Source organism: Haematobia irritans, chromosome 2 (assembly GCF_050003625.1).
Source record: "Haematobia irritans isolate KBUSLIRL chromosome 2, ASM5000362v1, whole genome shotgun sequence".
NCBI lineage: Eukaryota > Metazoa > Arthropoda > Insecta > Diptera > Muscidae > Haematobia > Haematobia irritans.
Genome location: NC_134398.1, coordinates 83,897,091 through 83,969,179, shown reverse-complemented (window position 1 = coordinate 83,969,179; position 72,089 = coordinate 83,897,091). Strand labels below are relative to the sequence as shown.

At 34.7% G+C, this 72,089-nt stretch overlaps 3 protein-coding genes and 5 long non-coding RNA genes across 9 annotated transcripts; 2 read left to right on the top strand and 6 right to left on the bottom strand.

Annotated features, from left to right (window-relative positions):
• The first annotated feature begins 37,587 nt into the window (after positions 1–37,587).
• On the top strand, positions 37,588–38,843 carry LOC142225661 (uncharacterized). The gene is made up of 2 exons (XR_012719357.1): positions 37,588–38,592; positions 38,650–38,843. It is a non-coding gene; the product is annotated as an uncharacterized LOC142225661 (long non-coding RNA).
• A 6,202-nt stretch (positions 38,844–45,045) lies between these two features.
• On the bottom strand, positions 45,046–46,112 carry LOC142223116 (uncharacterized). Its single transcript, XR_012718578.1, has 4 exons — positions 46,078–46,112; positions 45,792–45,958; positions 45,629–45,727; positions 45,046–45,563 (listed from the first exon to the last, which is right to left on the bottom strand). It is a non-coding gene; the product is annotated as an uncharacterized LOC142223116 (long non-coding RNA).
• A 944-nt stretch (positions 46,113–47,056) lies between these two features.
• LOC142225659 (uncharacterized) lies at positions 47,057–48,713 on the bottom strand. The gene is made up of 4 exons (XR_012719355.1): positions 48,444–48,713; positions 48,015–48,378; positions 47,619–47,950; positions 47,057–47,554 (listed from the first exon to the last, which is right to left on the bottom strand). It is a non-coding gene; the product is annotated as an uncharacterized LOC142225659 (long non-coding RNA).
• Positions 48,714–50,974: 2,261 nt separating this feature from the next.
• On the bottom strand, positions 50,975–52,000 carry LOC142225660 (uncharacterized). Its single transcript, XR_012719356.1, has 3 exons — positions 51,721–52,000; positions 51,558–51,656; positions 50,975–51,492 (listed from the first exon to the last, which is right to left on the bottom strand). It is a non-coding gene; the product is annotated as an uncharacterized LOC142225660 (long non-coding RNA).
• A 1,385-nt stretch (positions 52,001–53,385) lies between these two features.
• Positions 53,386–54,568, bottom strand: LOC142225658 (ubiquitin thioesterase otubain-like). 2 transcript variants are annotated; one of them, XM_075295473.1, is made up of 3 exons: positions 54,405–54,568; positions 53,872–54,171; positions 53,386–53,805 (listed from the first exon to the last, which is right to left on the bottom strand). In XM_075295473.1, the coding sequence occupies exons 1-3, from the start codon at positions 54,474–54,476 to the stop codon at positions 53,404–53,406; spliced, it is 774 nt and encodes a 257-aa protein (XP_075151588.1). In that variant the 5' UTR covers positions 54,477–54,568; the 3' UTR covers positions 53,386–53,403. The 2 variants fall into 2 exon arrangements, with proteins under 2 accessions (XP_075151588.1, XP_075151587.1); XM_075295472.1 differs by having other exon boundaries at positions 53,386–53,814; positions 54,405–54,566.
• A 1,739-nt stretch (positions 54,569–56,307) lies between these two features.
• On the bottom strand, positions 56,308–56,983 carry LOC142223115 (uncharacterized). Its single transcript, XR_012718577.1, has 3 exons — positions 56,805–56,983; positions 56,635–56,740; positions 56,308–56,569 (listed from the first exon to the last, which is right to left on the bottom strand). It is a non-coding gene; the product is annotated as an uncharacterized LOC142223115 (long non-coding RNA).
• Positions 56,984–59,066: 2,083 nt separating this feature from the next.
• On the top strand, positions 59,067–60,068 carry REPTOR-BP (REPTOR-binding partner). The gene is made up of 4 exons (XM_075295471.1): positions 59,067–59,226; positions 59,507–59,588; positions 59,649–59,770; positions 59,839–60,068. The coding sequence occupies exons 1-4, from the start codon at positions 59,176–59,178 to the stop codon at positions 59,935–59,937; spliced, it is 354 nt and encodes a 117-aa protein (XP_075151586.1). The 5' UTR covers positions 59,067–59,175; the 3' UTR covers positions 59,938–60,068.
• Positions 60,069–67,308: 7,240 nt separating this feature from the next.
• On the bottom strand, positions 67,309–68,840 carry LOC142224714 (uncharacterized). Its single transcript, XM_075294502.1, has 2 exons — positions 68,483–68,840; positions 67,309–67,367 (listed from the first exon to the last, which is right to left on the bottom strand). Exons 1-2 carry the CDS (start codon positions 68,838–68,840, stop codon positions 67,309–67,311), a joined length of 417 nt encoding a protein of 138 aa, XP_075150617.1.
• Between the last annotated feature and the right edge of the window lie 3,249 nt (positions 68,841–72,089).

The following is a 72,089-nucleotide window of genomic DNA, read 5'->3' as shown; positions in this document are numbered from 1 at the left end:
ACACAAACCACTGAAAGAACAAAAATAAAAACAACCCCACGCTCAGATATACACAACACCCCATCACTCGCTACCATTTCTCATTATTGCATTGCATGCTCTCACTCTCAAAAAAATTTCAAGTAACATCATCTTTACATTAAACATATTCCACTTTGACGAGAAAGATCTCTGTACTATGCATTTGTTCATCGCATCTGTCCACAATTTACTCTAAAAACAATACTCTTAAATTCATATCAGTATAAGAACGATGAAACGTTTAACTTAAAATTAGCAAAAACTTCATGAAATGATATCTACCCATTTTTGACGAAAATGTCTATAAATTTAATTACATGTGAACTAAAAATATTTCATTGAGAAATGTTGTACCAACAATTATTAACTATAGGAATTGCCAGTAAGAAATTGCTATCCGTTTTCAAGTTCAATTTTCGTAAAAAAATATTTTCTCATACAAAAACTCTTTATAGTAAATTACTCTTATTATTTAGAAAGTATTTTACATTTCATAAGTAGTTTTATACTATGACTAAAGAATTTTTAACTACCAGTTAAGAAAAATTTTAAGGAAATTTCCATCGTATTTTGTAGGCTATGAACTAAACGATTGCTAAAGGGTGATTTGTTAAGAGCTTGATAACTTTAAAAAAAAAAAAAAACGCATAAAATTTGCAAAATCTCATCGGTTCTTTATTTGAAACGTTAGATTGGTCCATGACATTTACTTTTTGAAGATAATTTCATTTAAATGTTGACCGCGGCTGCGTCTTAGGTGGTCCATTCGGAAAGTCCAATTTTGGGCAACTTTTTCGAGCATTTCGGCCGGAATAGCCCGAATTTCTTCGGAAATGTTGTCTTCCAAAGCTGGAATAGTTGCTAACTTATTTCTGTAGACTTTAGACTTGACGTAGCCCCACAAAAAATAGTCTAAAGGCGTCAAATCGCATGATCTTGGTGGCCAACTTATCGGTCCATTTCTTGAGATGAATTGTTCTCCGAAGTTTTCCCTCAAAATGGCCATAGAATCGCGAGCTGTGTGGCATGTAGCGCCATCTTGTTGAAACCACATGTCAACCAAGTTCAGTTCTTCCATTTTTGGCAACAAAAAGTTTGTTAGCATCGAACGATAGCGATCGCCATTCACCGTAACGTTGCGTCCAACAGCATCTTTGAAAAAATACGGTCCAATGATTCCACCAGCGTACAAACCACACCAAACAGTGCATTTTTCGGGATGCATGGGCAGTTCTTGAACGGCTTCTGGTTGCTCTTCACTCCAAATGCGGCAATTTTGCTTATTTACGTAGCCATTCAACCAGAAATGAGCCTCATCGCTGAACAAAATTTGTCGATAAAAAAGCGGATTTTCTGCCAACTTTTCTAGGGCCCATTCACTGAAAATTCGACGTTGTGGCAGATCGTTCAGCTTCAGTTCGTGCACGAGCTGTATTTTATACGGTTTTACACCAAGATCTTTGCGTAAAATCTTCCATGTGGTCGAATAACACAAACCCAATTGCTGCGAACGGCGACGAATCGACATTTCACGGTCTTCAGCAACACTCTCAGAAACAGACGCAATATTCTCTTCTGTACGCACTGTACGCATTCGTGTGGTTGGTTTAATGTCCAATAAAGTAAACTGAGTGCGAAACTTGGTCACAATCGCATTAATTGTTTGCTCACTTGGTCGATTATGTAGACCATAAATCGGACGTAAAGCGCGAAACACATTTCGAACCGAACACTGATTTTGGTAATAAAATTCAATGATTTGCAAGCGTTGCTCGTTAGTAAGTCTATTCATGATGAAATGTCAAAGCATACTGAGCATCTTTCTCTTTGACACCATGTCTGAAATCCCACGTGATCTGTCAAATACTAATGCATGAAAATCCTAACCTCAAAAGAATCACCCTTTACTTAAAATTTGTAAAATTTCCTTCCGAGTAGTTAATTTTCGTTAAAGATACGAAAAATGAACTAAAATTCTGGAAAATTCTTGTAATAAATTATTGTAAAAATCTTCTTAAATTTACGAGACCCTTTTTTTGTGTAAGTTACAAGCTAAAATGAAGAATTAAAAAAAATATATTTCATTACATGGTGTTCATTTTTAACAATTTTCATTATTGCTTCCATTTTTTTCCAGCAAGATATGTGAAAAAATTACCAACGATGAATAAAAAAAAGGATAAGTCAAAATGTCCAAACAGCGAGTTCAAATGAACTACTCTCTGTTCCACGTGGTCATAATTTTTATTCACAAAAAACATTGCATTAAGAACTTTCATCATAAGTTTTTATAATAAAGTACTTTTGTTTAAAGAAAGTTTAATTTTAATGTATGAAAATTTTCATAATAGTAACACGGTTTGTTGTTCCTTCAATTATTTAATTTCTCTTTACTGTGGAATGATTGATTTAAAAATAGTTTAGTCGTCGACATTTTAAAGAGACTGTTAACCAATTTTTATTATCGGGTTTTCCAAAAAATAAGCAAGTAAACCAAAATAATGCTGACTTTTTAACTTGGTAGGGGTATATAAATCTTATGGTGTTGTAAAAATGAACTAAAATTTAAGAGAATTATAAACTAGACAAGTTGAAAAAAATCGTAAGGACTAAATCATGGTCAATATTACTACGGGTTAGTTCATTTTGCAATGGAAAAGGGTTCACTGTTTTTTCAGTGTTTATTGTAAGTCATAAGGCATAGTTTTTTTGTAATATAATAATAATTTTTTGAAATAAAGTACTGGTGGTTATAGAAAATTGACTTGTATTATACGAAAAATGTCATAGTTGTATACATGCTTGTTGTACCTCTGTTTCCATAATTTCCCTACTTTTTGAAAATTATACTGACAAACAGTTTATTTGAAACCAATTTCTTAATATAAGTTTCCCAATTTTTTTTTCAGTTTTCCGGATAGCAGGAATATTTTGAATGAGTGTGAGTACATTCTTCCCATAGCGTAGTAATAATGAACTAAAATACGATGCAATACATGAACTAATTTACAAGAAAATCATTAACTTATCTAGACGAAAAAAATCTTTGGCGCCAAATCATGGTCATTCTTACTATGGGTTAGTTCATTTTTCGTAAAGAATAGTTCACTTTTTTTCGGTGTGTATGAATATGATATGCTTAAATTTTAAATAAAAACAAACACATTTTTGAATCAGATACGACAAATTAAAACAATATTTCACAGAGTTGAAATAAACGATTGGGCAAATTAACAAGTGTCGTACGCAAGAGTCAGTCAATTATAATAAACTGTAATGATGTCAATTCCCTTAATCTTCCTGTCCAATAAGCTCGAATTGTAATAATTTATAGTTTAAATGATTTGGACATTGAACCAGCCTGCATTGATATCAGGCTAACATAAAAATAGTAAACTACGAGGAGCCCGTCGTAAATAAGGAACAAACATTACTAATATTGTCGTTAGAATTGTTGTTGTGTCCTTAGAAACCAGTTTCATATAGTTATCACCAGGGCTGTGGAGCCGGAATCGGAGTCGGAGTCTGAAGATTTTGCTGGAGTCGGAGTCGGAGTCGTAAAAATTTTGCTCGACTCCGACTCCGGCTAAACCAAATTTTTTAAAACACTTCACATTTTTGTAACTAAGCAAGTTTTTACGCAAATTAGTTTCCATTGCGTTATTCATTCGATCAATGTACAGCATGATTGTAAATGAAAATCAACTTCCAATTACGGCTATCTTTTGATGTTTCCTAGAATGTTAGACTAGCAGATGGGCTGGATCGATCCATTTTAATACCCGAAATTATTATTTTTTTAATTTTATTTTAAGGCCATATACATATGTGGATTATTGACAGAAAATTTTTTCAAAGTTGCTTTTTATAGAAAATTTTGTCAAAATGTTATTTCTATAAAAAGTTTTGTCAAAAAATTTTTTTTTCTATAAAAAATTTATTCAAAATTTTTTTACTATAGAAATATTTTTTTCTATAGAAAATTTAGTCAAAATATTATTTCTATAGAAAATTGATTCAAAATTTTGTTTCTATAGAATATTTTTTTTAAATTTTATTTCTATTGATATTTTATTTCTATAAAAATTTAAGTCAAAATTTTATTTCTATAGAAAATTTTGCCAAAATTGTATAGCAATAGATTGTTTATTAGAAAGTTTGGTCAAAATTTTATTTCTATAGAAAATTTTTCCACAATTTTATAGTAATAAATTTTTTTATTAGAAAATTTTGTCAAAATTTAATTTCTATAGAAAATTTAGTCAAAATTTTGTTTCTGTAGAATATTTTACAGAATTTTATTTACTACACAAAAAATTTTTCTAAAATTGTATTTTTATTGATAATTTTTTCAAAATTTTATTTCTATAAGAAAAAATTGTCAAATTTTATTTCTATAGCAAATTTTCTCAAAATTTTTTTTCTTACTGATGCTCACTGCTATAAAAAGTGTATTCGAAATTTTATTACTATAGAAATATATTTTTCTATATAAAATTTAGTCAAAATTTTATTTCTATAGAAAATTTTGCAAAATTTTATTTGCTACACATTTTTTTATACCCTGCGCCACACTGTGGAATGCTCAGGGTGGGTCCCTGAGTCGATATAACCATGTCCGTCTGTCCGTCCGTCCGTCCGTCTGTCTGTGAACACATTTTTGTGATCAAAGTCTAGGTCGCAATTTAAGTCCAATCGCCCTCAAATTTGGCACATGTTCCTAATTTGGCACATGTTCCTAATTTGGGTCAGAATAGAACCCTATTGATTTTGGAAGAAATCGGTTCAGATTTAGATATAGCTCACATATATATCTTTCGCCCGATATGGACTTATATGGCCCCAGAAGCCAGAGTTTTGGCCCAATTTAGTTGAAATTTTGCACTAGGAGTACAATTAGTAATATAGTCATGTGTGCCAAATTTGATTGAAATCGGTTAAGATTTAGATATAGCTCCCATATATATGTTTTTCTGATTTCGACAAAAATGGTCAAAATACCAACATTTTCCGCCAAATCGCCACTGCTTAGTCGAAAAGTTGTAAAAATGACTCTAATTTTCCTAAGCTTCTAATACATATTTATATATCGAGCGATAAATCATAAATAAATTTTTGCGAAATTTCCTTAAAATTGCTTCAGATTTAAATGTTTCCCATATTTTTTACTAAAATTGTGTTCCACCCTAGTGCATTAGCCAACTTAAATTTTGAGTCTATAGATTTTGTAAAAGTCTATCAAATTCTGTCCAAATCGAGTGATATTTAAATGAAGGTATTTGGGACAAACCTTTATAAAGGGTGATTCTTTTGAGGTTAGGATTTTCATGCATTAGTATTTGACAGATCACGTGGGATTTCAGACATGGTGTCAAAGAGAAAGATGCTCAGTATGCTTTGACATTTCATCATGAATAGACTTACGATCTGCCACAACGTCGAATTTTCAGTGAATGGGCCCTAGAAAACTTGGCAGAAAATCCGCTTTTTTATCGACAAATTTTGTTCAGCGATGAGGCTCATTTCTGGTTGAATGGCTACGTAAATAAGCAAAATTGCCGCATTTGGAGTGAAGAGCAACCAGAAGCCGTTCAAGAACTGCCCATGCATCCCGAAAAATGCACTGTTTGGTGTGGTTTGTACGCTGGTGGAATCATTGGACCGTATTTTTTCAAAGATGCTGTTGGACGCAACGTTACGGTGAATGGCGATCGCTATCGTTCGATGCTAACAAACTTTTTGTTGCCAAAAATGGAAGAACTGAACTTGGTTGACATGTGGTTTCAACAAGATGGCGCTACATGCCACACAGCTCGCGATTTTATGGCCATTTTGAGGCAAAACTTCGGAGAACAATTCATCTCAAGAAATGGACCGGTAAGTTGGCCACCAAGATCATGCGATTTGACGCCTTTAGACTATTTTTTGTGGGGCTACGTCAAGTCTAAAGTCTACAGAAATAAGCCAGCAACTATTCCAGCTTTGGAAGACAACATTTCCGAAGAAATTCGGGCTATTCCGGCCGAAATGTTCGAAAAAGTTGCCCAAAATTGGACTTTCCGAATGGACCACCTAAGACGCAGCCGCGGTCAACATTTAAATAAAATTATCTTCAAAAAGTAAATGTCATGGACCAATCTAACGTTTCAAATAAAGAACCGATGAGATTTTGCAAATTTTATGCGTTTTTTTTTAAAAAAAAGTTATCAAGCTCTTAACAAATCACCCTTTATATAGCACCCAACACATTTGACGGATGTGATATGGTATCGAAAATTTAGATCTACAAAGTGGTGCAGGGTAAAATATAGTCGGCCCGACTTTAGACTTTCCTTACTTGTTTTTAAATTGTATTTCTATTGGTAACTTTTTCAAACTTTTATTTCTATAAAAATTTTTGCCAAATTTTATTTCTATAAAAATTTTATTCAAAATTTTATTTCTATATACATGGTCAAAATTTGATTTCTATAAAAAATTTTGCCAAAATTTTATTTCTATAGAAAATTTAGTCAAAATTTTGTTTCTGTAGAAAATTTTGCAAAATTTTATTTACGAGACAAAAATTTTTCCAAAATTGTATGCTCACTGATGCTAAGTCGAAAACTTGTAGAAATGACTCAAATTTTCAAATTTTTCAATGAATGAATCATAAATGCATTTTTGCGAAAGTGTCTAAACAATTATAAATATTTCCCAAATATTGCCCGAGAAGTCTGATTTGAGATTTTATCAAAATGTAGATCTAAATACAAAGTTGTGCAGAGTATATTATAATCGGCTCGCCCGACTTTAGACTTTCCTTCCATTTTTATTTTTTGTTAAAATTGTGTTACGTCCCATAACGTTAGATTTAAATTTAAAGTACATAGATTTTGTAGAAGTATATACAATTTTGTCTAAATCGATTCAGATTCAAATTCATGCATATGGGAATATAAACCTTTATATAGCTCGCAACAAATTTAAAGAATTTGAGATAGTATCAATAATGTTGGTCCACAAATACATATACTGTTGGTATCTTCTCATATTATGATGGGTATTTATAGCATTATTTTATTTATTAAACATTGCCCTAAATTTGAAATATGGAGTTTAATTGGCATCTAATGTGAAATTAAGTCCTTTTTTTTTGCACACATAAATAAATACAATACTTTATATCGATCCACTTACGGTACCCCACAATAGAACTACAAATTAGTGGTATTAAAATGAGATTTAGTTATATTACCCGGAGTCGACTCCGGAGTCGGAGTCGGAGTCGAGCTGATGAAAAATGCTGAAGTCGGAGTCGAGCAAAATTGGCTCGACTCCGAGCAAAATTGGCTCGAGCCCTGGTTATCACAGTAATTGTTGTTGACTAGAAACAAGACATTGTGTGATCGTTCGCCAATCAGGTGAATTCAGCAATGTCTTTAAAAATAGATTTCGATTTGTTGGTACATTAGTGTAATAGCAAATCGAGATCTAAATATAAGATTAAGGGATTGTAAAGTTATACGAAAAGATGATGCACAGTGCGGGTGAAAAATGGTTAAATTTGGGAAGAATAATTCTCGTATATAAATTTCATAAGAAATTAACATAAAAGAACCAAATTTAGTCATCTCACCCGGCCAGATCTCGCTAAAGACTATGGAAATGTGTAGTGGCCAACACTGAAACATATATGTATAATCAGGCTTGCGAGATGGGTATCTGGCATTTTCTTTTCAGTAACTTAATGATGTCAATTCCCTTAATTTTCCTGTCCAATAAGCTCGAATAAATATTGTAATAATTTATAGTTTAAATGATTTGGACATTGAACCAGCCTGCATTGATATCAGGCTAACATAAAAATGCGTCAAGAGTTGTTGCCGAAGAAAAAGTGTATGCTTCACAAAATTATTTGTTTTTATTTATTTATAGAAGCATAAAATACAAAATAATACTCATTTTTGGATTTTAAAGACGATGAAAATTCATAAATTACATGTGCAATAGATTTTAGTGCGAATATTATTATATTTTCTAAAGGCGTTAAATGATTTTTACAATTACCTTAAAATTCACTTTTTCTGATAGTTTGAAGGGGCTCTTATTGGCGTCGTTCTACATTTATCTAAAAAGGCACCTAATAATTGCACTCATGCGATACTTTTTTGTAGTAACTTGGCGTGATACAACTTCTCAATAATGACGGCGCTTTTCCGACGAGTTTTGGATGTCGTATACGATTGTTTTCGGCGTGGTGGGGATTCTGAGAAGCGCCGTCAAATTGAAAAATGTTGGCATGGGTCCAAGTTCCTCATTTGGAGCTTGACTTTGAACTCTTACAATAGTAAACAAAAGATAATTCGCCAAAAATGTAAGAGCGATATCATGATATTTATAAGTATTTTACAATTCAGTAGTTTTTCTTTAGATGGCATAACGTGAGTTTCTTCCTATTTACTTAACATTTTACAACAAAATTAGAAATAAAAGAATTGTGCCACATATTTGATTATATAATTACATTTTCCTCTGCAAATTATATGATTTCAGACTTTAATTCTTGTTTCACGGGAATCCAAGAACAACCAAAAATGTTTGGGGGGGAAATCAAAGTGGAAGATGAAATCTATTTGAAGGGAAATCCTGAACATACCCGATTATTTTACTCCGATTAACTTAAATTTTTTCACAGAACAACCAAAAATGTTTGGGGGGAAATCAAAGTGGAAGATGAAATCTATTTGAAGGGAAATCCTGAACATACCCGATTATTTTACTCCGATTAACTTAAATTTTTTCACAGAGTGTACAGGAGGTAACATTTTAGCAATGAGTGTTAAATTTGGTAAAAATCGACTCAAATTTAGGTAACGTCCCCACCTTGTCAACATTTTTCTGAATTTTACGGCGCTTTTGAGAATCCCCGCTACGACGAAAACAGTCGTATACGATATCCAAAACTCGTCGGAAAAGCGCCGTAATTATTGAGAAGTTGAACCACGCCAAGTTACTGCAAAAAATCATCACATGAGTGCAATTATTTTTTATTCAACCGTCGAACAGAACGGACGTGTTTTAATAGCGGATTATTTCATCGTAATAAGTACCTATTATGAATTTCGAGTGTGGTAGTAAATTAAGCCACCATGCCGCGAAATTCAAATTCATCCATTGGGTTGCCAACTTCAGGGCCCAGTGGACGGGTATCGACTTAAGTTATAAATTTGGGCAATGACCAAGAGTTAGGCCCAATTAGTCGACCTGTAGACAGATCGACAGATGGCGACTCTTTGACAAGTCGAACCTTTTCTAAGGTAACGACATCAAAAGGAGATAATCCCACAGGTAAGAGATTCAAGGAACGCAGAAATTCTTTGTTTATCCCAAAGAAATTAGGATCAATAGACCCAAGCACGATTCTTTAAAATGGGCTCAAAGAATTCTTGAAGCTGGAAAAAGGGAACGATCATCGGATGAGCTGTGCCATCCTCCAAAAGGGATCAAAGATCGTTTGCCTCAGTTGTTAAAGACATCCTTGAGATGGCTATCATTAATAAAGGAGCACTGGACGGTATGGTTCCAAAGCAAAAAAGGGGGAAAATTGAGAACGCAATGTCTGGTTTCTACTCAGAGGTGCGAAAAAAGTTTCCCGGACCAAGTCCTCGACAGCAAGATGCTGGATGTAGACATAAGACATCGATCACTTTTAGACCCGTTAACTAAAATATCTACGAACACTATTGGACAATTATGCGCTATAAATTTACCAAAAGTATTTTCGGCAGAGAATCAATATACGGAATTATTAAAGAAGTATCCCCTACTCATATCGGAACCTGATTATTCCGCTCCGGTAAAACATACCACTGTTCACAGACTAATAACAAATGGACCACTACCGTATTCGAAACCCAGGCGATTGGATCCGTTGAAATTCAAAATAGCTCGAAAGGAATTTGACTTTCTGGTCAAGTCTGGTATATGCAGACCGTCAAAGTCTAGTGTTTGTTAGTTACATTTGGTGCCAAATAAGGATCCAGACGACTGGCGCCCTTGCGGAGATTTTAGAAGACTTAACTGTGTAACTGAGCCTGATAGGTACCCCTTGCCACACATACAGGACTTCAATATGAATATGAGGGACAAATGTATATTTTCGAAACTGGACTTGGTGCGCGCCTACCACCAAATTCCAATGGCGGAAGAAGATATACACAAAACCGCAATTACTACCCCATTTGGTATGTTCGAATTTACTCGAATGCCGTTCGGTCTCAGGAATGCTTCGCAAACCTTTCAAAGGTTCATTAATGAAGTTCTCGGTAAGCTTTATTTTGTTTTCCTATATGTTGATGACGTGTTAATTGCTAGTGAAACAGAGGAGGAACACAAGATCCATTTGGACACGGTGTTTAGACGACTGGTTGATTACGGATTGAACATTAAACCTGGAAAGTGTACGTTTGGAGTATCAAACGTAGATTTTTGGGTCACAATGTGTCCAAGGAGGGAATTAAACCAGCTGAGAGCAAAGTTTTAGCAATTCGCGATTTTGAGCGCCCGAGTACCGTAAAACTCCTAAACAAATGTATGGGTATGGTTAATTATTAACGCCATGATAGCAAAAGATGAAGTAAAGAAACAGAAGGTTTTGGAGTGGACCGAGGATGCCAAACGAGCATTTGCACGGGTCAAAGATAGTTTTGCTTCTAAAGTACTGTTACATCTCTTTGATGGAAGAACTAAATTGATATTAACCGTTGATGCATCAAACGTAGCAATAGGCGGAGTTCTGCAGCAAGTCAAAATGAATAGAGTAGAAACTTTAGCATTCTTTTCAAAGAAGCTATCTCCTTCCGAATGTAAGTACAGTACATTTGATCGCGAACTGTTAGCTATATGCCTAAATGTCCACCATTTCGATATATGTTAGAAGGCAGGCCATTCACAGTATGATATCCATATGAAGATGTACAAAAGCGATCAGCCAAAGGATTCCGAAACGGACAAGCCTCCGGTAGACATTGACGAACATCGTATGCGGGAAGTTCATACAGGCTCAAACCTCACCACAGCTGAAACGCGGATTTTTGCGAGAGTCAACGAGATCTGTGAAGAGGAAGCCCTTGATGACTCAATTGAAGCGGCTGATGTGACGGTGGTTGAAAATTTGGATGGTTCTACGGTTCCCCCAGATAAATCTTCACCATTGTAAGACCGCTTGTGCTGCCTTAAAAGTTCTCCTGATGAAAGGAGACATAGATATAGTTCTTATTCAAGAACCATACATATATAAGAATAAGATCTGTGAATTAAGCACTCCGGGTTTCAAACTTTTGCATAATACCGGTAAATATATAAATCGAGCAGGTATAATTGCCAAAAACGAACTAAACTTATTTCTGCTTTCTTCATTGAGTAATGCAGACACTGTCGTAGCCAGTCTAGAGATAGCCAAATGCAAATATTTGGTATATTCGGTCTACATGGGACATGATAGGGAGATGCCTCCATGTGCCCATAAGACCTTGGTTGAGGAGTCATTTAAAACAAATACAAAACTCATTATGGGATGTGATGCAAATGCACATCATAGTATTTAGGGAAGTAGTGATACTAATGGAAAGGGAGAGTCGCTAATAGTATTTATTTTGTGTACTAACCTGGTAGTTTGAAATTGAACAGAAATAGGCAAGAGGTTTTACACGTCACATTGGCCTCTCCGGAACTGAATGATAAGATATCTGAGTGGCAAGTTTTGAGGGAACATAGCTTCTCAGATCATCGTTACATCAGTTTCAAATTGGCTGTTCGTACTTCAAAGACCATATTTCCCCCAAATGTGAGGAAAGCTGATTGGAATAGGTATAGGGATACGTTCAATATGATGATACCAGAAATATCGGAGATAAATATAAGCACTGTGCAGGACATCGAACGAACAGTGGAGCAGATTTCAAAGGCTTTCAACTTCTCACTAAAAGCTACATGCCCGAGAGGAAAGCCAAGGGGAAAAATCGACCGCCATGGTGGTCTACGGAGTTAAGTAATATGAGGAAATCCTGCAGGAAGCTCTTTAACAAAGCAAAGTCCACAAGAGCTCCGGAGGATTGGGACACTTACAAGATGAATCTTAGAGAATATAAACGAGAACTGAGAAGGGCTCAACATAACTCTTGGAACGATTACCGTAGCAGTATTGAGAATACGCCCGAGGCTTCCAGACTAAGGAAGGTACTAGCATCCACTAACTCCGCTCCAGGTTTCATTAAAACATCCGAGGACTATTGGACAACGTCCAGTGAGGAGACGTTGGGGGTACTTTTGGACACACATTTTCCCGGAAATCAGACGGTTGAACCATGTTCTGGCGGTGCAACAGAGGCTCAGAGGTCATTTCCTATCTCGGAAATTGTATCGGAATTTAGAATAAAATGGGATTAAAATAGTGTAGGTACACAAGAACATTACAAAAATTATAATTTGAATTCATCACATTAGCTTTTGTTATAAAAATATTTTTTATTTTTTCATATGATTTGTCAATCAATAAAAGATATTCAAGTAAAAACTTGAGTTTCAACAAAAAATAATTTTGGCCTCCACAACTGGCGATCCTGCCAGGAGATTAAGAGTTTGGACAACAAAAGGCAATCACTGTTAGTGGAATTTTTTTTCAAAAGCCTCAAACCAATATAAGAATAAGAATTCTAAAGAATTATTTTGAACTCGCAGAAACAGGGTAAAGCTGAATTTTCTCAATAGCCTCAAAACAATATCCTGCGAAGCTGAAATTGTAAGTGTTCTAGAGAATTATTCTGAACTCGCAGAGCCCGGGTAAAACCTCAAACATATCAAGATTTATCCGGACAAAAAAGTCCACCGATTTGTTAAACCTAGTGCCACGACAATCTGTTCACAGTCAAGAAGAACGCATGCAATAGTTCGAACAATCATCGGCACGAAGATCCCAAATTATATATTGCTGATCCATATTCCGTAAGTCAGACAACAAATTCGAGACCAGAACCTGATCAACCATTAAGTCCGGTATTTTAGCTTTAGTTTAAAATATTTCATATATAATTATCACACTGACGCACACTCAAACCTGTACATCACCCGTCTTATTAACTGTAAACTTTTCCTCCAATATGAATCACCCACCTTCAAACGCAAATCATGCCATCAACGACGAAGGAGCGCCATCCCCGCTTACGACTTCCGATTCAGTGGCCCCACATACACTACCACTAAAGATATCTGCCACATCAGTTAAGTTGCCTCAATTTTGGACAAATTGTCCCGATGCATGGTTCGTATACGCGGATGAAAGGCATCACATCTTCAAATACTAAGTATGAATATATAAAGGGTGATTCTTTTGAGGTTAGGATTTTCATGCATTAGTATTTGACAGATCACGTGGGATTTCAGACATGGTGTCAAAGAGAAAGATGCTCAGTATGCTTTGACATTTCATCATGAATAGACTTACTAACGAGCAACGCTTGCAAATCATTGAATTTTATTACCAAAATCAGTGTTCGGTTCGAAATGTGTTTATCGACAAATTTTGTTCAGCGATGAGGCTCATTTCTGGTTGAATGGCTACGTAAATAAGCAAAATTGCCGCATTTGGAGTGAAGAGCAACCAGAAGCCGTTCAAGAACTGCCCATGCATCCCGAAAAATGCACTGTTTGGTGTGGTTTGTACGCTGGTGGAATCATTGGACCGTATTTTTTCAAAGATGCTGTTGGACGCAACGTTACGGTGAATGGCGATCGCTATCGTTCGATGCTAACAAACTTTTTGTTGCCAAAAATGGAAGAACTGAACTTGGTTGACATGTGGTTCCAACAAGATGGCGCTACATGCCACACAGCTCGCGATTCTATGGCCATTTTGAGGGAAAACTTCGGAGAACAATTCATCTCAAGAAATGGACCGGTAAGTTGGCCACCAAGATCATGCGATTTGACGCCTTTAGACTATTTTTTGTGGGGCTACGTCAAGTCTAAAGTCTACAGAAATAAGCCAGCAACTATTCCAGCTTTGGAAGACAACATTTCCGAAGAAATTCGGGCTATTCCGGCCGAAATGCTCGAAAAAGTTGCCCAAAATTGGACTTTCCGAATGGACCACCTAAGACGCAGCCGCGGTCAACATTTAAATGAAATTATCTTCAAAAAGTAAATGTCATGGACCAATCTAACGTTTCAAATAAAGAACCGATGAGATTTTGCAAATTTTATGCGTTTTTTAAAAAAAAAAAGTTATCAAGCTCTTAACAAATCACCCTTTAGTTATGTCTTTGCCACAGGATGTGATAATGTCCGTTCTCGACTTCATTCAATCATCACCTCCGGGTGAGAAATATGATAATTTAAATCGTACCTTAATTGAACGTCACACAATTAGCGAAAATAGGAAATTAGATAAGTTATTATCAGATTCAGAGTTAGGTGACAGCAAACCATCAGAATTCTATCGTTCCTTAGCACTACTCACTGGCTCTAACTTCAGTACAGACGTGTTGAGACAGCTCTGGATGAGGAAACTCCGAGAAAGCTAAGCGTTGCACTGACTGGTTCAAGTTTGACAGACATGTCTCAGTTAAAACAATTGACCGACAATATATGGGATGTATTACGGGATGATGAGGTCTCCAGTATTGGAAGACCCATTACATCACCATCATCAGGTGACTTGGTTAAAGTCATTGAGAATTTGTCACAAATGACTAGCGGATTGTGCGAGGAATTCAAAAAACTTATTTTTAGAAATGTGTTCCATTAGAAAAGAGTTAGACGACAACCGACGTCAGCATCATAACCGCGGTAGATGCGAAAACCATACTAGCTTCATTAGAAACAGGTCACGATCTCGGGCCAGATCCAATAGAAGAGGATGGCTTTGTAGATTTCACTACAGATACGGCGAGAACGCAAAAAAATGTGAAGAGCCCTGTTCTTTTGTAGGCCGTAGTCAAAGTCCAAAAAACTAACTAATCCCGCTGTCTCGGCGACTGACAACGGTTTACTCATATCGGCCACACGTCGCCTATTTATCCACGACAAAAGTAACAAATTTAAGTTTTTAATCGATAGCGGAGCCGATATTACAATTTTGCCAGCTTCCAGGTTTAAAAGCGACAAAAGGAAATCTGATGTAACCTTGACGGCGGCCAATGTTACGTCAATTTCAACGTATGGAAAGAAACTCTTAAATGTTGATTTAGGATTACGGCGAGAATTTCCTTTTGTTTTCACTATAGCTAAAATTGAAAAGCCTATAATTGGAGCCGATTTTTTGCACAAATATGGCCTTCTTGTAGACATAAGACATCGATAACTTTTAGACCCGTTAACTAAAATAACTACGAACACTATTGGACAATTATGCGCTATAAATTTACCAAAAGTATTTTCGGCAGAGAATCAATATACGGAATTATTAAAGAAGTATCCCCTACTCATATCGGAACCTGATTATTCCGCTCCGGTAAAACATACCACTGTTCACAGACTAATAACAAATGGACCACTACCGTATTCGAAACCCAGGCGATTGGATCCGTTGAAATTCAAAATAGCTCGAAAGGAATTTGACTTTCTGGTCAAGTCTGGTATATGCAGACCGTCAAAGTCTAGTGTTTGTTAGTTACATTTGGTGCCAAATAAGGATCCAGACGACTGGCGCCCTTGCGGAGATTTTAGAAGACTTAACTGTGTAACTGAGCCTGATAGGTACCCCTTGCCACACATACAGGACTTCAATATGAATATGAGGGACAAATGTATATTTTCGAAACTGGACTTGGTGCGCGCCTACCACCAAATTCCAATGGCGGAAGAAGATATACACAAAACCGCAATTACTACCCCATTTGGTATGTTCGAATTTACTCGAATGCCGTTCGGTCTCAGGAATGCTTCGCAAACCTTTCAAAGGTTCATTAACGAAGTTCTCGGTGAGCTTGATTTTGTTTTCCTATATGTTGATGACGTGTTAATTGCTAGTGAAACAGAGGAGGAACACAAGATCCATTTGGACACGGTGTTTAGACGACTGGTTGATTACGGATTGAACATTAAACCTGGAAAGTGTACGTTTGGAGTATCAAACGTAGATTTTTTGGGTCACCATGTGTCCAAGGAGGGAATTAAACCAGCTGAGAGCAAAGTTTCAGCAATTCGCGATTTTGAGCGCCCGAGTACCGTAAAACTCCTGAACAAATGTATGGGTATGGTTAATTATTAACGCCATGATAGCAAAAGATGAAGTAAAGAAACAGAAGGTTTTGGAGTGGACCGAGGATGCCAAACGAGCATTTGAACGGGTCAAAGATAGTTTTGCTTCTAAAGTACTGTTACATCACTTTGATGGAAGTGCTAAATTGACATTAACCGTTGATGCATCAAACGTAGCAATAGGCGGAGTTCTGCAGAAAGTCAAAATGAATAGAGTAGCATTCTTTTCAAAGAAGCTATCTCCTTCCGAATGTAAGTACAGTACATTTGATCGCGAACTGTTAGCTATATACCTAAATGTCCACCATTTCCTATATATGTTAGAAGGCAGGCCATTCACAGTATACACGGACCATAAACCTCTGGTAACAGCTATGGACTCAAAGACGGAGCGAAGTCCGAGACAAACTAGGCATCTTGAATTCATATCACAATTTACTAGCGACATACGTTATATAAAGGGAGGATCAAATCTAGTAGCTGATACTCTTTCGAGGTGTTTTGAGGTGGAGGCATTTGGGTGTACAGACCTTAACCTAAAACGGTTGCACATAGAACAAGGAAGGGACGATGAACTCAGGTCGATTTTGCATGATGAGGAAAAGCGTCTGAATTTGAAGAAAATTACTATAGACTTTTTCAATATTGACCTATGGCGTGAAACGTCAATGAATTCGCCCAGACCTTACGTACCTCTGAATATGAGAAAAGAAGTTTTCGACAGACTGCATACTGTGTCTCATCCGGGTATCAGGGCTACAAGAAAGCTTATTTCATGTCGGTATTTTCGGCCCAACATGAGTAAGGAAATCAATAATTGGTCAAAATTTTGCATAAGTTGTCAGAAATCAAAGATTCATCGTCATACGCGCGCACCGGTAACCAAAATAGAGATTCCGAATGGGAGATTCGAGCACGTGCACATTGATATTGTAGGACCTTTGCCACAATCTAGAAACCATCAATACATTCTTACTGTTATCGATAGGCATACACGATGGCCGGAAGCATATCCTTTGAGGGACATAACGGCCGTTTTTTCATAATTACATCAGCCATTTTGGGGTTTCGCTCCAGGTAACCAGTGATCGCGGAAAACAATTTACGTCAAGGGTGTTCGCTGAACTGGCTGACTTATTAGGATATCATAGAATAACAACTACGGCTTACCATCTACAGGCAAATGGCATAGTGGAAAGATTTCATAGACAATTAAAAGCGGCCATTGTGGCAAGTGGGAAACAAGATAAGTGGTACGATGCGCTGCCTGTTGTATTACTTGGTTTGAGATCTATTTTCAAGGAAGATCTGCAGGCATCCCCGGCAGAAATGGTATACGGACAGAGTTTACCACAATAGTTTTGGGTCATTCAAATCCCCCGGACCTGATGGAATTACTCCGGCGAAGTTACAAGCAGTGACTGACAGAATTATCCCTTGGTTGACGGTGGTATATAAGGGATGAATAAACTTTGCATATATTCCTGAAAAGTGGAGGGAAACAAAAGTCGTTTTCATACTCACTCGCGTTTCATTGTCACTTAGGGTTGCCAGACGGGCCTGATTACCAAGTTTTTTAATGGGTGTCAAGTGAAAAAGTGATTTGTCAAGTTTTTTGTAAGTTAATTTTTTCTATAGCTACATATGTAATAATACTAAAAAAGGAAGTTTATATTTCTAAAACACACATCGAACGAGCATATTTTTACTGTCAATAAAACTATAATTGTATTTATAAGGACTAATATGATACATACTTTTTTGTGCCATTATAGTTTAAAAATTTAGTTATCTTTAGGTATGTAGCTCATTTGTGCTTTCTATAGCAATAAGTAATATCTTTCGTGGAAAAGCGTATAGTGTTCTATATAATTTATATATCAAAGATAGACCTTTGATCTAATAAAAGCTGAACTATTAGTAAGAATAAATTTTAATGAGTATTAGGTTAGGTTAGGTTAAAGTGGCAGCCCGATTAAATTTCAGGCTCACTGAGAATATTCAGTCAATTGTGATACCACATTTAACTAAAAGTACCTATTACATATGGGCACTTCTTGTCTTACCCACTGAACCTTCTCTATTATTTACTTTTGTGGAACCAACCAGATTGCTCCAAAAACATTAACAAACTGCTTAAGTTAACGTTTTCCAGGTCAGCCAGTAATCTAAAGCTATATGCTCCTAAAATTCGCTTACGCCTTACACAAAAAAGCAGGACGCTCACACAAGAGGTGTTTAATTGATTCCTTTTCCTCCACGTCATGACAGCTTATACAATAGTCATTATACTTCGCACCTATAGTTTTTGCAAATTCGCCTATCAGGCAGCGACCCGTTATAGCAGATATTAGGAGTGCTATCTGACGCCTTGAGAACACTAGCATATCTAGTGTGCGGTTTAAGTTTAAATGGGGCCATATTTGCTTGGTGTCGTTACAACCCTTGCAATTTTCCCATCGAATATTGGCCATCATAACAGCCTTCTCACGCGGTAAGAGCTTGCAGGTGGCCAGAGGCATACCAACAGATTCTAGTTCCCCTGGAATATGTAAGGTAGTTCCTAGCCTTGCTAACACATCTGCTTCACAGTTCCCCGGTATGTTCCTATGACCAGGCACCCATATTAGGTGAATATTGTACTGCTCAGCCATCTCGTTGAGAGATTTGCGGCAGTCTATGGCCGTTTTTGAGTTAAGGAACACAGAGTCCAAGGATTTTATTGCAGGTTGACTGTCTGAGTATATATTAATGCCAATATTTGTTGGAACATTACTTCTCAGCCAATTCACCACCTCTCTTATTGCCAATATTTCAGCCTGAAAAACACTACAGTGATTAGGTAATCTTTTCGCTATTCGAACTTCCAGATCTTTAGAATATACTCCGAACCCCACTTGTCCATTCAATTTGGAGCCATCAGTATAGAAATCTATACATCTTTTATTCCCCGGGGTCTGTGTACACCACGCCTCACTGTTGGGAATTAGAGTTTCAAACTTTTTGTCGAAAAGTGGTTTTGCCAGGGTGTAATCCACTACGTTAGGCACATCTGGCATTTCTTTGAGGACCGAACTATGACCGTACATTTTTTCCGACCACAGCGATAGCTCGCGCAACCGCACAGCCGTTGTTGCAGCTGACTGTTTGGCCAAAATGTCTAAAGGCAATAGATGTAGCATGACATTAAGGGAGTCTGTTCCTGTCTTACTAAATGCGCCTGAGATACATAAGCTCGCCATACGCTGAACTTTATCTAAACAAGTCGGTTTCAGAAGTGCCGGCCACCAGACTACAACACCATATAGCATTATAGGTCTAACCACTGCCGTGTATAGCCAATGCACAATTTTTGGTCTTAGTCCCCACTTTTTCCCTATTGCCTTTTTGCACGAGTACAAAGCTACCGTGGCTTTTCTCGCCCTCTCTTCAATATTAAGCCTAAAATTCAGCTTCCTGTCCAAAATAACGCCCAGGTATTTTGCACACTCACCAAAGGGAATTTCAGTACCCCCTAAGGAAATGGGCCTAACCGTGGGAGTTTTGCGATCTTTGCAGTACATGACTATTTCTATCTTTGCTGGATTTACACCAAGACCATTATCTTTCGCCCATTTCTCAGTCATCCGGAGAGCTCTCTGTATAATATCTCTGATTGTGGATGGGAATTTTCCCCTGACTGCTAGCGCCACATCATCTGCGTATGCCACCACTTTTATCCTTTCTTTTTCTAGAGAAACCAGAAGGTTGTTTATAGCAACATTCCAAAGAAGAGGTGATAGAACTCCTCCTTGGGGAGTGCCTCTGTTCACATACCTTTGTATGTTTGCTTGCCCTAGTGTGGCTGAAATACGTCTCTTTATTAGAAGTTCGTCTAACAGCCTAAGTATACCTGGATCAACATTCAGAGTTGTCAGTCCATTTAATATCGAGCTCGGATGGACATTATTGAAAGCCCCTTCGATGTCTAGAAACGCCACGATTGTGTATTCTTTGCAGGTAGTGAGCTTTCAATAAAGCTGACCAGTTCATGCAATGCGGTCTCAGTAGACCTGCCCTTCGAGTATGCATGCTGTCGTTTCGAGAGCAAACTTGAATCCACGCTAGTTCTAAGATACCTGTCTATCATCCTCTCCAGGGTCTTAAGTAGGAATGAGGATAAGCTGATTGGTCGGAAATCCTTCGCACTCGAGTGAGAGGCTTTTCCTGCTTTAGGTATGAAGACGACTTTTGTTTCCCTCCACTTTTCTGGAATATATGCTAAGTTTACACATTGTTTATATATCACCGTCAACCAGGGGATACTTCTTTCAGCCACTGCCTGTAACTCCGCCGGAGTAATTCCATCAGGTCCGGGGGATTTGAATGGTCCAAAGCTATTTAAAGCCCATTTTATTCTAGATTCCGACACAATTTCCTCGATAGGAAGTGATCGCCGAGCCTCTGTTACACCGCCGGAACATGGTTCAACCGTCTGATTTCCAGGGAAGTGTGTGTCCAAAAGTACCTCCAACGTCTCCTCACTGGACGTTGTCCAATTTCCCTCCGATGTTTTAATGAAACCTGGAACGGTGTTAGTGGATGCTAGTACCTTCCGTAGTCTGGAAGCCTCTGACGTATTCTCAATACTGCTACAGTAATCATCCCAAGAGTTTTGTTGAGACCTTCTCAGTTCTCGTTTATATTCTCTCAGATTCATCTTGTAAGTGTCCCAATCCTCCGGAGCTCTTGTGGACTTTGCTTTGTTAAAGAGCTTCCTGCAGGATTTCCTCATATTACTTAACTCCGTAGTCCACCATGGCGGCCGATTTTTTCCCCTTGGCTTTACTCTAGGGCAAGCAGCTTTCAGTGAAATGTTGAAGGCCTTCGTAATCCGCTCCACTGCGTGTTCGATATCTTGCACAGTGCTCATATTTGTCTCCGGCATTTCCGGTATCATCAAATTGAACGATTCCCTATACCTATTCCAATCAGCTTTCCTAACATTTGGCGGAAATATGGTCATTGAAGTACGAACAGCCAATCTGAAAGGTTGGTGCATCTCCCTTATTGCAAACTACCAGGTTAGTACGCAAAATAAACTCTATTAGCGACTCTCCCCTTGCATTAGTATCACTACTTCCCCAAATACTATGATGTGCATTTGCATCGCATCCCATAATGAGTTTTGTCTTTTTTTTTAGTGACTCCTCAACTAAGGTCTTAACGGCACAGGGTGGCATATCCCTATCATGTCCCATGTAGACCGAAGATACCCAATATTTGCATGTGGATATCTCTAGACTGGCTACAACAGTGTCTGCATTGCTCAATGAAGGAAGCAGAAACAAGTTTAGTTCGTTTTTAGCAATTATACATGCTCGATTTATATCGTTACCGGTATTATGCAAAAGTTTGAAACCCGGAGTGCTTAATTCACAGATCTTGTTCTTATATATGTATGGTTCTTGAATAAGAACTATATCTATGTCTCCTTTCATCAGGAGAACTTTTAAGGCAGCACAAGCGGCCTTACAATGGTGAAGACTTATCTGGAGGAACCGCAGAACCATCCAAATTTTCAACCACCGTCACATCAGCCGCTTCAATTGAGTCATCAAGGGCTTCATCTTCGCAGATCTCGGTGACTCTCGCAACAATCCACGGTTCAGCTATGGTGAGGCTTGAGCCTGTAGAAACTTCCCGCATATGATTTTCGCCATAGTCTGCAGGTTTTATGTCTCCTTCGGCTTCGCTAGGAGATTTTTTCACTGCTGACTCTACCGTGGGCTTGTCCGTTTCGGTATCCTTTGGCTGATCGCTTTTGTATACCTTCATATGGATATCATGAAAGCCATAACTTACGCGTCCTTGGGTCTGGGCTAGATGTGGCAGCGACTCTATGTTTAATATAAACACCGCATGTCGTCTTGGTCCATCCACCTCATCCAAACGACCAACCTTCCAATCGGCGGTTGGAAGATCTGGGTTACATTCTTTTAGTCTCTCTAGTATTGACTCAGGATCAGGAGGGTTTGCCGGTATCCATGCATGTGCTCTAGGTTTAGCCGGTATGTCTTTTTTATCGACTAACTCCAAAGCGGCTCCTTCCCAAACTTCACCAATTAGCATCAATGCAGCTTTAAAGCAATCCATAGACCTCTGGTCTGCAAAAGCTATTAACTTATATCGTCCTTGATACCATCCAGCATCTTGCTGTCGAGGACTTGGTCCGGGAAACTTTTTTCGCACCTCTGAGTAGACACCAGACATCGCGTTCTCAATTTCCCCCCATTTTTGCCTTGGAATCATACCGTCCAATGCTCCTTTATTAATAATAGCCATCACAAGGCTGTCTTTTGCAACCGAGGCAAACGATCTTTGATCCCGTTTAGAGGATGGTAGCTCATCCGGTGATCGTTCCCTTTTTCCAGCTTCAAGAATTCCTTGAGCCCATTTTAAGGAATCGCTTTGCTTAGCCGACTACGTGCTTGGGTCGACTGATCCTAATTTCTTTAGGATAAACAAAGCATTTCTTCGTTCCTTGAATCTCTTTCGAGAGGGATTGCCTCCTTTTGATGTCGTCACCTTAGAAAAGGTTCGACTTGCAAAAGTGTCACCGCCAGTCGACCCGTCTACAGGTCGACTAATTGGGCCTGACTCTTGGTCGCTGCCCAAATTTATAACTTCAGTCGTTACCCGTCCACTGGGCCCTGAAGTTAGCAACCCAGTGGATGACTTCGAATTTCGCTGCATGGTGGTTTATTATTTCCACCACACGTGAAATTCGTAATAAGTACTTATTACGATGAAATACTCCGCTATTAGAAAACACGTCCGTTCAGTTCGACGGTTGAATAAAAAAAATGAGTATTGTAAAAATGAGTATTGGAAAAACTTTCAAATGTTTTTAACAACACCAGATGGTAGATAATTAATTAATTATGTATCTAAGAATACGAATTATATGTGGCAAAATAAGTTTTCTTTAAAATATATGAAGACTGATTTTTATTGTTATATAGTTTTTGTTTTTTTCCACATTGTTTCTATTATTTCTACTTTTTATGATATATTTGCTATATTTATTCTAATAATTTTTATGAAAAAAAATAAATAATAAAAAATTAATTTAAACCCAATACACAGAAAAAAAATTTCACGAAAATTTTTCCAATTAAAATCTTAATTGAGTTTTAAAAGATATTCAATTAAAAATTTAATTGATTCAACAAATATTTTCATTGAAACAAAAATCAATCGCATAAATTAATAGTATCAACTAATTTTTTAATTGATACTATCATTTCTGTGATTGGTGATGACATTTCAATTAAAAATTAATTGGATCAATTAATTTCGTGATTGAAGACAAAATATGTATTTTTTTGTAGTAGGAGTGTTTTTATTTGTGAAGTTTTTTGTTCAAAATCAAGCGTTTTTTTGTCAATGTCAAGCTTTTTGACAAATTGGATCTGACAAGCGTATTCTCATTCAATTTCCGACCAGCTTATCGTCATCCCTACATCAATCCCACGGCGGCGGGTTCTGTGTACCGGATTGACCATATGGACCCCATACATTGGCCAGCGGCTGCCACATCAGTGTACGTGTTGTTTCGTCCGTCTTTTTGTGTTGGAGAAGGTGCATCCCGGGGAGTGGGTGCATTACCGGAACTGCTCCGGCTTAACATCGCTGCGGGAGAATAGTCATACTGACTACGTGGCAGGTTGCTGTGCCAGCGATAGCAGCAGTGGGTCGTCTGACTATGCGACTATTCTCCGCCGCAGCATCTTACACCCAATATTGTTGTTCCATGAACTTTGGCATTCACTCCTAGGTAATGACCAGAGAGACATAGCTTTGGCAGAGCAGATAGATGACTCCACATTTTGTACGGTGAACGAAGAGGCCCCCACGAGAATTATGGGTGACTGCAGCAGTTTGCCAGATTTATCTTTAGCGTCGCCTGGTCTGATAAATGACGTTTCCTGGCAACCCGGCAACCATTGGGATCGGACCACCTCCCCATAATTTTCACCATTAACCGACCCTCCGATTTCATAACCTCTGAACGCCGGACGTATATCAATAAAAAGAAAGCCAACTGGGAAGGCTTCAGAGAATACACCGATCGCCGCTTCAGTGAGCTCCGGTCCCCCTCTCATGTTCATGTTGCCCAGAGGGCGTTCTGGGACATCATCAACGCAGCTGCCGCTCGCTTCATACCTCTTCGAATTTCCCAAGTGAGGCCCAACTTCCCAGCCGAAGCGGCGGGACTCGCAGACGAGCGTGATGAACGCCGTCGTGCTAACCCTGCTGATCCTAGAATCAGTGAACTAAATCTAGAGATTAGTAACATAGTCGACGAGCACAAGCGGAATACTTGGTTAGAGCACCTAAAGCAATGTAACTTAGACACAGGTACTGGTAAATTGTGATCAACAGTGAGAGCCCTCTCGAACCCCGCTACAAGGGATGATGGGATTTCAGTCACCGAAGGAATTTCAATGCTAATGCTGAAGCATATGGGAATACTGGGAGTTGAGTACCTGACCATACTCCTCAATTTGTCCTTGGAATCACTCATTATACCCTATGTCTGGAAGATGGGAAGAGTGATTCCGCTACTGCAGCAAAGCAAAGCATTAGCATAGATTCGAGTAAAGGTGAATCGTACAGACCGGTATCCCTTCTCTCGCCAGTAGCCAAGACACTTAAGGCACTACTCCTCCCCAAGCCTTGTGGACACGGTTTAACTTCTACCTGTCATATTCCAGGGGAACTAGAATCTGTTGGTATGCCTCTGGCTTGGTCTTGTATCGAACGAACGATACAAGACCAAGCCAGGTTCACCAAAAGGAACGATTGTCACTAGTTCCATCTATTTTGCTCTCATCGTTCCTTTTGTCATTTATTTTATTTTCAATTTACTCTCCATCGTTCCGCGGATCGCAGTTTGATTTCTATACTTTTATTTGACAGTAACCATTTGCTAATTTGTTCATTTTGACGCGTGTGTATATTAAATCATTGATTGGCATGCTGCTATTTAATGGGATCATTGTTTCCATCTTAGGGCTCTTTGCAAAACACAAAAAAAATCTTTTAGGATACAGTCATTCCAAATTTGAGTTTAGTTACTTTCTTAAATTCTCCATTTTATTCTTTATTATTTTTTATATCTATATTAATATTTGTAGTAAATTCACTCAATTTTCCATATTTTTCGTATATTTCATTTGGACACGAACTTCGTTGTACAAAGTAAACAAACAATGTCATGTCTATCTTTAATAGATGACAGTGATGACAAATATAAAAAGCCGGAACGAAAAGGAACGATTTGAAGGAACTAGATCCTTTGTACAAAAAGAACGATGAGTCCGAATCACTGCGGTGAACGATTTTGCCCAAGACTACTCTGGCTACCTACAAGCTTACTGCGAGAGATGGCTGTTATGATGGCAAATGTTCGATGAGAGAATTGCAAGGGTTTTAACGACACCAAGCAAATAAAGGGTGATTTGTTAAGAGCTTGATAACTTTTTTTAAAAAAAAAACGCATAAAATTTGCAAAATCTCATCGGTTCTTTATTTGAAACGTTAGATTGGTCCATGACATTTACTTTTTGAAGAGAATTTCATTTAAATGTTGACCGCGGCTGCGTCTTAGGTGGTCCATTCGGAAAGTCCAATTTTGGGCAACTTTTTCGAGCATTTCGGCCGGAATAGCCCGAATTTCTTCGGAAATGTTGTCTTCCAAAGCTGGAATAGTTGCTGGCTTATTTCTGTAGACTTTAGACTTGACGTAGCCCCACAAAAAATAGTCTAAAGGCGTCAAATCGCATGATCTTGGTGGCCAACTTACCGGTCCATTTCTTGAGATGAATTGTTCTCCGAAGTTTTCCCTCAAAATGGCCATAGAATCGCGAGCTGTGTGGCATGTAGCGCCATCTTGTTGAAACCACATGTCAACCAAGTTCAGTTCTTCCATTTTTGGCAACAAAAAGTTTGTTAGCATCGAACGATAGCGATCGCCATTCACCGTAACGTTGCGTCCAACAGCATCTTTGAAAAAATACGGTCCAATGATTCCACCAGCGTACAAACCACACCAAACAGTGCATTTTTCGGGATGCATGGGCAGTTCTTGAACGGCTTCTGGTTGCTCTTCACTCCAAATGCGGCAATTTTGCTTATTTACGTAGCCATTCAACCAAAAATGAGCCTCATCGCTGAACAAAATTTGTCGATAAAAAAGCGGATTTTCTGCCAACTTTTCTAGGGCCCATTCACTGAAAATTCGACGTTGTGGCAGATCGTAAGTCTATTCATGATGAAATGTCAAAGCATACTGAACATCTTTCTCTTTGACACCATGTCTGAAATCCCACGTGATCTGTCAAATACTAATGCATGAAAATCCTAACCTCAAAAGAATCACCCTTTATGACGTCATTTAAACTTAAACCGCACACTAGATATGCCAGTGTTCTCAAGACGTCAGATTTCACTCCTGATATCTGCTATAACGAGTCGCTGATAGGCGATATATAATTTGGGTAGAACAAAAACGAACATTTTTTCGTACACTTTCGAGGTATGAGCTGACATGATGCGGAGGAAAAGAAATCAATTAAACATCTCTTGTGTGAGTGTCCTGCTTTTTGTGTAAGGCGTAAGCGGATTTTAGGGGCACATAGCTTTAGATTACTGGCGGGCCTGGAAGAATTTAACTTAAGCAATCTGCCAATGTTTTTGGAACAATCTGGTTGGTTGAACAGAAGGAATATCAAAAAAATTGAGAAGAAGATGCAGTCTTGTCATAGCAAAACTGAAGCACCAGAGGACTCTGCCAACAAAATATCATAAAGTTTGCGTCGACGTGTCTCTCAAATGTACTGCCGTTTGCGTCGGAAAATATCATAACATTTGTGTTTTTCATAAATTTCTGAATAAAAACCCACAAAAGCAATACCAAAACGATTGTAGAAAATTAAAATAAAACGTATGTGTATTTTAAAGCGAATATTCATTATGGTTTTATGTGAATATTGGCGTTTTGAATTTATTCCTGGGCAGAGCTGCTTTGGAAAAAATTGACAAATAAAACAATTTTTTCTCATAGCCCTCTACACCTTGACATTTGTTTTCTCTTTATAAGAGCACAATGCTTAATCTTGTTATACTCAATTATCTTTGGGAATATGTAATGGGTACATTTAGTTAATGTGGTATCACAATGGACTGAATAGATAAAGCAGTGATGCTACATTATAACAAGAATTGTTTTGTGTGATCATTGTTTCATATATCAAATTGCCTCTGAAGAAGCAATTCAGTGAAATATTAGGAACGATGAATTAAAACTAAATAAAGGATAACTAAGACCCCAAGCTTAATAAAAACTATTGACATTTATTACTTAGAATATTTAAAAAATCTGGAAATTTATTTATTTATTTATTTCATATTTATACTTATAAGTAAATTACAAGCATAAAGGATAAAGCTATGACAACGGAGGTCTTAAGCTTTAGCGACTGTGTATATAAGTTTATTATAGTATTTTATACAAGTTTGTGGTTCTAGACATCTATTGACGAAAATTCATTAAAAAAATACAGGTGTGAACTATAATATATTATTATAAAAATTACCAAAAAATTAAAAGAGAAAAAATATGTAATTGTTATATATATTATATGTTATAGAATACGAATTGTTGAAATTGTTGAATAAATACAATTCTAAATGGATTGGTAAAGATTACTATCTTTCAGGAATTTGATTAAGTCAATTTTTATATCTGAGCTATCGAGATCTTTTAAAAGTTCCAATAGACTATTTCCTTGCAAGATTTTTTTTCGAGCTCTTTCATTTTGGGGCAATGTAATGCCAAATGTGTCATATCTGTAGACGGATTCTTGCACAATTCACAAGAATTTCTCTTACTTTTGTCCAAGACATTGTCATGCGTGAGTTTACAATGTCCGAGCCTCAAACGAATAATGACTGCCTGCTCTCTTCTCGATAGAGAAGTGTCATTTCTGAGGTAGCATGACAGGGGGTATTTTTTTGGGTTACAGGCTTTATACCAATCAGAGGTTTCGTTCCAAATGGCATCCCGCCTGGCTCCAATTATCGACAAAATGTGCCTCCTAATGTCCGTAGTTGACAAGTTGATAGATGAGAGAATGGGCCGCTTGCAGGCCGACTTGGCGGCCTTATCAGCCAATTCATTGCCCAAAATACCAGAGTGTCCTGGTATCCAAATAAGTTTACACTTAGAGTTCTGTTGGATCAATATATCCCTTATGGCACTAGGGTATAAGTCATCGTTATTTACATTTGAAATTGATTCAAGGGCAGACAATGAATCAGAAACTATTGCATATTTTTTATTAGTTCTTTTCGCGTGTTGTACAGCCCTGTATATAGCTATAATTTCCGATGTGAAACTACATGTATAACTGGGCAAAATTGAAACGGTGAAGACCTCGTTGTTGTCTATAAATGCCGGTACTATGTTCATTCTTGCGAAAATTTTTTATGGAAACCATTATTTCGCACATAGAAAGCGGCGTTTTTTTAGGTAGCTTTGAGCGCTATTTTACAGGGAGGGATATTGGATTAAGTTGGTGGTGTTGCTTGTTTTTACAAAATAACATTTTATTTTTCCTTGGGCAATTGATCTGCTATTCCTTTGATCCTTTGTATAGTTTCGGAACAAAAATATGGTCCGTGTTTGATTTATAAACCCGCACAAATAGTTTTTAATAAATAAATTATTTCTTAATTCACGGCCTTAAAGGCCGGTACTCTGTTCGGTTTTCGCGTTGAAACTCCATACAAAACCAAAAAATGCGAAAAATTTGCCAAATTTTTTCCATTTGTGATACTTTGTTTTTTCGTGTTGAAAAACTGACGTTTATAGCACGGCGCCATTTGCAATGTGAATTAAGAAATAATTTATTTATTAAAAACTATTTGTGCGGATTTATAAATCAAACACGGACCATATTTTTGTTCCGAAACTATACAAAGGATCAAAGGAATAGCAGATCAATTGCCCAAGGAAAAATAAAATGTTATTTTGTAAAAACAAGCAACAACCACCAACTTAATCCAATATCGCTCCCTGTAAAATAGCGCTCCAAGCTACCTAAAAAAACGCCGCTCTCTATGTGCGAAATAATGGTTTCCACATTGGCGTAGCTAGGGGGGTGCTGGGGGGGGCTATGCCCCCCCAGAATAGTTCTTGCCCCCCCCAGAATAATCAAAGCTACAGTTGTTTTATATTTTAATTCAAGCTTTGCGATGTGTTTAATCCAATTAAGATTGTGGCAGAGAGAGTATGTTAAGCATATTTTTTAGTATTGATATTTACATTACAACTAAAAACACGTAATAAAAACACTAAAAGGAAACTTGAGACGCACATTTTCAAAAATAGTCAATTTATAACTACGTTGATTAAAATCAAAAATCGTCACATGCCCAATTTACCATCTAAAATCGTCAAAATCACGAAAAATCCACAGAGTTGGCACCGCTGCTCTCGACAGTTGCTTCGTTGTATTCTGTTCTCAGAGAATTTTTAAAAACTAATCGAAGATAGACGTTTTATAATATTCAATTTATTTTTTGCCTTTTATTTAATTTTTTATTCTTAGTATTTTTTATACACGATGAATATGTTAAGTTTATGTTTTGCTTTATGATTTCTAGTCCTGTTTTAAAACACACATTTTAAATAAAATATTTTTCAAACACATACTTAAAGCAATGCTTTTATTTTTTGTTATATTACACTGTTAGAAAAATATGTTTTTCATATGTTCCGATATAAACAAAATGTGTTTCGGGCACGATTTTAAACCACAATATATTTAAGTGCGAACATGTAATTTTCCTAAACTAACACTAAATGTTTGGGACATCTATGTTAATATGTTAGAATATATTATGTTTGGGGCATGAATGTTTCATAAAAATCATATGTGTGAATACAAACATATATACATTTACAAATTTCAACTAAACATACATATGTTGTGATATTTTATTCAAAGCGACAGAGAGAGTATAGAGAGAAATAGAGATGGAAACCGGGAGAGTTGACGAAAGATATCAACATAACACAGCGAAAGAATCAATAAGGCCAAAAATTTGATATGCTTAAGTCTAAATAATATTTAATTTGAATAAAGAGAATAGACATTCGGAACCAGGAGAATAGACATTTGAAAAACAAACAGCATATGTTTTCGCCTTGAGAGCAGCATTTTATGTATGTGTGGACATGTGTTTTGTTTATTATTTTGGCATGATGGGCACAATTTTTTTCTTGGTTTGTTACAAGAAATCAGGGGTCTTCATAAAAATAACGAAAGGGCACTATAGTCTATTTAGAGTTGGGACAGTAAAATGAAATAAGGAGGAAATAGTGAAAAATTACACAGTAAAATGTAAAAAAAACAAAGTTTAGTTTCTCTTTATTAAAAAGTAGTCCACGAGGAGTTGACGGACACCATCAAATATAAAAGCGGGCATTAAGTTCGAGTTTTACAGCTAAAACAATTTAAAAAGTTTATTTTCTTTAAAATGAATTATTAAAGAAAAATAAAAGGAATTTTAGAGCGATGGTGTTAAATGCTAGTAAAAAACTGTTCACTCCTAAATAAATTTATGTTTATATTATAAAATTATGTATGTATGTTTATACTCGACTCCACGTTCTTCTTTTGTTAGTTTTTGAATTCCTTCCAAATTTTAAAGTTTTGTACAAAAACAGTTTTTTATTACAAGATTGTTATTTTTGCAATAAAAAATAATATTTTATCCAAAAATCATTCAATTTCGTTTATATCAAGCACTGTTACTGACTATAAATCTTTAATAACGCACATTTCGATGTTTCATTTAAAAAAATTAATATAGTATAAATATAAATGTGTAAATTAAAAAAAAAAAAAATGTTCGGTTGGAGCAGGGATTGAACCCACGACCCTTTGCATGCAAGGCAGACATGCTAACCACTGCTCCACGTGGCAAAAATATGTATGTTTCTGTTAAATAATGTTATGTTTGCATGGGCTCGTGGGCGCTGCAAACTATGCTATATAAATGTAACTTAAAACGATAATTATCTACTGGTGACTATAACAGCTACGTAGCCCAGTGGATAGTGTGTTGGCTTACAAACTGTATGGTCCTCGGTTCGATTCTCCGTGCAGGCGAAAGGTAAAATTTAAAAAATTTATAAAAGTGAATAATTTATTCAACATTATTTGTATTACAGAGAAAGGTGCCAATAACTAAACAATTTGGTGGAAGTGAAAATTACGAGTATGTTAGGGAATGAGCACAATCGTGTTTGGGAAAAATTCTTCCAAGCATATAATATTTTTGGCTCAAAATGCTTCCAAACATATAATATGTTCACATAAAACAAACATATTAATGTTTCGGCAGTATGCAATAATATATGTGCTTCCTGCAAAATATGTTTGGAACATATGTTAAAGAAGCGATTTTTTTTGAGGGTGTAAATAATGGTAAGTTGCTATTTGATTATTTATAGCGGTGTCGTGGAACCGGCTCCCACACACAATAAAATATTTTTTGTCTTCAACCATGAAATTAATTGATCTAATTAATTATACCCTTCACCACTACTATGGTACAGGGTATAATAAGTTTGTGCATTTGTATATAACGACAAGAAATAGTGGTCATAGACCCATCTTTTAGTATACCGATCGGGTAAGAATTAAAATCTGAGTCGATTTAGCGATGTCCGTCTGTCTGTCTGTCTGTCCGTCCGTCTGTCTGTATATGTAATTTTGTGCACAAAGTACAGCTCGCAATTTAAGTCCGATCGTCCTCAAATTTGGCATAGGGCCGTTTCTTGAGACAGAGACAATTGCTATTGGTTTTGGAAAAAATCGGTTCAGATTTAGATATAGCTGCCATATATAATTATCTACGATGTGGTCATAGTTAGCGTGTTTATCAACCGATTTTCTTGAAATACCGTACATCCAAATATTTAATGAATCTCGCAAATCCTGCAAAATATCAGCCAAATCGGTTCAGATTTAGATATAGCTACCATATATATCTTTCGTCCGATTTAGACTCATATGACCACAGAGCCCAAAGTTTACTACCGATCTTCATGAAATTTTGCACAGAGGGTAGAATTGGCATTCTACCAATGCTTGGTACACTTGATTGAAATCGGTTCAAATTTAGATATAGCTCCCATATATATCTTTCGTCCGATTTGAACTTATATGGCCTCAAAATCCAGGGTTTTGCCGTGATTTGCTTCAACAAGGAGTACGTTTAGTAGTATAGGTAATTGTGCCAAATTTCACCCAGAAAAAAGTGTCTTCGAAATTAAAGGAAAAAATGTTCATCAATTTAGTTTAGCCATTTTATTTCCATTCAGTTAAATTTTTGAGTCAAATAATAAAATTTACTTGTTTCAGTAAAAAAATCCTAAACTGAAAGCAGTTAGGAATAGTTCATTAACTAGAATAAAGCATGTAATTTTACTAATACTGTTTTCTTCGCTGGGTATAAGAATTTACTACTGAACAAGAAAATTTTATTCACTGATAACAAAGCATTCGTAAAAATAAACAAAAATCTAACTTAAACCAAGTTTCTTCAAATTTAGTAAAGTTTCTTATAAAATGATAAATTTATTTATTTATTATATTTATTTATATTCCTACTATGAAGTATTCAATCCTTTCAAAACTTAAGGAAACACATTTATTAGAATATAGGAAAATTTCCTACATTTCTTTTATCTGCCTGTAATCGATACCTGTCATCGATATGTTTGCGCGTGGGTTGTTTTTTAGTTGGAATCGCGTTGTTATGGTATACGGAGAGATTGTTAAAAAATAAATATAATATAATAAAAAACAAATAAAATATATAAAATATTTGTTATTTTAAATTAGTGAGTAAAATTTTGTTTTTTGAAAATTGGTTTATAAAAAAGAAAACACCAGCAGAATAACAACCCCTTCATTCGACTTCATTTTGGAATCTTCGATTATCAGGTAATATTCAGTGACGCTAACCTTTTGTGAAAAAATTGGTTTAAGATTTTTTGTTTATATTTGTAGGTATTGAAATTGTAAAAGGTAGACAAAATTGCTAGCAGCAACTTATTCAAAGTTAAAGGTACTAGAAGAAGAAAAAAATGTGTTTTAATATTTCAAGGCCAGTCGATGCTGTTGATTCTAAATAAATATATTTAATATATTAATAAAACATGTCTTTTATTGAAGAAAAAATTGCCTTTATAAATAAATAAAATTCTATTTAAAAACGAAGATAAGCAGTTCTAATTTTGAAGTAAAAGGTTTACCACAAATATGTAAGATTTATCCAAATGAATGAAAAATGTTCAATAAAATCATTCCATATATGACTTCAATTCAGTTAAATTTTTTCATTCTGTAGTATAGTGGTACATAAATATAGGAAGATGTTAACTAATGTATGTAATGCATTCTACCTAATTTCTACGAAAATCATATCGTTCAAACAAATAAAAATGTCTTTGGCGCTATACGAAGTTCAATTTTCTTCACAATAAGTTCATTTTAACTTAAAGAAGAGGTCACTTTTTTCTGGGTGTTGGTTGAAATCGATTCAGATTTAGATATGGCTCCCATATATATCTCCCGTCCGATTTGCACTCATATGACCAGGGGGCCCAAAGTTATACTCCCATTTACGTGAAATTTCGCATAGATAGCAGAATTATTATTCTAACTATGCATGTCAAATTTAGTCAAAATTGGTTCAGATTGTATATAGCTCCCATATATACGTACACCAGAGTTGGGGAAATATGGTCGACTGTTTCATATTTTAGACCCATTTTCAATGGGATTTTCCTCCAATTGACTGGATAGTTTCCACAGAGAATACAAATATGGCCAAAATTCTCACAGTTTACACAAAATTCTGTGATGATTTCCCCATATCTTAGCCATATCCTACACACTGCAATGCCAAAATTTCCACAGAACGGATGAGTTTTAAATAAGGCTCCAAGTCGCCCTACACATATCTTGGCGAGATCTAACCAATATCCTTGTAAAATCGCCACTGCTGAGTAGCAAAAATTGTAAATATTACTCTAATTGTCCTATATCTCGAATACATATGTATCGCCTGAAAAATCATAAATCTCTTTTGTACAATTGCATTAAAATTTCTCTCGCTTCATATTTCCCATATTTTTTACTAACATTGTGTATCATCCCAGGGCGTTAGCCGATTTAAATTTTAATTCTAGAGTTTTTGTAGAAGTACAAAAAATTGTTTCCATTAAAAGTATTTGTATCTGCAAACCTTTATATAGTTCCCAGCAAATTTTAAGTAGTTGAGATGGTAACACAAATGTTTGTCTACATAGTGGTGAAGGGTATAATATAGTCGGCTCCGCCCGACTTTAAACTTTACTTACTTGTTTTTAATTGAAATGTATTCAATCAAAAAAAATGATAGTATCAATCATCAAAGCCAATTAAAAAATTAATTGATACAACTAATTTTTGTGATTGAGTTTTTTTTTTGTTTTTGATTGATTTTGCTGCATATTGCCTTTAACACCGCAATAAAATTGAGGATGTATAGTTTTATCAGTAGGCGTAATTTATCGCTTCGGAAATTTTGACAAAATTTTGAAGGGTGTCTGGGGGGGGGCTATGCCCCCCCCAGAGAAAATTTCTAGCTCCGCCAATGGGTTTCCATAAAAATTTTTCGCAAGAATGAACATAGTACCGGCCTTAACGCTGTAACTAGTGTTTCCGTTAGCCCTGGAGCCATCAGTATAAATGATTTTGTAACCCGTCAATTGGTCTAATATATTGCAGAAATGTTGTCTATAGAGCTCCGGTGGGGTGTGCTCCTTTGTGTGAGTACGAAGTGAGGTAATTACAGTCGAGGCATCAAATTTCCAGAAAGGTTCGTTTTTCCTAGCAACAGTTTGATTGTATGGTATATCCCATGAGTCGCATAGTGTCACTATTCGGTTGAGGGCAGAGTTCAACTTTCCAAATTTCTTATTCTTTTTTACCCTCTTGAGAAGGGATGGAAGGGGAGAACCATCGTTTACCAGAATTGTTTTAAACAATTTAGCGCAAACCATATCTCTAATGTCTTCGATAGATGAAAGTCCAGACTCAAACAACATGTTCGAGATTCTCGATGTACGATGGGAACCTAGTGCGATACGAATAGCCGAGTTGTAAACCGTCTTGATTTTATTTAGGTTAGCTTTGGATGTATCCCCATAGAGGTATAGACCATACATTATCTTAGGAAGAATTAAGGATTTTATAATTGAGATCAGAGAAAATGTGTTACATTGGAATTTTCTATTTGAAAGACATTTTAAAACATTTATACGGCGTTCTCACCAAGCATGTTTTGGGGTTTGAGATGTTTTCCCTTTATAAGCATTTCAAAACGAGTCGTTTTCCCCATACAAAAAATCATGTTAAAAACACAAGTTTTCCTCCAAAACACGTTACTTTTATAATTTAAACGCCCCTAATTTGGAATATGCTCTGACTGAACATACTCATTTCAAAATATATGTCAAATTTTTAAAATAAATTTCATAGAAAAAATGAATAAAGAAAGGCTTTGGAGACCATAGGGACGTGAAAATAACTTAAAAAAATGTTTTCCCTTTGAGACCGCGGTATTTATTTGAACAAGCGGTGAGTATATTTGAATTTAAAGAAAATGGGAACTTCGAATTTCCATGGCAACCGTCAAACTTAAAACATCTCAACTCGGTATGAACGGTGAAATGTTTTAGAAAAACGAACGAGGAAAACGAGTCAGTGGGAATATAGCATTAGGCTATTGTTAATAGAAAGAGACAGTCGTTCAATATGGGGTCTCCAATTGTAACGCTTGTTGAAGATAATTCCTAGAATTCTTAGGTTATCGACAGACGGTATCTGAAAATTGTTACAGCTCAGTATTGGGGTGCAGTTTTGTTTTTTACAGACGTGTAGGTGTTTGCATTTATGGAGAGAAATTTGTGCCCCGGAAAAAGCGCACCAACTCTCTATATCATTCAAGAGGTTGTCTAGATTGACGGAACCCTTGTTGCTTCTATTCATCTTCTTTATGATTACAAAATCGTCGGCATATGCAACGAAATCAATATCTTTGTGCAGTTTTATAGTCTGAGAAAGCTTGTCATAAGCTATTAAGAAAAGAATAACTGAAAGTGGAGATCCTTGAGGTATACCATTCGAGAGATCTCGAGAGATAGAGTAATGCGTATTGACTCTGACTCTAATTTTTCTATTCGACAGGAAATTCTTTTTGTAATTATATATCCTTGGCCCAATATTCCATTCCTGTAACTGCTTTAAAATAGTATGTACACCAATTTTATCAAAGGCCTTTGTGAAATCCAAAGAAATCAAGGATAAATGTCTACTTGTCGTAAGGCAGCTCTGTATTAAGTAATCCATGTAGACTAAAGGGTCTGCAATGGATTTACCTCTTCTGAATCCGAATTGGTTGTTGTTTATGAGCTTTTTGGTCGTGAGAAACCACCTATTGGTTGCCTATTGGCAACCAATTTGTCCAACAGTTTGGAAAAACAAGTGTTTGAAGAAATTGGACGATACGAATCTAATAGGGTTTTATCGCTCTTTGGTTTTAATATTGGAATAATAATACTCAGTTTAAATACATGTGGTATAGTCGAGTCAAGTATAGAATTATAGAGGTCTAAAAGCCTTTTCTTTAGACAAAGTCCAGCTTTTCTAATCATCTCATAAGTTATGCAGTCAATACCCGGAGTTTTGCCCTTCAGCCTAGATAGCGCACTACAAAATTCTATGTAAGTAAAATCTTTTTCGATTGAGGCCGATATTTTGCAAGGTGTAAGATTAATGGTTTGCTGGATGGCGTCACTTTTGCATTTCTGAAAGTTTTGCGGAAAACTATCGTCCCTTGCGAGTTCATTCCAATGGTCGCAAAAGGCATTGGCTATATCAGATTTTTCTGTTAGGACCATATTGTCACTTTGTATGCAGTGTATGGAGTTCCTTGGTTTTATACCACAAAATCTACGAATGTTGGACCACATCTTTTCTGAAGGAGTGAGATTGTTGACCTGTGAAGTGAACTTGTCAATGGCAAGTCTTTTAGATTTCTTAAGTTCCCTTTTATAAATGGCGTTGGCCCTACGATAGTTAGTTAGATTTTCGTCAGTAATATTGTTCCTAAATTTATAAAAAAGGCAATTTCTTTCCCGTTTCAATTCATTTAAGGTGCGGTTCCACCATGGGACGAAAGGTTTATCTTTATATAGAGGAAATCGTGGAATTGCACGATTGGAACTCTGTATTATTATCTTTTGAATATTGGCTGTCTCCTTATGAATGTTAGCGCTTCTAGGTCTATCATAGCTATACTCATCGGTTAGGGTCTCGTATAGGGCCCAATTCGCTTTTCTAGTATTGAAAAATGGTTTGTAGCGGATATCTTCCTGTGGTTTGTTGCCTGAAAACAGTGTTGTGAGAATGGGGAAATGGTCACTACCATAAAGATCTGATTCAATTTCCCATTTTGAATGGATTGCTAAAGATGGAGATGCTATTGTAAGGTCTATGTTGGTGAAGGTTTTGTGTGTGGAAAAATGTGTGGGTGAGCCGTCATTTAAAACCATAAGATCTGACTGTGGAATAAATTTGTGCCAAATATTGCCCTTTAAATTGTTAGAGCCTGAGCCCCATAACGGGTGCCAGCAATTCATGTCACCTGTAATTATAAGTGGAAAATGCGACGAGTTGAAAAGCTGTTGCAGATTGCAGATATTATAAGATTTTGCTGGGTTAATATAAGTAGAAAAAATTTAAACGTCATTTTCGAGAAGACTTTCACAGCAATGGAGTCGAAATCGTCGTATACGTCGACGAGTTGGTGTTGAATAGAGTTATGAATGAGTAGAGCAGAATTCTTTGACATATAAAGGCAATAGTTAATTGGAACAGGTACGGGCATATTTAGTTTAAAGTGTGTTTCCTGCAAAGTTATTACCCTGCCAGCATTTCAAAGTTCCATTTCAACCTCATCGTTACCACAGACTCGTAAATGTCACTTCAACCATCATGAAAAGGTACATCAAAAAGTACATGCAAGTAATTTGCCATCCCTACTGTTAAAAAAGCCATTTTTTTGTGAAACGCCAAGCGCAACCAGCTTGTTATATTTTAATTAAATAAAAACGAAAATAAAGTTCTGAAAACATAGATTATACGCTTAAAATTGTGAAAGGTATATTGGTGAACAATTTGGTGATTTTCCAAATGGAATAAAGTGATTGTTTTTCAGATATTTTACAGACACGCTGCCTCCATGGAATAAAAACACTGGTTGATAGACGCAGCAACATGTAACTCGCTACTTGTAACTCAACATCATCATTAATGCCAAAAATTATGTTAAATGTAATGTGATAGTGGTATAAATGTTATATTTTTAAGAATTTGTAAATGTTTAATCAAATTAATAAATATCTAAACAAACGTGTTTTACTCGACCACAATGATTCTTTTACAACTATCTTAAAATGCACTTTTCTGATTGTTTGGAGGGCCCTTATTGGCGTCGTTCTAAATTGATCTATAAAGGCACCTAATAATTGCACTCATGCGAAACATTTTTGTAGTAACTTGGCGTGGTACAACTTCTCAATAGTGACGGCGCTTTTCCGACGAGTTTTTGATGTCGTATATAATTGTTTTCGACGTAGTGGGGATTCTCAAAAGAGTCCCCAAATTCAAAAAATGTTGGCAGGGTATATGAGGTTTATGCTTTTTTAAAATTGTTTGTAGTTCACAATAATTATTTATGTAACCCTTTATATTTCATTGAAGAATTCTCAAAGTCATTTAAAATGTATATATAAAAAAAAAAGAAAAACATTAAAAAATCGTTGACTTTGTGTGATTGATTTATATGGGAACTACTTAAGAGTAAATAAAGAATATGATAATGGAAAAGGTGTAAGAGTATAAACGATTTATGGAGTATTACAAAAATATCGTGTTTATTATATGTGATAAGAGGTAAGAGATTCCATGAAGCTCTCATCGGAGTGGCGAACGGTTTAACTGTCAGCTTTACATCATGTTGTTTTCAATCTCTTGGCTGAATTTTATTCATCTGTATAAGTCTCATCACTCTCGTTGTTTTTGCAAACCTTTTTTGGTTTGTTATTAGATATGTTGCTTTTTAGTTCTCGTCTCACTCGCTTAGAAGTGTTCCTTGGAACAATAATTGCTTTGCTTTGGTTTGTCTTCTCAGGGTTAGATAATGAGGGTGGTTGAGTTAGTTGTTTTAATGGTGTTTTTTGTTTCTCATTGCTCTTTGGATTATCTGTGTTGTTGGTTTTATGGACTTTAGAAAAGGTTGGCTGTTCAAAAGTAGAATCATAACTAGTAACAGTTCTTGCTGCTGCTGAGTAAGAACTGTCAGTTGGGTGGCGTTGTTTATAGATTTTATGTGCTGTTTTGTTGTCGACTTTAGGTCTGTTCGCGTACTTTTCCAGTAAAAAATATCCAGTAAAAACTAGCAAGAGAATAAGAGTGTATTTTACACTCTTTGCTTAAAATTGCTGAAAAGTACACGAACGGTATCCAGTAACTATTTGCACATTGAAAATTTCAGCTGCTAAAACATTGAAAACAAACAAGTATATACGGCCGTAAGTTCGGCCAGGCCGAATCTTATGTACCCTCCACCATGGATTGCGTAGGAACTTCTACTAAAGGCTGTCATCCACAATCGAATTACTTGGGTTGCGATAACACTTGCCGATGGCAAGGTATCGTAAAACTTTTTAACACTGTCTTCTAAATTGTAAGTTAGCCCATACGGGGTATATATTAAACAAAAAAAGGCCGATTAAATACGTATATAATCTAGTTTGACAAAATTTTCTATAGAAATAAAATTTTGACAAAATTTTGTATAGAAATGAAACCTTGACAAAATTTTCTATAGAAATAAAATTTTGACAAAATTTTCTATAGAAATAAAAATTTGACAAATTTTTCTATAGAAATAAAAACTTGACAAAATTTTCTATAGAAATAAAATGTTGACAAAATTTTCTATGGAAGTAAAATGTTGACAAAATTTTCTATAGCAATACAATTTTGACAAAAATTTCTATAGAAATAAAATGTTGACAAAATTTTGTATAGAAATAAAATTTTGACAAACATTTCTATAGAAATAAACTTTTGATAAAACTTTCTATAGAAATGAAATTTTAACAAAACTTTCTATAGTAATAAAATTTGACAAAATTTTCTATGGAAATAAAGTTTTGGTAGATTACAAAATTTTCTATAGAAATAAAATTTTGACAAAATTTTCTATGGAAATAAAATTTTGACAAACATTTGTATAGAAATAAACTTTTGACAAAACTTTCTATAGAAATGAAATTTTGACAAAACTTTCTATAGTAATAAAATTTGACAAAATTTTCTATGGAAATAAAGTTTTGGTAGATTATTTTTGGCGATATGGACCAATTTTTGTGTAATAAGTCATCGGCTATATATAACTAAAGACCGATATGGACCAATTTTTACATGGCTGTTAGAGGCAAAATGTACCAAATTTCAACCGTATCGGATGACTTTTGCTCCTCCAAGAGGTTCCGGACGTCAAATCTGGGGACGGTTTATATGGGAACTATATATAATTATGGACCGATATGGACCAATTTTTGCATGGTTGTTAGAGACCATATACTAACACCATGTACCAAATTTCAACCGTATCGGATGACTTTTGCTCCTCCAAGAGGCTCCGGAGGTCAAATCTGGGGATCGGTTTATATGGGGGCTATATATAATTATGGACCGATATGGACCAAGTTTTGCATGGTTATTAGAGGCCGTAAACTAACATCAGGTACCAAATTTCAACCGGATCGGATGAATTTTGTCCCTCCAAGAGGCTCCGGAGGTCAAATCTGGGGATCGGTTTATATGGGGGCTATATATAATTATGGACCGATATGGACCAAGTTTTGCATGGTTATTAGAGGCCGTAAACTAACATCAGGTACCAAATTTCAACCGGATCGGATGAATTTTGTCCCTCCAAGAGGCTCCGGAGGTCAAATCTGGGGATCGGTTTATATGGGGGCTATATATAATTATGGACCGATATGGACCAATTTTTGCATGGTTGTTGGAGGCCGTATACTAACATCAGGTACCAAATTTCAACCGTATCGGATGAATTTTGCCCCTCCAAAAGTCTCCGGAGGTCAAATCTGGGGATCGGTTTATATGGGGGCTATATATAATTATGGACCGATATGGACCAATTTTTGCATGGTTGTTAGAGACCGTATACTAAGACCACGTACCAAATTTCAACCGGAACGGATGAATTTTGCTGCTCCGGGAGTCTCCCCAAGCCAAATTTGTGGATCGGTTTATATGGGGGCTATACGTAAACGTGGTCCGATATGGCCCATTTTCAATACCATCCGACCTACATCAATAACAACTACTTGTGCCAAGTTTCAAGTCGATAGCTTGTTTCGTTCGGAAGTTAGCGTGATTTCCACAGACGGACGGACAGACGGACAGACGGACGGACGGACAGACGGACGGACGGACGGACATGCTTAGATCGACTCAGAATTTCACCACGACCCAGAATATATATACTTTATGGGGTCTTAGAGCAATATTTCGATGTGTTACAAACGGAATGACAAAGTTAATATACCCCCATCCTATGGTGGAGGGTATAAAAACGAATCCTGTATATTTAACTTCCAATCGTAGTTGCCGAACATGTACATTGTATTGGTACTTTGTTTGTTATCATAAACCAGCTGGCAAACTATGCTATGGTTTGCAAGATTTTACTGGGGGGAAAATCTCTAGCAAAAACTTGCAATTTCTCTATCTCATAACTGTCAAATGTAGTCTCTCTCCGGCTCTCTTTTGTTGGCGTTTTGGTGTAAACGAACGACTTCCAGTAAAAATTTGTAATAATTATCAAAAATTATCGGGTTCTCGAACGGAGCTTTTATTGAGTGTTCTGATCGCTTGTATTTCTTTTTGTTTGATGAAAATTGGGCATGATTTGCTAAGAACTGAATGTGAGCACTCTATGAAATTCATTTCTTTGCAGTCTATGCATTTTATGTTTTTATTGCATGATTCGCCCTCTAAAACATGATCAATTTCACCGCAGTTAATGCATAGTTTTTCGTTGTTACACAATTTTGTTGTGTGTCCATATCGGAAGCAATTACGGCATCTTAATGGAAGTGGAACGTATGGTCTGATCCTAGTTAACTCATAACCAATTTCAATTTCCTCGGGTAGAGAAACTGAATTAAAGGTTACGATGATTAACCCAGTTTCAACAAGATCATATCCGTCCTTTTTTATGATTTTCTTAACTTCAATTACCTTTTGTTGTCTTATGGCGTTCTCTTTTCTTGTAAAAAATTCGCACTTTTTGTGCATTTTGCCCGGAAAATGTACTTTTTAGGTTCTTTTCTAAAAAAAAACAGGCAAAAGTGCGAAAAGGCTTCGAATTCTGTTGTGAAAATAGCGCCACGCATAGAGGCAAATTACGGGCATTTTCAGCACTGCCAAGAAACGAGAGTCCTGCGATTGCCCTGTTTCCTTCTTTGAGTTCTTTTCTGCACGCTGAAATGATAGCATTTTTTAGGTTGCTGGTAACATTTTAAAAATGCGCATTCTGTACAGACAAAATGAAGGCAAAGCACTTTTTTCAGAAAAGAAAACACCATTAATTCATCGGGTATCTCTTTCTCAGAGACACCTCGTAAGTCGTTGCAGTATATTACCCCTTTTGAGAAATTAAGCGATTTATGCTCAGTGACTGAGACTTCAATGCATGGGGAGAGTGAGATCAATTTTACAAGCTTAGTTGCTTGCGTACTGTTTTTTGTTTTGAGAAGTAAATCTCCACTTCTTAGTTTTTTACACATGTCAATTTGTCCACAAACACCATCAATAACCTTTTTAATTAGAAAAGGTGAAATGTTTTTGAGAGTTTCGTCACTGTTGATTCTTGACATTATTAAATATTTTGGTCCCACTGATAGGATGTTTAAAGGTTTGTTATTGTCCATTTCAAACGATAATTTAGATTCGATTAATGATTTAGACATATTTTTAAATAGTAATTTTAATATATGGTTTAATGGAATAGAGGAAGTTGTCTACGCACGCTTTCTCACGTTCACAGTCAGAAAGAGACTGAAATCTGGAAATTTTTGAGATAAGGTGAGTATTAATTTCGAGTTTAGCCGCTAAAATCGCTAAAGTAAAAACTAAATCAGTAAGAAAAATGCATGAAGTTATGCATATTTGTTGCAAATTTTATTATAACTTGATGGGGAAAAGCCCAAAGCAAATTTTCACAAAGTTTGTATTCCTTAAAATGGATTATTAAAGAAAAGTAATCGTGAAAAATTACGATTTTGGCGGCTAAACTCGAACTTAATACCCACCTTATAGGTGAGTACTAAGGTCGAGTTTAGACGCTAAAGTGAAAACTAAATCAGTAAAAAAAGGCATAAAATTGTACATATTTGTTGTAAATTTTATTATAACTCGATGGGAAATTGCCCAAAGTAAATTTTCACAAAGTTTGTATTCCTTAAAATGGATTATTAAAGAAAAGTAATCGTGAAAAATGACGATTTTAGCGGCTAAACTCGAACTTAACAGCCTATTTCTGATATCCGAACGAAAGCAATTGCGAACGAACGGCAGTCACTCACTTTCGTCTAGATTTGGGTTTCTCTAACTTCCTTTCGTTCTTTCGCATGGCTTACGTTACTGTCAAATGCTAATATTACCAGATCTCAATTATTTCAATTACTTGAAAATGGCCTATACATTTTAAAAATTATTTTCCATAAAATTCAATCTGGCATCGCCGTTTATTTTGCAAATTTTTCTCATTAGGTGAGTATTAAGTTCGAGTTTAGCCGCTAATTTTCACTAAAGTGAAAACTAAATCAGTAAAAAAGTCATAAAATTATACATATTTGTTGCAGATTTCATTATAACTTGATGGGGAATATCCCAAAGTAAATTTGCACAAAGTTTGTATTCATTAAAATGGATTACTAAAGAAAAGTAATCGTGAAAAAATGAGGATTTTAGCGGCTAAACTCGAACTTAATACCCACCTATTAGGGCTGTTTTCTTTTAGCACTGGATACCCTAAGCTGTGAAGGACTAAAAGAAAACAGAGTACTCGTTTATCCAGGACATCTCCAAAAATATGCAACACTGTCATCAGCTGTTCAAAAACAATCACAGAAAAGAAGTGAAATCTTGCATTTTTAATGTATGAAATGCTCCAATTAGTAATAAATACCCAATAAACACAAACGTTTGAAAAATGCTAAATTTCAACAATTTTTCAAACATTTTTTCAAAGGATTAGGGTAATATTCAAGTTGAGAAATTGTTGAGAAAATCGCGTTCTCAACAAAAAACAGACATTACCCTCAACAGTGAAATTCAACACATTGGCAATAATATCTCAAGTGTTGTCCTCAAATTGAAATGCATCGCTACTCAATAATTTGTCAAACAATTTTCGATGCGAGTCAAATTCAAAATTAACATCGTTGCAAATACTTTTCAACCTAAATTTGTATGAATGATATCCCCACTTCAAATTGAAAGTCAAAGCCAAAATCTTATGAATTTTGTATAATTTAATACACTACACTACATAATACACTACAATACCAATTGATAAATAATAATCTTATTAAACATATCAACAAATAAGAACAAAAAAAAAACAAACAACAAAACTTTAAATATCTTAAACATTATTAGTAAACACTTTTGCATTGATAATTCGTTTTCCTTCCTTTTGGTGTCATAAAACAGCATTACAATTTATTAACATGCGGGCAATTTTAAATTAGGAACGTACTGGACCGCGTGTTAGAATTGATTTCCAGCAGAACGAATTCACAAAATATCCATTTTAAACTGATAATAGCATATGAATTAAACTGACGATGTGATGCACATTTTCATCCAGAAGTTGTTGATTTCAACAATTTGTTGTTTTTAACAATTTTAATTGGTTGCACTTGTAATGTTTCTGGAAACTTTTTCTTGTCGATAAGCCACTCATTTTTCATTGGTCAGCTTTTTATTGTTTGCAAGAATGTAGCATCCAAAGATTTTAGTTTTCTGCAAAGAGATATAAATTTAGTGACTTCTTTAAAGTGCTGATTTAATTTTTCATATTGACGTACCAATTATTATAAACTATTTGAAGCAGTTCCAGTCCACCATTTTTTCATTAGTCAGCTATTTATTGTTTTCAAGAACGTAGAATCCATAATTTTAGTTTTCTACAAAGAGATATACATTTAGTGACTTTCTTAAAGTTTTATTTCATTTTTTATTTTCACTTACCTATTTTTATAAACTATTTGGTTATTTGTCTAAAATTTTCCATTTTTTTCATTTCTTGCAATTGACCACGAACTTCGTTGCACAAATAAGTATTGAAAACCACATGGTTTTTTCGTTGCATTTTAGGGTAGTGTTTTGTCAAAGTTTTCTCATATTATCTTCAACACCTTTTCAAAGATTTCGTCAACATTTTGGCAAATTGGAAGTAATTCGCAAACAATTTGAAGATGTATTGAAGATGAGCTATTTCAAGTCATGTTGAATTTATGTTGAAAATTATATTTACCCTCAAACTGAAAAGTTGTTGCATTTGAAAAACGCTCATACTGTGTTTATTGGGTATTTACTGCTGCGATTATTAATGACACTATACCACTTTGAATTTCATGTTTTTCGATAAATTAGTCACAATAAAGTGCTATTGTGAATCGATGAAGCGTCACTTTATCAAAACACAATCTGGCAAGATCGGCGCGACTTGCACTGATGAGATGTTCTGGATAGAACACCAGTGCAACGATGTTCTGGATAGCTCATACAAATGTTGCATACAGTGCAAAAAGAAAACAGCCCTATTGTTGATATTTGGTTTAGCTCAATATTTTTTTTAAGAAATTAGCCCTCGTAGAGAAATATGTATTTGTATTTCTATATATCTGCAATAATTAGGTTTCGGTTTTCCTCTTAATGAGTGTTTCATTCCAAATGTATGCGTTTGTTTTTAGAATTTCCTTTAAACGGTATATATGATAGTTATAAAGAGAAATATATCGATATAAACCACTTTTATCACATATTTGCACCAAAAAGAGTTAATCAATTTATTAAAAAACGTAATAATTAGTTTTTCTCTATTTATGAATGCCTTTTTCCACAAAACGAAAGGTTTGTGCAAAGTGAGTGGATTTGACATTTCTGTTCGACAAAATGCGAACGAATCCCAATAAACACAAACGTTTGAAAAATACTAAAATTCAATAATTTTTCAAACATTTTTTCAAAGGATTAGGGTAATATTCAAGTTGAGAAATTGTTGAGAAAATCGAGTTCTCAACAAAAAACAGACATTACCCTCAACAGTAAAATTCAACACAATAGCAATAATTTCTCAATTGTAATCCTCAAATTGAAATGCATCGCTACTCAATAATTTCTCAAACAGTTTTCAATATGAGAAAAATAAAAAACTAGCATTGTTGCGAATACTTTCAAACCACAATTTGTATGAAAGTCAATCCTAGTTCTAACTGAAAGTCAATACTAAATTTCTAGGGATTTTGTAAATTTTATTATTTTTTCGTTAACAAATATAAGAATCTTAAAAATAACATTAATAATATATGGAAATAATAATATTATACCAATCAAAATGTAATTATCTTATTAAACGTATTAATAAATAAAACTATGAATACAACTTTAAATATCTTAAACATTTTTACATGTATAATTCCATTTCCTCCATAATGTTGGTGTCATTAATATGCTGGCAATTTGAAATAATTACTATCGAGGAACTTGCTGGCTTGTGTGTTAGAATAGATTCCAGCAAGAGGAAATCACAAAATATCAAACTGATGATGGGATGTAAATTGATGTAATGCACATTTTCATCCAGAAGTTCTTGATATAGGAATTGTTGCACTTTGTTTTAATTGGTTGCACTTTGTAAGTTTTCTGAAAACTTTTCTTTGTTGTTTCCTTCATCGGTTTTTCATCGGCCAACATCTTCCAAGAATATACCATTCAATGATTTTAGTTTTCTGCAAAACAATCGAGTTTTGTGATTTCCATTATGTTTTCATTTCACTTTTTATTTTGACTTACCAATTTGTATTTCTTCCAACTGACCACGTACTTCGTGATTTCCTCAAGAACGTTGGTGTTACAAAATTGTTGTTATTAAAATACTGGCAATTTTCAGGAACTTGATGACCAGATAATTGGAATAAATTTCCAGCAATTTCAATTCACAAAATAACAAATTAAACCGATGATGCACATTTTCATCCAGAAGTTCTTGATATAGGAATTGTTGCACTTTGTTTTAGTTGGTTGCACTTTGTAAGTTTTCTGAAAACTTTTCTTTGTTGTTTCCTTCATCGGTTTTTCATCGGCCAACATCTTCCAAGAATATACCATTCAATGATTTTAGTTTTCTGCAAAACAATCGAGTTTTGTGATTTCCATTATGTTTTCATTTCACTTTTTATTTTGACTTACCAATTTGTATTTCTTCCAACTGACCAGGTACTTCGTGATTTCCTCAAGAACGTTGGTATTACAAAATTGTTGTTATTAAAATACTGGCAATTTTCAGGAACTTGATGGCCAGATAATTGGAATAAATTTCCAGCAATTTCAATTCACAAAATAACAAATTAAACCGATGATGCGATATAAATTAAACTATCGATGTGATGCGAATTATCATCCAGTAGTTGTTGATATGGAAAAGCATAAATACCAAGTTTTTTTGGTTGCACTTTGATTTATGGAAACTTTCTCTTCTCGATAATCCACTACCATTTTTCATCGGCCAGCCTCTTAATGTGTCCAAGAATCAGCATCCAAATATTTTAGTTGTCTGCAAAGAGATTTGAGTTTAGTGACTTCCTTAAAGTTTTCATTTCGTGTTTTAGTTTTACTTACCAATTATTATAAGCAATTTCAATTGATTATTAAAAAATTTCCACATTTTTGTATTTCTTCCACTTTGTTGTCCAAAGTAGTATTGAAAACCATGTGGTTTTTTCGTTGCATTTCAGGGTAGTGTTTTGTCAAAGTTTTCTCCAATTATCTTCAACACATTTTCAAAGTTTTCGTCAACATTTTGCCAAATTGGTTGTAATTCGCAAACAATTTGAAGATGAATTGAAGATGAGCTTTTTCAAGTCAAGTTGAATTTATGTTGAAAATGATATTTACCCTCAAACTTAAAAAGGTTTTAAAGTGCCATCGTTATTATACCCTAAACCACATAGTGGTCAGGGTATAATAAGTTTGATCGGCCAAAAAATGTGCATACCAGAAATATTGATTTTAGACCCCATAAAATATTTGATTATATGATTTAGACCCCATCGACTCAGAATCACCTCCTGAGTCGATCTAGCGCTTGGTGTCCGTCCGTCCGTCCGTCTGTCCATGTATTTGTTGTTCACAGGATTCCGGTCGCAATTATTAACCGATTTTGATGAAATTTGGTACAGGGTGTTTTTTGGGCACAAGGACTATTGAATTTGGAAGAAATCGGATCAAATTTAGATATAGCTCCCATATATATGTATCGCCCGATTTCGACAAATGGGGTCACGTTGCGCGTTTTTTCAAACGGATCGTCACCAAATTTTGCACATAGTAATCTTTTTCATCGCCCTTCAAGTCTGCAAAATTTCATTCAAATCGGTTCAGATTTAGATATAGCTCTCATATATATGTATCGCCCGATTTTCCCAAATTTGGCCACAAAACCTTTATTTATCAACCGATCTTACTCAAAGTTGGCTAAATATAATCTTCTATAGCACTAACTATATGTGCACAAAATCATCGAAATCAGTTCAGATTTAGCTATAGCTCCCATATATATGTACCGCCCGATTTTTCTAAATTTGGTCATAAAACCTTTATTTATCAACCGATCTTACCTAAATTTGGCTAAATGTAGTCTTCTATAGCACTTACTATATGTGCAAAAAATCATCGAAATCGGTTCAGATTTAGATATAGCTCCCATATATATGTATAGCCCGATTTTCCCAAATTTGGCCATAGAACCCTTATTTATTAACCGATCTTACTAAAAGTTGGCTAGATCCAGTCCTCTATAGTACTAACTATATGTGCAAAATTTCATCGAAATCGGTTCAGATGTAGATATAGCTCCCATATATGTATCGCCCGATTTTGAAAAATTCGCCCTTATAACCTTATGTTTGAACATACAGGCCTCATTTCTTAACTGATCTTACTCAAATCTTGCACAAGGTAACCTTTTGTGGTATTAATCAAACCCGCAAAATATTATGAAAATTGGTTCAAATTTAGATATAGCTTCCATATATATGCATCGCTCGATTTTCCCAAATTTGGCCATAGTACTCTTATTTATTAACCAATGTTACTCAAATTTAAAATTTTGATGTACAAGCCGATCGTACTTATACGTACTTGTAGCTCTTACATAAGAATATTGCTCGATTTTTACAAATTTGTATTTATTACCCACACTAATTTAAAGATTTTCTCTTTTTTAATAATGGGCTCAATATTAGTGGCATACTAACTCCGTAGGTGCAATATCAACACAGCCAGTGTCGCTAGAAGTAGGGGAAATTCCCTATATGTATGGTTTTTCTAATATTTAGCGTCTTCGACATCTAGGACATTTTCACTCAACACAATTTGTAATAATTTTTACATTTTGGTGGCTCTAGAAGAGGAAATTAGAAGCCGGCAAGGCTTGATCTTTAACAATGTGTGGTAAACTTTATTCCTGTAGAAAATTTTGTCAACATTTTATTTCTATAGAACATTTTATCAAAACTGTATTTCTATAGAATTTTTTTTCAGAATATTATTTCTATAAAAAATTTTCTCAAAATTTTATTTCTGTTGAATTTTTTCTCAAAATTGTATTTCTATAGAATTTATTGTCAAAATTTTCTTTCTATAGAAAAATTTCTCACAAAAATTTGTTTATAGAAACTTTTTCCAAAATTTTATTTTTATAGAGATTTAACAAAAAAGATTACTAATTTGGGTAGAATTCTACCAACTGTGGCGAGGTGTTGCATTTGAAAAACGCTCATCCTGTGTTTATTGGGATGGAGTTAGAGAAACCCAATTTTAGTGGTAACCCAATAAACACAAACGTTTGAAAAATGCTAAATTTCAACAATTTTTCAAACATTTTTTCAAAGGATTAGGGTAATATTCAAGTTGAGAAATTGTTGAGAAAATCGCGTTCTCAACAAAAAACAGACATTACCCTCAACAGTGAAATTCAACACATTGGCAATAATATCTCAAGTGTTGTCCTCAAATTGAAATGCATCGCTACTCAATAATTTGTCAAACAATTTTCGATGCGAGTCAAATTCAAAATTAACATCGTTGCAAATACTTTTCAACCTAAATTTGTATGAATGATATCCCCACTTCAAATTGAAAGTCAAAGCCAAAATCTTATGAATTTTGTATAATTTAATACACTACACTACATAATACACTACAATACCAATTGATAAATAATAATCTTATTAAACATATCAACAAATAAGAACAAAAAAAAAACAAACAACAAAACTTTAAATATCTTAAACATTATTAGTAAACACTTTTGCATTGATAATTCGTTTTCCTTCCTTTTGGTGTCATAAAACAGCATTACAATTTATTAACATGCGGGCAATTTTAAATTAGGAACGTACTGGACCGCGTGTTAGAATTGATTTCCAGCAGAACGAATTCACAAAATATCCATTTTAAACTGATAATAGCATATGAATTAAACTGACGATGTGATGCACATTTTCATCCAGAAGTTGTTGATTTCAACAATTTGTTGTTTTTAACAATTTTAATTGGTTGCACTTGTAATGTTTCTGGAAACTTTTTCTTGTCGATAAGCCACTCATTTTTCATTGGTCAGCTTTTTATTGTTTGCAAGAATGTAGCATCCAAAGATTTTAGTTTTCTGCAAAGAGATATAAATTTAGTGACTTCTTTAAAGTGCTGATTTAATTTTTCATATTGACGTACCAATTATTATAAACTATTTGAAGCAGTTCCAGTCCACCATTTTTTCATTAGTCAGCTATTTATTGTTTTCAAGAACGTAGAATCCATAATTTTAGTTTTCTACAAAGAGATATACATTTAGTGACTTTCTTAAAGTTTTATTTCATTTTTTATTTTCACTTACCTATTTTTATAAACTATTTGGTTATTTGTCTAAAATTTTCCATTTTTTTCATTTCTTGCAATTGACCACGAACTTCGTTGCACAAATAAGTATTGAAAACCACATGGTTTTTTCGTTGCATTTTAGGGTAGTGTTTTGTCAAAGTTTTCTCATATTATCTTCAACACCTTTTCAAAGATTTCGTCAACATTTTGGCAAATTGGAAGTAATTCGCAAACAATTTGAAGATGTATTGAAGATGAGCTATTTCAAGTCATGTTGAATTTATGTTGAAAATTATATTTACCCTCAAACTGAAAAGTTGTTGCATTTGAAAAACGCTCATACTGTGTTTATTGGGAACGTTACGTTTTCGTTCGCATTGATTTTCGTCTCACTTGTCGTTTAGATAGAGCTTAGAGAAACCGAAATCAGCTGATTTTCGTTTTGTATGCGAACGAACAGCAGAATTCGGATATCAGAAATAGGTTGTAATACCAACCTATACCGAAAAAAAATTATGAAAATCGATCCCAAATGACAGCCCTAATTAAAATACACCTATTTTTGAATACTTTTTAGCTTTGTGATTGGTGAGTTCACGGAGACACAAATTATTTTAGTTATCTGTAATTTATAGCGTTTATTCATTAATTCGTTTATTCGGTACGGGAAGAAAAAACTTTAAAAACAATTTGATCGCTCCGGTTAAAAACTTGAACTGACTTTTCTTTCGTGGATATTGTTATTCCGAAATGTAAACAAGTAGAAAGATTACATACAAATATGCACATATATGTATGTACATACAATGGTCAAATTGACAATAACTAAAGGTGGGTATTAAGTTCGAGTTTAGCCGCTAAAATCGTCATGTTTTCACGATTACTTTTCTTTAATAATCCATTTTAATGAATATAAATTTTGTGAAAATTTGCTTTGGGATATTCCCCATCAAGTTATAATGAAATCTGCGACAAATATGTATAATTTTATGACGTTTTTTACTCATTTAGTTTTCACTTTAGTGAAAATTAGCGGCTAAACTCGAACTTAATACCCACCTTAAAGGGTTACGAAAGAGAGTAATTAAAAGAGATCAATAAGAATAGTAAATGGAAAAATGTCAAATAATTAAATAATCAGAAAATGTAAATAAACAGTGGTGGCGGTAAAAGTAATCAAGAAACAAATTCAAAGAAAAAAAAAAACAGATAAATACGTCTTCTATGCTAAGCAAAAAAATCGTATTTAAGAAAAAGAAATATTTAGCCTTACGACTATATTATTTTCAGTTTATATTGGACCGATGTAAACTAAATTTTGCGTATATGTGATTAGGTTTTATGCTTTCATTACCTCAAATCGGGAAATCTCATTACCTTAAATCGGTAGCAAATTTAACTTTATGGGCCTAAGGACAGAAAGATGGACATAGTTAAATGGGATTTGTGGCAATAGGATTTGTGTGTTCCTGTTTTTTAGATTAGGTTAACCACTGTCAGCTAATCTTGTTGCAACATACCATGTTTTGTAGTTGAACCATGAGCCTTAGGTTAGGTTATAGAAGATAACACCAATTCCTAGAAAGGAATTGCTTTCATACCATACTGGTTCATTGTGATTAATCATAGTTGTTTCTCTTCTTCATGGGCCTTGAATTTAATTAATTTGATAACCCACAAGTCAATACAGATTGTTATTTTATTTTGGATACAAAATATCATAGTGACCAGGTCTATAAATTAAATATACTTTTGGTGTTTGGCCTTCTGGAAAATCATGTGCTTTCACTGTACCTCCCTCTCCTCTGTCCATGTACTCCACACGTACACCAACACCAATGGCAGAACACAACGCTATTATATGAATATGATCCGATTCCTTGTACATGGGCTCAACTTCTTGGTGCCGAAACTCTTCAATTGTAAAATTTCCTTCTATAAAGTTTTGATAGAAGTCTGCTTCCTCTTGAAGTTTCCCTGACGTAAGTAACCTCAGATATACGACGACATAGTCAGAATATCCTTGGTCATTGAAAACAGTATGTAATTGCTCACTTAGTAAATCGGGAGTGGACGTAGATGGGTCGACCCGTTTAACAACCTCCATAAACTGGAATATAAAATACGATCCATAAAAATAGAAACAATGATGTATGGAATTGCTTACTGTTTCATGGAAATCTTCTAAAGTAAAACTGGGAAATCCAAGTTGAACTAATTTATTCTTAGAGCTTTCTCCCAACTGACGAAATTGTTCGTAGTCTTCTTTGTTCGAGATCAAATGTTCCAGATAGGCATAAGCAAAAGCCCTGAAAAAACAATTCCCATCTGGTCGAGTACGCCTCATATACGAATATTTGGCGGATAAGTCTCCAATTTTTGAAGTGAAAATCGCATCTCCCAAATATTCAGCGTTTAAACAGCTTACTGGCAACTTTTCGCTGACCAACGGAATGGAGTCACTTATCTAAGGATGCATGAATAAAAGATATTTAAACCACATCTACAACATAAAAAACCAAGGCTGCGATATAACAATCTTAATTGAAAATAATGTCAATATCAATCAGAAAAATAATGTCAATATCAATCAGGTTTTTTTGTCACTGTACGCGGTATAACAGCAAGCGGTAAAAACACGGGATTCATTATGGCAAGCATTCAATAAAATTTTTGGGTAAAGTGAAATTTACACAGTACCTCTTTCTCAATATCCCTTTGCTGCTGCAGAATTAACTCGTCTCTATTATTATCATTCTGTTCCTTTTCCATTTCGATCGATATGTTTTTACGCGTTTCGAAGTATCAGGCCAGGGGTATTTGCGATGCGATGAGGGGAACGAACTGATTGAGGAAAAAATCAAATCCGCTCCGAATAGTGTTGGGAAAGTAACGAGTATTTGATTACTAGTACTCGTTACTGACTAATTTTTTGAGTACTCGTTACAATTAAATGAGTACTCAATATCTTAAATACAATCCCAATAAACACAACCGCTTGAAAAATTCTAAAATTTAAATGTTTTTCAAACAATTAATTAATTAATTTCAGGTCTACAAATTATTTTTATTGATCAAAAGACCGTTAGAATATAATTAAAATATACCTCGGAAATTTGGATGATGACGCCTAAATATGGTAAAGTACCCAGTCCATGGAACAAAAACATGAAACGACATCGTAAACTATAATACCTATTGAATTATTTTATTTATTTCTTTATTGTAAATCAATTAATACGTTAATTTCCATTTCCGTTCTGGATCTTGTCTATGTACCAGCATGAGTTAGTTATGTTCCGCATAATCCTCATAAATTTTCGTTGTAGTTATTATCAGGATACAAAGGAGGAAAAGACTCATCACTTTCGTGTCGTCAGTTGCACTGTTGCTTTATGCAATGCTAGTACCATACCCACCAGATATCACCTTTGAGAAATAAAAAAGGGGGAAAATTGAATTGAATTGAAGGGGAAATTGTATTTGTTTTTTTTTTCACTTTCAGGTTGTTTACTATACCGCCAAACGTAATTTGCCCCCAAGCAAATACAAACCCCACAAATGTTCACCTGCATGTCTATTCCAAATTACATACAATTCGAATGCATACAGTCTCCTATCGAAGCCTTTTCTCCCCGGCTGGGAACGATTTATCCTTAAGGTAAGTACTATGTTCGCTTTTCGAGTTGAAATTTTCGCGGTTACTTTTATAAAACAGTTCAATATGAAGCAGATAAATTAATTCAATTGATGCGCGGTTTCTTGTTCCCCTAGATTTCGGCAAGACTTTACAGGAATATTTTGGTTTTAATTTATAATTTTGATTATTTCAGGAAAAGTAATCGCGAAAATAAAGTGATTTTCAACTCGAAAACCGAACATAGTACCCACCTTTAGACAGAAAATAAAAAAAGTCGTTACCTATCGTGGTCCCTGTGGCAAAATCATGAGAAATCTACATGCTTTTGAGTATACGCCCAATAAACACAAACGTTTGCAAAATGCTAAATTTCAACAATTTTTCAAACATTTTTTCAAAGGATTAGGGTAATATTCAAGTTGAGAAATTGTTGAGAAAATCGCGTTCTCAACAAAAAACAGACATTACCCTCAACAGTGAAATTCAACACATTAGCAATAATATCTCAAGTGTTATCCTCAAATTGAAATGCACCGCTACTCAATAATTTGTCAAACAATTTTCGATGCGAGTCAAATTCAAAATTAATATCGTTGCAAATACTTTTCAACCTCAATTTGTATGAATGATATCCCCACTTCAAATTGAAAGTCAAAGCCCAAATTCTATGAATTTTGTATAATTTATTCATTTTCATCAAAATAAAATATATAATAATACACTACACTACATAATACACTACACTACATAATACACTACAATACCAATTGATAAATAATAATCTTATTAAACATATCAACAAATAAGAACAAAAAAAAAAAAACAAACAACAAAACTTTAAATATCTTAAACATTATTAGTAAACACTTTTGCATTGATAATTCGTTTTCTTTCCTTTTGGTGTCATAAAACAGCATTACAATTTATTAACATGCGGGCAATTTTAAATTAGGAACGTACTGGACCGCGTGTTAGAATTGATTTCCAGCAGAAGGAATTCACAAAATATCCATTTTAAACTGATAATAGCATATGAATTAAACTGACGATGTGATGCACATTTTCATCCAGAAGTTGTTGATTTCAACAATTTGTTGTTTTAACAATTTTAATTGGTTGCACTTGTAATGTTTCTGGAAACTTTTTCTTGTCGATAAGCCACTCATTTTTCATTGGTCAGCTTCTTATTGTTTGCAAGAATGTAGCATCCAAAGATTTTAGTTTTCTGCAAAGAGATTTAAATTTAGTGACTTCTCTAAAGTGTTGATTTAATTTTTCATATTGACGTACCAATTATTATAAACTATTTGAAGCAGTTCCAGTTAATTGTCCACCATTTTTTCATCGGTCAGCTTTTTAATGATTTCAAGAACGTACAATCCATAATTGTAGTTTTCTGCAAAGAGATATACATTTAGTGACTTCCTTAAAGTTTTATTTCATTTTTTATTTTCACTTACCTATTTTTATAAACTATTTGGCTATTTGTCTAAAATTTTCCATTTTTTTATTTCTTCCACTTGATCACGAACTTCGTTGCACAAAGAAGTATTAAAAACCACATGGGTTTTGCGTTGCATTTTAGGGTAGTGTTTTGTCAAATAAAAATAAAAAAATGGAAAATTTTAGACAAATAACTTAATTTGCTCCAAATAGTTTATAATAATAGGTAAAGGTGAGTATTAAGTTCGAGTTTAGCCGCTAAAATCGCCATTTTTTCACGATTACTTTTCTTTAATAAAACTTTTTAAGGAATACAAACTCTGTGAAAACTTGCTTTGGGCTATTCCCCATCAAGTTATAATAAAATCTGCAACAAATATGTATAATTTCATTCCTTTTTTTACTGATTTAGTTTTCACTTTAAGCTGAGTACTATGTTCAGTTTTCAAGCTGAAAACCAGCTTGTTTTCACGGTTACTTTTTTTAATTAACTAATTTAGAAATATAAAATTATTTGCAATCAATTCCTTGGATCTTTTCCATCCATTATTTGGCAAGACTCGATCAAAATATAATCGTCTTCATAAATATATTTGTAGTTTTAACTTAGTGTTTTGGTGAAAAAACCGAACATAGTACTCACCTTTAGTGAAAAAACTCGAACTTAATACCCACCTTAAGTGAAAATAAAAAATGAAATAAAATTTTAAGGAAGTCAGTAAATGTATATCTCTTTGCCGAAAACTAAAATTATGGATTCTACGTTCTTGAAAACATTAAAAAGCTGACTGATGAAAAAATGTTGGACAATTAACTGGAACTGCTTCAAATAGTTTATAATAATTGGTACGTCAATATGAAAAATTAAATCAATACTTTAAAGAAGTCACTAAATTTAAATCTCTTTCCAGAAAACTAAAATCTTTGGATGCTACATTCTTGCAAACAATAAGAAGCTGACCAATGAAAAATGAGTGGCTTATCGACAAGAAAAAGTTTCCAGAAACGTTAAGGCCGGTACTCTGTTCGGTTTTCGCGTTGAAACTCCATTCAAAACCAAAAAATGCGAAAAATTTGCGAAATTTTTTCCATTTGTGATACTTTGTTTTTTCGTGTTGAAAAACTGACGTTTATAGCACGGCGCCATTTGCAATGTGAATTAGGAAATAATTTTTTTATTAAAAATTATTTGTGCGGGTTTATAAATCAAACACGGACCATATTTTTGTTCCGAAACTATACAAAGGATCAAAGGAATAGCAGATCAATTGCCCAAGGAAAAATAAAATGTTATTTTGTAAAAACAAGCAACAACCACTAACTTAATCCAATATCGCTCCCTGTAAAATAGCGCTCCAAGCTACCTAAAAAAACGCCGCTTTCTATGTGCGAAATAATGGTTTCCATAAAAATTTTTCGCAAGAATGAACATAGTACCGGCCTTTACAAGTGCAACCAATTAAAATTGTTAAAAACAACAAATTGTTGAAATCAACAACTTCTGGATGAAAATGTGCATCACATCGTCAGTTTAATTCATATGCTAATATCAGTTTAAAATGGATATTTTGTGAATTCCTTCTGCTGGAAATCAATTCTAACAAGCGGTCCAGTACGTTCCTAATTTCAAATTGCCCGCATGTTAAGGCCGGTATGCACCTCTAGCGAAAAATTTCATTCCCATAAGAAATGCATTGCTATTTATGCTAACGAAATTTTCGGTAGCGTTCAATTTCGTAAGCTGGTACGCACCTCTAATGAAAATAACAGGGTTGTCAAAAGCATATTTTGGTAGCAAACATTTAATTTATTACAATCATTGTGTGCGTAAAAGTTTTAAACGGTCTGTAAATAATAAACAATTTATTTGTGGAATATTTGGAACATATATTAAAATTTTTGAAAAGCGATTAGCTGGTTTAAAATTTGTGTACACAGCCCTGTTTTTTTGTTGTAGACTTAAAGGCCGGTATGCACCTCCAGCGAAATTTTCGGTAGAACGCGATTTTCTCAACAATTTCTCAACTTGAATATTACCCTAATCCTTTGAGAACATGTTTGAAAAATTGTTGAAATTTAGTATTTTTCAAACGTTTGTGTTTCTTGGGTATTGGAAAATTTGTTGAAAGCAAGCAATTTGCAAGGCCATTTGATTTAGTGTTGAAGATAGGATTCACTATCAAATTGATATGGCGTTACCTATGAAAAATGCTCATCCTTGTGCTTTTTGGGTAATGGCAACTTGTTCTCCAATTTTGTCTAGTCCGGCAACTCGCTGAAAATTATTTATTATTGTTCGTTTGTTATAAAGAAGTGGTTGTTTATAGCTACTCCGTGAATAATATTTGAGAATTAATAAACAAAGAAAAACTATTTAGATTTATTATTATGGATTGCGAAGATATGCAAATGGTCATCGCGGAGGAACCTAATCTTTCGGTATGTAAAGAATTATGCATTCACAGAAATCTAAAATTATGCGTAGTAACATTCAATATATAAACATTTACTTCCTCTATAAAGTTTATATCACTTTAATTTTTTGAGAGACGTTCTGTTTGAAATTTACAAATATAAAATGTAGCACGCTATGCACTTGAAACGACGCAGCAATGACGTAGAGGGGTTATTTTACAGTCTATTTTAAATGCGTAGAAACATTAAGGGTTGTTTATTTCCGTGAAGTCATTTAGGTAACTTATGGATAATGTATTTTTAGGAACGCAAAGAGGGAGGAAAACGTGGAAGAAAACCTGGTCGTAAGGCATCCAACGAAAAAGTTGATATAAAAGCTAAGCTGGGTGAGTTTCCATAGTATTTAAGAAATCAGTAATGCCTTACTTTATTACCTTGGGTTTCAGAACGAAGTCGTCAAAGTGCAAGAGAGTGCCGAGCACGCAAGAAACTGAGGTATCAATATTTGGAAGAACTAGTCGCTGATCGCGAAAAGGCAGTACTTGCATTAAGAGCAGAATTGGAGCGTGTAAGTCAGTACAAAACAATTTTAATTTTGAATTAGAAAGTTTTGTAAATAAAAACTTTTTTTTTTAGTACAAACAATGGAATTGTGAGTTGAGCGAGGGGAGAATACCAAATGGTTTCCAACAGTTGCTGGAGGAATCTGGCATACTTAAACAGGAAGTAGCTTAGCCGATTTCTTTTAATATACAACTGCACACATACATACATAAATTTCTAGAAAATGTAATATGTTTACATTTTTGGTAATGGAAAACTTTTTGTAAATTACCTTCAAACTAATATAAATTTATTTAATATAACGGACTGTTTTGTTATTCACATCAAAACGACGAGTCAATCCCATTCAATACTAAAACAAGTACATAAGGCCAAGTTGGGCAGGATGGAATCTTAAATATCCACCACAATGGAACGCATGCAAAAATTCTAATTGAAAACATCTCGTAATGGATTAACATTCGAAGTGTCGGTTTGTTGTACAGAACGGCTACGGTTGAGGTATGTGACATACATACATATATATATATATAAAGGGTGATTTGTTAAGAGCTTGATAACTTTTTTAAAAAAAAAAACGCATAAAATTTGCAAAATCTCATCGGTTCTTTATTTGAAACGTTAGATTGGTCCATGACATTTACTTTTTGAAGATAATTTCATTTAAATGTTGACCGCGGCTGCGTCTTAGGTGGTCCATTCGGAAAGTCCAATTTTGGGCAACTTTTTCGAGCATTTCGGCCGGAATAGCCCGAATTTCTTCGGAAATGTTGTCTTCCAAAGCTGGAATAGTTGCTGGCTTATTTCTGTAGACTTTAGACTTGACGTAGCCCCACAAAAAATAGTCTAAAGGCGTCAAATCGCATGATCTTGGTGGCCAACTTACCGGTCCATTTCTTGAGATGAATTGTTCTCCGAAGTTTTCCCTCAAAATGGCCATAGAATCGCGAGCTGTGTGGCATGTAGCGCCATCTTGTTGAAACCACATGTCAACCAAGTTCAGTTCTTCCATTTTTGGCAACAAAAAGTTTGTTAGCATCGAACGATAGCGATCGCCATTCACCGTAACGTTGCGTCCAACAGCATCTTTGAAAAAATACGGTCCAATGATTCCACCAGCGTACAAACCACACCAAACAGTGCATTTTTCGGGATGCATGGGCAGTTCTTGAACGGCTTCTGGTTGCTCTTCACTCCAAATGCGGCAATTTTGCTTATTTACGTAGCCATTCAACCAGAAATGAGCCTCATCGCTGAACAAAATTTGTCGATAAAAAAGCGGATTTTCTGCCAAGTTTTCTAGGGCCCATTCACTGAAAATTCGACGTTGTGGCAGATCGTAAGTCTATTCATGATGAAATGTCAAAGCATACTGAGCATCTTTCTCTTTGACACCATGTCTGAAATCCCACGTGATCTGTCAAATACTAATGCATGAAAATCCTAACCTCAAAAGAATCACCCTTTATAAAGGTTTGTCCCAAATACCTTCATTTAAATATCACTCGATTTGGACAGAATTTGATAGACTTTTACAAAATCTATAGACTCAAAATTTAAGTTGGCTAATGCACTAGGGTGGAACACAATTTTAGTAAAAAATATGGGAAACATTTAAATCTGAAGCAATTTTAAGGAAATTTCGCAAAAATTTATTTATGATTTATCGCTCGATATATAAATATGTATTAGAAGCTTAGGAAAATTAGAGTCATTTTTACAACTTTTCGACTAAGCAGTGGCGATTTGGCGGAAAATGTTGGTATTTTGACCATTTTTGTCGAAATCAGAAAAACATATATATGGGAGCTATATCTAAATCTTAACCGATTTCAATCAAATTTGGCATATATATATATATATATATATATATATATATATATATATATATATATATATATATATATATATATATATATATATATATATATATATATATATATATATATATATATATATATATATATATATATATATATATATATATATATATATATATATATATATATATATATATATATATATATATATATATATATATATATATCTTTGATTAGTAACAATGTAAAATTTCGATTTGCATATAAATGAACTAAAATACTCAAGGTACCACGTGATATGAATAAAATGCATGTAGTACTCTTTCTATAGTACTCACATTTTTATATGCTCCATTTTTTTCAACGAACGGTCCCATCGCCCACTTTCGCGCCCCTTCCGACCGTGAGGGCCTCGTCACCATGACGTAGGGACAGCGTAGAGGGATGGAGGCAGAGGGATTTGACCAGCTACAGAGAAGGACTTATCAGCCGGATATATTAAAACACATGATCAAATATTAGGTTACTCAATAAAACTAATGTATTAGTTATCGAAATATGCTAAAATTCTAGACTTCATCATATCAATACTAAGGTTAGTGTCAACTAGATGATAGATTGAATTAAAAATAATGCACATCCTACGAATGCGCTTCAGTATAATTCGAACGTTGAAAATCAATGTAAAGAAACTGGTAATTCCTAGATGCCCTAAAAGGAACATTTATCCTAATCCTAAATATCAATTCCGAGCATGGAATATCCCCACTAACTAACCTATACATCATCATGGAGCTCAACATCGTCCGTCGGCTCCTAAGAGCAGGCAAATTAATCAGACTCAATCTTGATGTTTATGAAGGAAGAACAAAATCACTGTTCCAATGAAGATGTCTCAAAGCGAACAACAAGAACTGCTTCTGAACCGATTCTATCCTATCAATGTAAACTTCATACTGAGGATCCCACACGATAGAACCATACTTTAGAATGGGTCTAACAAGGGCAGTAAAAAGCCTCTTTGTAACATAAGGGTCCGAAAACTCCTTCGCCCAACTCGTTATGAATCCTAGAACCCCATACGCCTTACTCACCATCGAATCAGTATGACCATTAAAATTAAGCCTATGATCCATAACAATGCCAAGATCAACAAAAGAATCAACCTCTTCCAATAACGAGCCCCGTATACTATACCGAACATCAATAGGCCTAGACCTAAAGAATCACATAAACTTGCATTTCCTCAAGTTCAAATCCATCAGATTTACCCTACACCAATCATCAAAGCTATCCAAGTCACCTTGTAATGACTACCCTGAGGCACACCTGATGGGACATCAAAGCACCTTGAATAGGAATCACCAAAAGACACAAACTGTGTACGGCAATCAAGATACGACGAAATCCAAGCCAAAAGTGTATTGGCCAATCCAATCCTATCCAGCTTATATAACAAGAGCTTATTATTCACCCGGTCAAAAGCCTTACTAAAATCCTTATAAATAACATGAGTCTGATTCCCAACAACAAATGATTAATAACATGAGAAGTAAATTCCACCAAGTTCGTAGTAGTCGATAGGCCCTTACGAAAACCATGTTGGCAGGGATCCAGCATCGAAGAAATGCCATGCGACAAAACATCAGTCACCTTCTTTTCAAAAACCTTGGGAATAGCACTCAATTTTGCTATCCCCCTATAATTACCCACATCAAAGGGGCTCCCCAACTTATGAAGTGGTAGAGGGAAATAACCGAACCTCAATGAACTATTAAATAACATCGACAACGGAGCAGAGAGACATTCGGAACACATTGTTGCGGATAAGTACTCGTTGGTATTTAATAAACAACTGCCTTCTTCACTTCAATGTTTGCGCTCTGAGAGTATGTGTATTCGAAAGCGAATTTCATACATGCAGTGAAAAGTTATTCGATGCAGCTTTTGTTGCAGATAATTATGATGACTACAACAGACAGACATCGGCATAATATGATGTGGAAATTCGGTTAATATGGAGCATGTAGTAAATTATGGATACTTAGAGACTTTGTTCTGAACATTTGAGGTCATACATTTTATAGTAAAATTTTACATAATAGTTAAATGTCCTCTCACGACAAGCGGTTCAAATGGTATGGTATGGTTCCTGAAGTTAGGTTCAAAATGTGTAGCATTAGATTCTAAAGGGTGATTCTTTTGAGGTTAGGATTTTCATGCATTAGTATTTGACAGATCACGTGGGATTTCAGACATGGTGTCAAAGAGAAAGATGCTCAGTATGCTTTGACATTTCATCATGAATAGACGAACGATCTGCCACAACGTCGAATTTTCAGTGAATGGGCCCTAGAAAAGTTGGCAGAAAATCCGCTTTTTTATCGACAAATTTTGTTCAGCGATGAGGCTCATTTCTGGTTGAATGGCTACGTAAATAAGCAAAATTGCCGCATTTGGAGTGAAGAGCAACCAGAAGCCGTTCAAGAACTGCCCATGCATCCCGAAAATGCACTGTTTGGTGTGGTTTGTACGCTGGTGGAATCATTGGACCGTATTTTTTCAAAGATGCTGTTGGACGCAACGTTACGGTGAATGGCGATCGCTATCGTTCGATGCTAACAAACTTTTTGTTGCCAAAAATGGAAGAACTGAACTTGGTTGACATGTGGTTTCAACAAGATGGCGCTACATGCCACACAGCTCGCGATTCTATGGCCATTTTGAGGGAAAACTTCGGAGAACAATTCATCTCAAGAAATGGACCGGTAAGTTGGCCACCAAGATCATGCGATTTGACGCCTTTAGACTATTTTTTGTGGGGCTACGTCAAGTCTAAAGTCTACAGAAATAAGCCAGCAACTATTCCAGCTTTGGAAGACAACATTTCCGAAGAAATTCGGGCTATTCCGGCCGAAATGCTCGAAAAAGTTGCCCAAAATTGGACTTTCCGAATGGACCACCTAAGACGCAGCCGCGGTCAACATTTAAATGAAATTATCTTCAAAAAGTAAATGTCATGGACCAATCTAACGTTTCAAATAAAGAACCGATGAGATTTTGCAAATTTTATGCGTTTTTTTTTTAAAAAGTTATCAAGCTCTTAACAAATCACCCTTTATATTTGCAGGAAAGTTGTTCGTTTAATTTCTTGTTGGTATCTTAAATTTCCGGCTGAGCTTTTAAAAAAATTAATAAAAAATAACGCCTTTTGTATGATAAGAGACAGTGGACGGTTATTGATCGAAAAGAATCTATTTTGTAGCTATATCTAAATAAAAAGTTTGAAGGGCTCTTTTTGGCTTCGTTCTAAATTTATCTAAAAAGGCACCCAATAGTTGTACTCAAATGATGCGTTAACCATAGATCTGGCACTATATAATAGTTACCGCGAGTGCACTGTATATAATTTTTTTAACAATTTTTATCCGACGAAGCACATGAAGCTTTGGACTGAGTGGCCAATATTTCATGTTCTTTCATAAAATGTACATATCAAGCAAAATTTTTTTACAATAAAACAGTTTTTCGATCCATTGTATTTTTCTCCAAAATCTACCTCTATTCTCAAATGTACAGTGCTGATCAAAACATTTGCAACTAGCCCTACTATGAACTTAATCTTGGTATATCTCCCATAATAATAACTTTGTTGTTTCGCTTCCACTTAAAAAATAATCGTTATGGAGTAGTATTTCCAAATTCTAATTGGGAAAATGAATGGGCTGTTATTAAAAATTGATATTTAACGAAAGGTAAAGAATCGTATGATTTAACCTGTTCACCTACACCCTGTAATATTTTCTTCTTTAAGGGCATTATCATTTTTTTTTATCTGAAATAGATACAAGGACCTATAAGAATATGGATTAAATGTATAAGCAGGGCATTGCAGGAATATCTTAAGTTCATTGCCTAATTTGGTCATAATTTGGTCGTCATAGGCCTTTATGCCCTATTTTTTGAATAATTAGACAAAATTATCGGTAATAAGCATAATCAACATAAAAAACAAAATATCGATGATTTTAAAGTTGGGGTATCACAAAAACGAACTTCGGACGAGTATAATATGCAAAAACAAACTGCGTCTAAAGTTATAAACAGTGGATGCACCAAAACTGTAGACTTGGGTAGAAGAAACCCTAAGACTACGCCAAAAGAAGATCATATAATGAAAAGAACTATGCAACAATTCAATTAAATATCATCCAAAGAACTCAAAAATTAAATTCAAATTGGGTATATTAGATGTAGAGCATTAGAAGTCCGAGTGCAATTATACAAAAATGTCAAAAATCACTAGGTTAGCGCGCCTTCGATTTCCATAAAAATACCTTACGAGGGCAGTTCGGAAACTTCTTAGCCTAGCACAAAAAGCGCGGTATAAACAGAAAAAAGTTAAGTGTTTTGGAAACTTCCATCTCTTATGAACACATGTTAAATTTTGTTTCGATCTGGCAACTCCTTCATATAAAAACAGGCCCAACCCAATAAACACAGGATGAGCGTTTTTCAAATGCAACAACTTTTCAGTTTGAGGGTAAATGTAATTTTCAATATAAATTCAACTTGGCTTCAAATTGGTTGCGAATTACATTAAATTTGCCAAAATGTTGACGAAATCATTGAAAATGTGTTGAAGATAATATGAGAAAACTTTGACAAAACACTACCCTAAAAATGCAACGCAAAAACCATGAGGTTTTTAATACTTCTTTGTGCAACGAAGTTCGTGGTCAAGTGGAAGAAATAAAAAAATGGAAAATTTTAGACAAATAACTTAATTTGCTCCAAATAGTTTATAATAATAGGTAAGTGAAAATAAAAAATGAAATAAAATTTTAAGGAAGTCAGTAAATGTATATCTCTTTGCCGAAAACTAAAATTATGGATTCTACGTTCTTGAAAACATTAAAAATCTGACTGATGAAAAAATGTTGGATAATTAACTGGAACTGTTTCAAATAGTTTATAATAATTGGTAAGTCAATATGAAAAATTAAATCCACATTTTAGAGAAGTCACTAAATTTAAATATTTTTGCAGAAAACTAAAATCTTTGGATGCTACATACTTGCAAACATTATGAAGCTGGCCGATGAAAAATGAATGGCTTAAGCTGAGTTCTATGTTCAGTTTTCATGCTGAAAACCAGCTTGTTTTCACGGTTACTTTTTTAAATTAATTAAACTATAAAAATAAAATTGTTCAAAATCAATTCATTAGATCTTTTCCTTTAATTATTTCACAAGACTTTATAAAAATATAATCGTCTTCATATAGATTTTTGTACTTTTAATTTAGTGTTTTGGTGAAAAATACGAACATAGTACTCACCTTTATCAGAAAAAGTTTCCAGAAAGATTTCAAAGTGCAACCAAATAAAATTGTTAAAAACTTGAAGCGTTGACGAATACGATTCTTCAATTGAGTTACACAGCATCCGTCGGAACACCAACGAATTTGCTGATTACATCCCTTGCCTCTGCGCTTTTTGTTGTGTTTTTGTATTCCACGCACTTTTGACTTTATGTATTTTAACTTCAATCAATAACTTTTCGTCCATATTTTAGACTGTTTTTCGTTTCTTGATTTGTTTACATATTGTTTAATGTTGTCAACGCACCCGACGCATTGAAAAGTTAAAAGTTTGTCAACTTTATGCGTCATATGCATACGTTACTTTTTCGTGTAACTCAAACAATTTATTTTATTTTATTTATTTATTTATTTTCTCTTGGCGAATCCAAGCTGCAAAGCCATATACGGATTCCAAAACTACACAAACATAGCAATAATAACAAATTATAAAAATTATGCGCTTAAAAACTAGAAATTAATAACAAAAATAGTATCAATAAGTGACTAAACTGAATTTGAATCAAACAAATACATAATAATTAAAACAAATTAACAAAATTAAGAAAAAAACTATTAAAAAAAAAATAAATTAAATTATCAATTTAAAAAATTAAAAAATAAGAACAATAAAAAAAAAAATAACAAAGTAAAAAAAAAAAAACATGAATATGTGAGTAAGACAGCAATACTAACATAAAAAGCTAGTAAAGAGACTCAATAAAATAAATAAAAAAATGATATAACATAATACAAACTAAATAAAAAAAAACTAAAAACTAAATAAAAAATATATATATATAAAAAAATAAATAAAAATTAAAAAAATTAATTAAAGAATTTACAGCTACTCAGTAACTAGTCAACATCTGCTAACACAACGTTAGGGATGAGACAATACATGCAGGATAAAAATTAAATTAACATTTAACATAACAAAAAAAAAAAAAGAAAAAAATAATAAAAATAATAAAAATAAAATTAAAATTATTAACTGACATAAATTATATAAGACTTAGTACTTATCACACATTTGACTCATGAATTAGAAAAATGAACATGTAGTCTTTTACGAAATGTAGTTGAGGAACAATTAAATATCTTGAGAGAAATAGGTAATGCATTGAAAATGCGAGCAACGCGGACAAAATAAGACTTTTCTAATGAAGTCGTTAACCTAGGTATAAATATTTGTGGGTTACGAACCGACCTGCAGAAGGTAAACAATTCCGCAACGTACCTAGGCGTTTGTGTCCTATATACCTTATGGAAATGCAACAAAACACGAATATCTACAAATTTGCAAAATTCACATCCCAAAAAGTCAATGACACATGGTGTCACATGCTGACGAACATTGAGAGCATAAACAAATCTAATTATTCTATTAAAAATCAGCTGAATTTTCTTGAAGACAAATCCTAACGTCCCAGAAAACACCTCTAAACAATACAAAATGACAGGCATCAACAGGGAATGAGCTACTCTCTTCCTAATCACAAACGGCATATGTAATTCAACATTGTACAACTTACTTAAAAGAAAATTAATCCTAGAACATATTGCACTGATATGAGGTTGAAATGATAAGTCAGAATCCAAGACAACACCAAGACACTTGACACGATCAACAAAGGCGATTGGCACATTCCCAAAATTCACAGACACATCCCCATGATTAGTGAACCTAATCGCCTTAGTTTTGTCAGTATTAACAGAAAGACCATTTGTACACATCCAGTCACATAAAACTCTTGACGTATCGTCAATAACACTTTGCAGGACATCAGGGAAATCAGACTGACTTTTAAAAAGAAGTTGTATATCATCAGCAAACGCAAATGGTAAACAATTCGGACTAGCTACTAAATCAAACAGATCATTAATGAACATAATGAATAAAAGCGGCCCAAGTACAGACCCCTGTGGAACACCACTAACTACACGCAACATACTCGAGCAATGACCACCACTACAAACATATTGAAATCTATTTCCAAGGTAAGACTTAACTAACAAACATGCAGAAGATGAAAATCCAAAGAAAGTCATAAGTTTACATATAAGAATAGCATGATCTACCCTATATCTATGATCTACAATTGTAGTTGCAACATTTTAACTTTTTTGACAATAACATATAACGTACGCACGAATGACCGCATAGTATGTAATTCCACCTTTATTTTGACGAAAATGAATAAATGATACAAAATTCATAGAATTTTTTGATTTGACTTTCAATTAGAAGTGGCGATATCATTTATACAAATTTTGTTTGAAAAGTATTTGCAACAATAGGGCTGTTTTCTTTTTGCACTAGATGCAACATTTGTATGGGCTATCCAGAACATCGTTGCACTGGTGTTCTATCCCGAACATCTCATCAATGCAAGTCGCGCCGATGTTGCCAGATTGTATTTTGATAAAGTGACGCTTCATCGACTCACAATAGCAATTTATTGTGACTAATTTATCGAAAAACATGGAATTCAAAGTGGCACAGTGTCATAAATAATCGCAGCAGTAAATAATTATTACTAATTGGAGCATTTCATACCCCTGTCAGCATTTCAAAGTTCCATTTCATCCTCATCGCTACCACAGACTCGTAAGTGACACTGCAACAATCGTCAACTGTGATGGGGGAAACGTATGAAAAAGTATGAAATGTACATGAAAGTATTTTGCCATCACTATCGTTACGCGAGCCATTTTATATTTTGTGAAACACCAAGCGCAACTAGCTTCTTATAATTTATTTAAATAAAAACGATAATGAAGTGCTGAAAACATAGTTATTTCGCTTAAAATTATGAGATGTATATTGATCAACAATTTTTGACTTTCCGAATGGAATAAAGTGATAGTTTTTCAAATATTTTTCCAGACAAGCTGCCTCCATCGGGAATAAAAGCACTGGCTGATAGACGCTGCAACATGTAACTTGCAAATTGTAACTCAACATCATTCTATTATTAATGCAAAAAATTATGTTAAATGTGATGTGATAGTCGTATAAATGTTATATTTATAAGAATTTATAAATGTTTAATCAAATAAAAAAATATTTAAACAATTGTTTTTACTTGACCACAATGATTCTTTTACAACCACCTTGAAATTTACTTTTTCTGATAGTTTGAAGGGGCTCTTATTGGCGTCGTTCAAAATTTATTAAAAAAGGCACCTAATAATTGCACTCATACGATACCTTTTTTTGTAGTAACTTGGCGTGGTACAACTTCTCAATAGTGACGGCGCTTTTCCGACGAGTTTTGGATGTCGTATATGATTGTTTTCGACGTGGTGGGGATTCTCAGAAGTGCCGTCAAATTCAAAAATGTTGGCAGGGACATTAATAATGCAAGATTTCACTTCTTTTCTGTGATTTTTTAAACAGCTGATGACAGTGTTGCACATTTTTGGAGATGTCCTGGATAAACGAGTACTCTGTTTTCTTTTAGTCCTTCACGGCTTAGGGTATCCAGTGCTAAAAGAAAACAGCCCTAATATTAATTTTGAATTTGACTCGCATCGAAAATTGTTTGAGAAATTGTTGAGTAGCGATGCATTTCAATTTGAGGATAACACTTGAGAAATTATTGCTATTATATCGAATTTTACTGTTGAGGGTAATGTCTGTTTTTTGTTGAGAACGCGATTTTCTCAACAATTTCTCAACTTGAATATTACCCTAATCCTTTGAAAAAATGTGTGAAGAATTATTGAATTTTAGTATTTTTCAAACGTTTGTGTTTATTGGGGGTGTTCAAAAAAGACACATCGGCAATTTTTTTTACAATGGAAAAATTAGAAATGCGTGCTGTCATTAAATATTTACATAAAAAGGTTTATCGGGACAAGAAATTCATAATGGTATGGTGAATGTGTTAGGTGAAAGTGCTCCTTCATATGCAACAGTAAACCAGTAAGGAAAGTCTAAAGTCGGGCGGGGCCGACTATATTATACCCTGCACCACTTTGTAGATCTAAATTTTCGATACCATATCACATCCGTCAAATGTGTTGGGGGCTATATATTAAGGTTTGTCCCAAATACATACATTTAAATATCACTCGATCTGGAAGAATTTGATAGACTTCTACAAAATCTATAGACTCAAAATTTAAGTCGGCTAATGCACTAGGGTGGAACACAATGTTAGTAAAAAACCAGTAAGGAAAGTCTAAAGTCGGGCGGGGCCGACTATATTATACCCTGCACCACTTTGTAGATCTAAATTTTCGATACCATATCACATCCGTCAAATGTGTTGGGGGCTATATATTAAGGTTTGTCCCAAATAAATACATACATTTAAATATCACTCGATCTGGAAGAATTTGATAGACTTCTACAAAATCTATAGACTCAAAATTTAAGTCGGCTAATGCACTAGGGTGGAACACAATGTTAGTAAAAAACAAGTAAGTAAAGTCTAAAGTCGGGCGGGGCCGACTATATTATACCCTTCACCACTATTTAGACCAACATTTGTGTTACCTTCTGAAGTACTTCAAATCTGCTGGGAGCTATATAAAGGTTTGCATTTCCAGATAAAATACTTATAATGGAGACAATTTTTTGTACTTCTGCAAAATCTCTAGAATTAAAATTGAAATCGGCTAACGCCCTGGAATGAAACACAATGTTAGTAAAAAATATGGGAAATATGAAGCAAGAGAAATTTTAAAGCAATTGTACAAAAGAGCATTTATGATTTATCACGCGATACTTATGTATTCGAGATATAGGACATTTTGAGTAACATTTACAAGTTTTTGCTACACAGCAGTGACGATTTTACAAGGATATTGGTTAGATCTTGCCAAGATATGTGGTCAAGTGTGGATTGTGATATATTATTTGGTCAAGTCGGGCGAAACTCAACCGTTCTGTGGAAAGTCTGGCATTACAGTGTGTAGGATATGACAATGATATGGGGAAATCATCACAGAATTTTGTGTAAAGTGTGGGAATTTGGCTTTATTTGTATAAACCGGAAGAACGAATATATGGAGGTTTTATCTAAATCTGAACCAAATTCGATCAAACTTGACACACTTAAATATCATATTAAATATATTCTCTGTGGAAACTATCCCGTCAGTAGGTGGGTATTAAGTTCGAGTTTAGCC

What these genes read in the sequence shown, in the direction of transcription:
- LOC142225658 (XM_075295472.1), bottom strand. Translation starts at nt 54,476, where the DNA reads ATGGAAAAGGAACAGAATGATAATAATAGAGACGAGTTAATTCTGCAG. An exon ending in AAAGGGATATTGAGAAAGAG is followed by an intron (nt 54,172 to 54,404) that starts GTACTGTGTAAA and finishes ATGCATCCTTAG; the next exon opens with ATAAGTGACTCCATTCCGTT. An exon ending in TAGAAGATTTCCATGAAACA is followed by an intron (nt 53,815 to 53,871) that starts GTAAGCAATTCC and finishes TTTATATTCCAG; the next exon opens with TTTATGGAGGTTGTTAAACG.
- REPTOR-BP (XM_075295471.1), top strand. Translation starts at nt 59,176, where the DNA reads ATGGATTGCGAAGATATGCAAATGGTCATCGCGGAGGAACCTAATCTT. An exon ending in TGATATAAAAGCTAAGCTGG is followed by an intron (nt 59,589 to 59,648) that starts GTGAGTTTCCAT and finishes CTTGGGTTTCAG; the next exon opens with AACGAAGTCGTCAAAGTGCA. An exon ending in TAAGAGCAGAATTGGAGCGT is followed by an intron (nt 59,771 to 59,838) that starts GTAAGTCAGTAC and finishes TTTTTTTTTTAG; the next exon opens with TACAAACAATGGAATTGTGA.
- LOC142224714 (XM_075294502.1), bottom strand. Translation starts at nt 68,840, where the DNA reads ATGTTCATTAATGATCTGTTTGATTTAGTAGCTAGTCCGAATTGTTTA. An exon ending in TAGGATTAATTTTCTTTTAA is followed by an intron (nt 67,368 to 68,482) that starts GTAAGTTGTACA and finishes ATGTTTGTGTAG; the next exon opens with TTTTGGAATCCGTATATGGC.